A 72,089-nucleotide genomic window follows, 5' to 3' on the forward strand; every position below is an offset into this window, starting at 1 on the left:
TATTTACCCGGTCTGACAGGAAATGCAACGAACTGCTTCCTGTCAGACCAGAACAGGAAATCGGATCATTCGCCACAGACCTCTAGCTCAGACACATGGATGGAGGTGCGGAAGAGTTCATTGAAAGGTACGAGGGGATAGGTACAGTTGAGAGGTGGGACAATAAAAGATACAGAAGGGAGTACAATAGTAAAAGGTACAAGAGGGGGGCAATAAAAGCTACAGCACAGGAGGGGGGGCAATAAAAGAGACATGAGAGGAGGGGGGACAATAAAAGGTACAGGAGGGTAAGGGGACAATAAAAGGTACAGGAAGGGGGGGACTATGAAAGGTTCAAGAGGGAAGACAACAAAAGGTACAGGAGGGGGAACAATAATAAAAGTTAGAATAGGGGAGTGGGGGGCAATACATGATACAGGGACAACAATAAAAGGTACAAGAGGGGAGGGGGACAATAAAAGATTCAGGACAGGAGGGGGAAGGGGTATAGGAGGGTAGGGGTACAATAAAAGGTACAGGATGGGGGGACAAGAAAAGAGACAGGTAGGGAGGGGGGACTATGAAAGGTTCAGGAGGGGAGACAGTAAAAGGAACATTAGGGGGATTATGAAAGATACAGGAGGGGGGACAATGAAAGGTACAGAAGAGGAAGGGGGACAATAGATGGGATGGTAGGGGGGACATTAAAAGGTACAGGGGGCATTGAAAGACACAGGAGGGAAAGGTCAACTATGAAAGGTTCAGGAGGGGAGGAGGTGAGAAAATAAAAGGTACAGGGGGGACAATAAAAGGTACAGGAGGGCCAATAAATGGTACAGGAGGGGAGGGGGCAATAAAAGGTACGGTAGAATATTAAAAGACACAGGAGGGCTGGGGGGGGCACAAAGAAACATACAGGGGGGTTGAGAGGGACAAACACAAAGGCGCTGGGGGAGAAAGAGTCGCACAGAAGGGTGAGGGGCTGGGGGGAAAGATGCACAGAGGGGCTGTGGGAGAGAATGAAGCACAAAGGGGCTAGGGGGAGAAAGAGATGCACAGAGGTACTGGGGTAGAAAGACGCACAAATATGTTGGGGAGAAAGAGCCACACAAAAGGGCAGGGGGATGAAAGACACACAAAAGGGCTGGGGGAAGAAAAAGAAAGGCAAAGGGGCTGGGGGAAGAAAGAGAAAGGCAAAGGGGCTGGGGGAAGTAAAAAATACACAAGGAGGGTTGTAGGAGACACAGGAGAAATAAAATACAGCAAAGGGGACACACAAAGGATAAAAGGGTGGGGCAAGACATAAAAAAAGTGATATAAAACACTAAAGGGGTTAAGTTAGTCAAAAGGGGGGTAAAAGACACACAGGTGAAGATACATTTTTTTTCGATGGAGAGGGGGGTGGCAAAATGCATCTTCGCCTGTGTTGTCAAAAATCCTTGCACCGGCCCTGGTGGTCATGGTACCTAGAGTCTGTATGTGCAGCATTTCACTATAACTATGTAACTCCACCTCCAGCAGCGTCATTGGGTGTCCTTAGTCAGCTTGGAACAAAAGTCTATAATCAATTCTGTACAAACTTGACTTCTGACACCAGCACGCCCTTGCTGATTCCATTATGCAAATGTCAGCAGAGCTCCCTCCTCTGTGCTGCCCCTGTCCTCCCTTCAGTCCACCCTCCCTAGTCTCTCTCCATCGGTCAAAGGGTAGTAATGTCAGACAAGGAGGATCGGACTCAAGGAAGAACCTTGTTTCTGTGATGGAAAATATATATGGTTCAAGCTTTTTTCTTTTTTTTTTTTCTACCGTCTGGGTATTAGGCCCAGTATTGAATTAACCTTCCAACTGGCAGCACTAGTTTGAACCTGGCTCAGATAATGTCACTCCAACCCCCCTATCCCAGCCCATTTTTATTTTCATGAAGTCAGTCCTTGTGTGGAAGCAAGTCACAGTGAAAGCTACTCCCCATTAGCCAACAGCAGAGAAACCACATAGAACCACATGCAGACTGATCTAGCCATTGTGTTGGGGATGCAAAGGCAACAAACCGGGTTAAGAAATACAGAAGGGAGACAGAACGAGAAGCAGGAAGGTGCGTGTTGTGGAAAGAATCTAGTGAGACTTGCAGGGAAAGTGGCAATTGGAGCTGATGGGGAAATATCTGGAACTCGATACTAGAGTCTCGGTGGTAGGTTGAACCCTTCCAAAATGGGTTGTGTAAAGCTGGCATGAATAAACACCGTGTTGCACTTACCAGTCCCATAGGGTAGTCTATGCACAGAATGTTAAGTTTGGTGTATTCACCAAGAGGGAATTAAAAGATGCACTAACTTGGCACTTATTGTGCCCATTTCTTATATCCTTAGAAAGTCCCCAGATGGCAGAACAGCAGTTAGAATTGTAAACTGTCCAGTACAATCCAAACCTGTTGGGTAGTATGCTAGTGAGCATTATCCAGGAAGTTGACTATTAACATTACTTGCAACAGTCCATGGCAAATGGTGAGATTAAATAGTGGAATCATGAAGCTCCACCATTGTCACATTTTGTCAAAAATCTGCACTTACAACGTGAGGATCCCAGATTAAAGCACTCAACAGGTGCTGAACATGAAGCTGGGCCCGTCATCACTACCACTTGCCCTTCGCCAGAGAGACCACAGAGCCCTTTGGAGGTGGACAACCCTGGCCTACTACGAAGACCTTCGTATTTCCTGCGGGGGTGGAAAGCTATTTATAGAAAGACACGATATACGCAACACATATTTGCCCGACGAGGGAAACAAATGTGGCGTCCAAGAGGCGTAAAGCATCGGGGCCGTCTCCTGTCTTGCTTAAACCCCCAACCGTGAAAGGAACTGTTCTGAAGCAGTTTCCTCCCTATGCACAATCACCCAGATGGAACTCCTGCCTGCTGTATCTCTGAGACACCTGGAGGCAGTCTCCATCAGCACCATCGGGCACTCCAATGGAATTGGCCTTGCGCAGGGGCATTGGTTAAAGGACTCACCTGGAATACTGTTCCTCGCCCATGTGGCAATTTCTGGGACTCTCAACCCAAGGGCATAGTATACTTCACCTGCAACCCACATGATGGCTCTTGGGACCCGAAAGGATATTCATTTGCCAGTGCTCAGTCCTAGTCTGATCGTTTTATTAACATGTTTTCTTTTTTTCACCTTTTTATATTATTATTTTACACTAATGCATTACATGCCTTGCTTACACAGTCAGGAAGCCCACATGTCCACTAGCATAGTTGGTCTAGAATGAAGTATATACCAGTCATTCTCATTGTTAATTCAGTGCTTACACTGTCTCACACTCACCACATCTTATCTTGAAAAGTTGTGTGCTTCATTACTGTTGAGGCATGTTAACCCAGCATGAACACCTGCCCTTTATTTTTATTTATTTTTTTTATATTCTCTAAAAACTTCACTACTCTAACCATTTCTAATCCTACTATGCATGTCGGTTTACACAACCCTTTTTTTGTTTCTCCTCTTCTGACATGATTTGCAACACCCTGTTCCAGGGGTCAAGTCCTCGGGAAAAAAGTGTGGGAACTCACCCAAGATTCCCGCCGCGCCCCCCATAAAAAAAAAAAAAAAAAATTACACTCCTATGCATAATATATAATAATATGCATGTAGTGTGTTTGTAGTGAATGCAGAGTATGAATACTCTGAGTATGAATAATGAATGTAGTGTGTTTGTAGTGAGTGCAGAGTGTGTATAATGAATGCAGTGTGTATAATAAATGTAGTGTGTTTGTAGTGAGTGCAGAGTGTGTATAATGAATGCAGTGTGTTTGTAGTGAGTGCAGTGTGTATAATAAATGTAGTGTGTTTGTAGTGATGCAGAGTGTGTATAATGAATGTAGTGTGTGTATAATGAATGTAGTGTGTGTATAATAAATGTAGTGTGTTTGTAGTGATGGCAGAGTGTGTATACTGAATGTAGTGTGTGTATAATGAATGTAGTGTGTTTAATGAATGTAGTGTGTTTGTAGTGAGTGCAGAGTGTGTATAATAAATGTGGTGTGTTTGTAGTGAGTGCAGAGTGTGTATATGAATGAAGTGTGTTTGAAGTGAGTGCAGTGTGTATAATAAATGTAGTGTTTGTAGTGAGTGCAGAATGTGTATAATGAATGTAGTGTGTGTAGTAAGTGCAGTGTGTATAATTAATGTAGTGTGTTTGTAGTGAGTGCAAAGTGTGTATAGTGAATGTAGTGTGTTTGTAGTGAGTGCAGTGTGTATAGCGAATGTAATGTGTTTGTAGTGAGTGCAGTGTGTCTAATGAATGTAGTGTGCTTGTAGTGAGTGCAGAATGTGTATAATGAATGTAGTGTGTAGTGAGTGCAGAGTCTGTATAATGAATGTAGTGTGTGTAGTGAGTACAGTGTGTATAGTGAATGTAGTGTGTTTGTAGTGAGTGCAGAGTGTGTGTAGTGAGTGCAGAGTGTGTGTAGTGAGTGCAGAGTGTGTGTAGTGAGTGCAGAGTGTGTATAATGAATGCAGTGTGTGTATAATGAATGCAGTGTGTGTATAACGAATGCAGTGTGTGCTGGATGAAGTGTGTGTGCTGCATGAAGTGTGTGTGCTCGATAGTGTGGGAGTGTGTTGGATTGTGTGTGTTGGATGATGTGTGTGTGTTGGATTGTGTGTGTGTGTGTGTGTGTGTGTGTGTGCTGGATGGTGTCTGTGTGCTGGATGATGTGTGTGTGTGTGTGTGTGCTGGATGATGTGTGTGTGTGTGTGTTGGATGATGTGTGTGTGTGTGTGTGTGTGTGTGTGTGTGTGTTGGATGATGTGTGTGTGTGTATGTGTGTGTGTGTTGGATGATGTGTGTGTGTTGGATAATGTGTGTGTGTGTGTTGGATGATGTGTGTGTGCTGGATGATGTGTGTGTGTGTGTGTGTGTGTGTGTGCTGGATGATGTGTGTGTGTGTGTGTGCTGGATGATGTGTGTTCTGGATGATGTGTGTGTGTTGGATGATGTGTGTGCTGGATGAAGTGTGTGTGCTGAATGATGTGTGTGTGCTGAATGATGTGTGTGTGCTGGATGATATGTGTGTGTGTGTGTGCTGGATGATGTGTGTGTGCTGGATGATGTGTGTGTGTGTGTGTGTGTGTGTGCTGGACGATGTGTGTGTGCTGGATGATGTGTGTTTGATGGATGATGTGTGTGTGTGTGTGCTGGATAATGTGTGTGTGTGTGTGCTGGATGATGTGTGTGTGCTGGATGATGTGTGGGAGAAGCCTTTTTATTTTAACTTTATGTGTTTATATTTTTTTTATTTTATTCCCCCCTCCCTGCTTCTTACCTTGTCAGGGAGGGGGGAGATCGCCTGGTGGTCCGGTGGAGGGAAGCAGCCACTGCACACAGGGGACATCACACGCTGTGTTCGCTCTCCAGCTCTAACTTTTGCGAGACTCGCCTGTGTGGAGCGCTGCCATGGTAACCCGTGGCAACGCTCTAACGGCCGTGGGTCTCGCGAGAGTTAGAGCCGGAGAAGGAACACAGCGTGTGATGGCCCCTGTGTGCAGGTAGCAGGTCAGGTCCTGCAGGACTACTAGCGGGAACGGCGTTCCTGCTTTGAAAAAAGTGCAGGAACGCCGTTCCCATGCATTCCTGCAGGACTCGAGCCCTGGAGTGCAGAGTGTGTATAATGAATGTAGTGTGTTTGTTGTGAGTGCAGTGTGTGTATAATGAATGTAGTGTGTTTGTTGTGAGTGCAGTGTGTGTATAATGAATGTAGTGTGTTTGTTGTGAGTGCAGTGTGTGTATAATGAATGCAGTGTGTTTGTAGTGAGTGCAGATTGTGTATAGTAAATGTAGTGTATTTGTGGTGAGAGCAGAGTGTGTATAATGACGTGTTTGTAGTGAGTGCAGTGTGTATAATAAATGTAGTGTGTTTGTAGTGAGTGCAGAATGTGTATAATGAATGAAGTGTGTGTAGTGAATGCAGTGTGTATAATAAATGTAGTGTGTAGTGAGTGCAAAGTGTGTATAGTGAATGTAGTGTGTTTGTAGTGAGTGCAGAGTGTGTATAATGAATGTAGTGTGTTTGTAGTTAGTGCAGTGTGTATAATAAATTCAGTGTGTTTGTAGTGAGTGCAGAGTGTGTATAATGAATGTAGTGTGTTTGTTGTGAGTGCAGTGTGTGTATAATGAATGTAGTGTGTTTGTTGTGAGTGCAGAGTGTGTATAATGAATGTAGTGTGTTTGTAGTGAATGCAGAGTGTGTAATGAATGAAGTGTGTGTGTGTGTGCTGGATGAAGTGTGTGTGTGTACTGGATGAAGTGTGTGTGTGTGCTGGATGAAGTGTGTGTGTGTGCTGGATGAAGTGTGTGTGTGTGTGTGTGTGCTGGATGATGTGTGTGTGTGTGCTGGATGATGTGTGTGTGTGTGTGTGTGTGTGCTGGATGATGTGTGTGTGTGCTGGATGAAGTGTGTGTGTGCTGGATGAAGTGTGTGTGTGCTGGATGAAGTGTGTGTGAACTGGATGAAGTGTGTGTGTGTGTGCGCTGGATGATGTGTGTCTGTGTGCGCTGGATGATGTGTGTCTGTGTGCGCTGGATGATGTGTGTGTGTGTGTGCTGGATTATGTGTGTGTGTGTGTGTGTGTGTGCTGGATGACGTGTGTGTGTGTGTGTGTGTGTGTGTGTGTGTGTGTGTGTGTTGGATGATGTGTGTGTGTGTGTGTGTGTGCTGGATGATGTGTGTGTGTGTGTGTGTGTGTGTGCTGGATGATGTGTGTGTGTGTGTTGGATGATGTGTGTGTGTGTGTGTGTGTGTTGGATGATGTGTGTGTGTGCTGGATGATGTGTGTGTGTGTGTGTGCTGGATGATGTGTGTGTGTGTGTGTGTGTGCTGGATGATGTGTGCTGGATGATGTGTGTGTGTGTTGGATGATGTGTGTGTGTGTGTGTGCTGGATGATGTGTGTGTGTGCGTGTGTGTGTGCTGGATGATGTGTGTGTGTGTGTGTGTGTGTGTGCTGGATGATGTGTGTGCTGGATGATGTGTGTGTGTGTGTGCTGGATGATGTGTGTGTGTGTGTGTGTGCTGGATGATGTGTGTGTGTGTGTGTGTGTGTGCTGGATGGTGTGTGTGTGTGTGTGTGTGTGTGTGCTGGATGATGTGTGTGTGTGTGTGTGTGTGTGTGTGTGCGCTGGATGATGTGTGTGTGTGTGTTGGATGATGTGTGTGTGTGTGCTGGATGATGGGGGGAAGCATTTGTTTTTTAAACTTTATGTGTTTAGGTTTTTTTTGTTTTATTCCCCCCTCCTTGCTTCTTACCTTGTCAGGGAGGGGGGAGATCGCCTGGTGGTCCGGTGGAGGGAAGCAGCCGCTGCACACAGGGGCCATCACACGCTGTGTTCCCTCTCCAGCACTAACTCTCGCGAGACTTGCCTGTGCGGAGCGTTGCCATGGTAACCCATGGATGACGTGTGTGTTGGATGATGTGTGTGTGTGTGTGTGTTGGATGATGTGTGTGTGTGTGTGTGCTGGATGATGTGTGTGTGTGCTGGATTAAGTGTGTGTGTGCTGGATGAAGTGTGTGTGTGCTGGATGAAGTGTGTGTGAACTGGATGAAGTGTGTGTGTGTGCGCTGGATGATGTGTGTCTGTGTGCGCTGGATGATGTGTGTCTGTGTGCGCTGGATGATGTGTGTGTGTGTGTGCTGGATTATGTGTGTGTGTGTGTGTGTGTGTGTGCTGGATGACGTGTGTGTGTGTGTGTGTGTTGGATGATGTGTGTGTGTGTGTGTGTGCTGGATGATGTGTGTGTGTGTGTGTGTGCTGGATGATGTGTGTGTGTGTGTTGGATGATGTGTGTGTGTGCTGGATGATGTGTGTGTGTGTGTGTGCTGGATGATGTGTGTGTGTGTGTGTGTGTGTGTGCTGGATGATGTGTGCTGGATGATGTGTGTGTGTGTGTTGGATGATGTGTGTGTGTGTGTGTGTGTGCTGGATGATGTGTGTGTGTGTGTGCTGGATGATGTGTGTGTGTGCGTGTGTGTGTGCTGGATGATGTGTGTGTGTGTGTGTGTGTGTGTGTGTGCTGGATGATGTGTGTGCTGGATGATGTGTGTGTGTGTGTGCTGGATGATGTGTGTGTGTGTGTGCTGGATGATGTGTGTGTGTGTGTGTGTGTGCTGGATGATGTGTGTGTGTGTGTGTGTGTGTGTGCTGGATGGTGTGTGTGGGTGTGTGTGTGCTGGATGATGTGTGTGTGTGTGTGTGTGTGTGTGTGTGTGTGTGTGTGTGTGTGTGTGTGTGTGTGTGTGTGTGCGCTGGATGATGTGTGTGTGTGTGTTGGATGATGTGTGGGTGTGTGCTGGATGATGGGGGGAAGCATTTGTTTTTTAAACTTTATGTGTTTAGGTTTTTTTTGTTTTATTCCCCCCTCCTTGCTTCTTACCTTGTCAGGGAGGGGGGAGATCGCCTGGTGGTCCGGTGGAGGGAAGCAGCCGCTGCACACAGGGGCCATCACACGCTGTGTTCCCTCTCCAGCACTAACTCTCGCGAGACTTGCCTGTGCGGAGCGTTGCCATGGTAACCCATGGATGACGTGTGTGTGTGTTGGATGATGTGTGTGTGTGTGTGTGTGTTGGATGATGTGTGTGTGTGTGTGCTGGATGATGTGTGTGTGTGTGTGTGTGTGTGTTGGATGATGTGTGTGTGTTGGATGATGTGTGTGTGTTGGATGATGTGTGTGTGTGCTGGATGATGTGTGTGTGTGTGTGTGTGTGTGTGTGTGCTGGATGATGTGTGTGTGTGTTGGATGATGTGTGTGTGTGTGTGCGCTGGATGATGTGTGTGTGTGTGTGTGTGTGTGTGTGTGCTGGATGATGTGTGTGTGTGTGTGCTGGATGATGTGTGTGTGTGTGTGTGCTGGATGATGTGTGTGTGTGTGTGTGTGTGCTGGATGATGTGTGTGAGTGTGTGTGCTGGATGATGTGTGTGTGTGTGTGTGCTGGATGATGTGTGTGTGTGTGTGTGTGTGTGTGTGTGTGTGTGTGTGTGTGCTGGATGATGTGTGTGTGTGTGTGTGTGTGTGTGTGTACTGGATGATGTGTGTGTGTGTGTGCTGGATGATGTGTGTGTGTGCTGGATGATATGTGTGTGTGTGTGTGTGTGTGTGTGTTGGATGATGTGTGTGTGTGTGTGTGTTGGATGATGTGTGTGTGTGTGCTGGATGATGGGGGGAAGCATTTGTTTTTTAAACTTTATGTGTTTAGGTTTTGTTTTTTTTATTCCCCCCTCCCTGCTTCTTACCTTGTTAGGGAGGGGGGAGATCGCCTGGTGGTCCGGTGGAGGGAAGCAGCCGCTGCACACAGGGGCCATCACACGCTGTGTTCCCTCTCCAGCTCGAACTCTCGCGAGACTTGCCTGTGCGGAGCGTTGCCATGGTAACCCGTGGCAACGCTCTTACAGCCACGGGTCTCGCGAGAGTTAGTGCTGGAGAGGAACACAGCGTGTGATGGCCCCTGTGTGCAGGTAGCAGGGCAAGTCCTGCAGGACTGGTAACAGGAACGGTGTTCCTGCTTTGGAAAAAGTGCAGGAACGCCGTTCCCGTGCGTTCCTGCAGGACTCGAGCCCTGCCCTGTTCACTATTTTGAAAAATATTGTACAGTTCAATCATATGCCATGATATTGTCAGATTTGAACTGCTTGTTATTACTATCGTGTTATTGCAGAGCTGTTTGTATTTCTTTTTGCACAGCAAAAATAAAGAATACAAAAAAAAAAATCAGCACTTACATGAGATCCAGAGTCTGGTCTTGGGAGGGGCACTACGAGCTTGTTTTGTGTTGGCGGACAGACGTGGTGGGTTACCCAGCTTGCTAAGCGGAATGGAAGTGCAGCAGCCAAGCAGGGCTATCGGAAGCCCTCGTATTGCTCTCTTTCACTGCCGCAGTGCACTGGCAGCTCTAGACTGTGAGGCCTTAGGTGAAACTCAAACATGACACCTCCAATAACACCCATAGTGAAAAAATAAATATGGGTTAATTGTGTGTATAAGGAGTTGTAGTTATATTGAAGGAGCTAGTCTCTGTATTCATCATTCAGAGGCTTGCAGTGTTGCTTCTTCCTGTGCCGCTGCGTTGTGAGCTCTCTGACTGTAGTAATGACATAATTTGCAAACTAAATTATTTAGCAATAAATGCATTTTATTTGCAATTAAGTGTGTATGTGTGTGTGTGTGTCTGTAAGCGTGCGTGTCTAAGTGAATGTGTGTTGGTGTTTCTGTGAGTGAATGTGCGTGTCTGTCAGCGAGTGCATGCGTCTGTCAGTGAGTGCGTGCGTCTGTCAGTGCATGCGTCTGTCACAGCGTGCGTCTGTCAGAGTGTGCGTCTGTCAGTAAGTGTGAGTCTGTCAGTGTGTGTCCGAGTAATAGTGTGTGTCAAATCAGTGTGTCAAATCAGTGAGTGTGTGTGTCATTGTTTGTCAGTGTATATGAAAGTGTGTGTCTGTCGATGAGTGTATGCATCTATCAGTGAGTGAGCGTCTGTCAGTCAAAATGCGGCCTTGACAGGAACGGGTAGAGAAAATTTAAATTAAGGTGGGGGGTGCCCAAGCACCGTCCTGCCTAGGGCAGCACAAATCCAAAATACACCATTGATTGCAGCCACAGATGCACACACTAACACATGCACACATATACACACTATTACATGGACCTCATTCAAGATTTTCTCTGTGACCTGCTATGGTTTCCTTTGTTGTTATCTGAGAGAGAATTTATTATATTGATTTTTGTGTATTTTGACCTTTGGCTTGTTATTTCCCTATTCTGATTTCTGGGTGCCTTGACATTTGGCTTGTTATTTGACTATTCTTATTTCTGTATTCCATGACCTTTGGCTTGCCTACCAAGAATAGTCTCCTTTCCTGATCACGGCTTGTCATGTGTTCTTCATTTGTAACGTTAAATCCGGCCATTCTAAGGTTGTTTTAGGGTTTCTTTATTTTATTTTCTATGTTAATTAAGTTCTGCATTTACTGTGTCCTGACAGTGGCAGTGTGGGGGCAGTATGTGGAGGGTTATGATGTTGTGGGGCAGTGTGTAGGAGGATGTCAGTGTGAGGGTGGCAGTATGTGGGAGGGTGATGGTGTTGGGGAACAGTGTGTGGGAAGGTTATAGTGTGGGGGGTTAGTGTGTGGAAAAATGACAACATGGGGGAGCACTGTGTGTGAGGGTTACAGTGTCGGGGGGCAGTGTTTGAAGGTGTGACCGTGTTGAGGAGGGCATTGTGTGGAAGGGTGACAGTGTGTGTGGGCAATGTGTGGAGGTGTGACAGTATGGTGGAGTGTGACAGTGTAGGGGTGCACTGTGTGGAGTGTGGCAATTAGTGATGTACCGAACTGTCCGCCGGCGAACAGTTCCTGGCGAACTTAGCGTGTTCGCGTTCGCCACGGTGGGCGGACACATGCGCAGTTCGATCCGCCCCCTATTCATCATCATTGGGCAAACTTTGACCCTGTGCCTCTCGGTCAGCAGACACATTCCAGCCAATCAGCAGCACTCCCTCCCTTCCACACCCTCCAACCTCCCTCCCAGCATCCATTTTCGATTCATTCTGAAGCTGCATGCTTAGTGAGAGGAGGGAAAGTTTAGCTGCTGCTGATTAGATAGGGAAATTGATAGCTAGGCTAGGGTATTCAGTGTCCACTACAATCCTGAAGGACTCATCTGATCTCTGCTGTAAGGACAGCACCCCAAAAAGCCCTTTTTAGGGCTATAACATCAGGCTGCTTTTTTTTTTTTATTTCCTGTGTAATGTAATTGCAGGTGCCTGCCTGCCAGCTTCTGTGTGAGGTTCACATTGGATACTGTGCCCACTTGCCCAGTGCCACCACTCATATCTGTTTTAACAATAGGTTAAGCTTTACATTTAAAATACAAATTTTTTTTCACTGTAATAGAAGAGCAGTTGCCTGCCTGCCAGCTTCTGTGTGAGGTTCACATTGGATACTGTGCCCACTTGCCCAGTGCCACCAATCATATCTGTTTTAACAATTGGTTAAGCTTTAGATTTAAAATAAATAATTTGTTTTCACTGTAATAGAAGAGCAGTTGCCTGCCTGCCAGCTTCTGTGTGAGGTTCACATTGGATACTGTGCCTACTTGCCCAGTGCCACCACTCATATCTGTTTTAACAATTGGTTAAGCTTTAGATTTAAAATAAATATTTTTTTTTCACTGTAATAGAAGAGCAGTTGCCTGCCTGCCAGCTTCTGTGTCAGGTTGGATGCCTTGCCCATTTGCACAGTCAGTGCCACCACTCATATCTGTTTTAACAATAGCTTAAGCTTTAGATTTTAAAGAAATCTTTTTTTTTCACTGTAATAGAAGAGCAGTTGCCTGCCTGCCAGCTTCTGTGTCAGGTTGGATGCCTTGCCCATTTGCACAGTCAGTGCCACCACTCATATCTGTTTTAACAATAGCTTAAGCATTAGATTTTAAAGAAATCATTTTTTTTCACTGTAATAGAAGAGCAGTTGCCTGCCTGCCAGCTTCTGTGTCAGGTTGGATGCCTTGCCCATTTGCACAGTCAGTGCCACCACTCATATCTGTTTTAACAATAGCTTAAGCTTTAGATTTTAAAGAAATCTTTTTTTTTTCACTGTAATAGAAGAGCAGTTGCCTGCCTGCCAGCTTCTGTGTCAGGTTGGATGCCTTGCCCATTTGCACAGTCAGTGCCACCACTCATATCTGTTTTAACAATAGCTTAAGCTTTAGATTTTAAAGAAATCTTTTTTTTTCACTGTAATAGAAGAGCAGTTGCCTGCCTGCCAGCTTCTGTGTCAGGTTGGATGCCTTGCCCATTTGCACAGTCAGTGCCACCACTCATATCTGTTTTAACAATAGCTTAAGCTTTAGATTTTAAAGAAATCTTTTTTTTTCACTGTAATAGAAGAGAAGTTGCCTGCCTGCCAGCTTCTGTGTCAGGTTGGATGCCTTGCCCATTTGCACAGTCAGTGCCACCACTCATATCTGTTTTAACAATAGCTTAAGCATTAGATTTTAAAGAAATCATTTTTTTTCACTGTAATAGAAGAGCTGTTGCCTGCCTGCCAGCTTCTGTGTCAGGTTGGATGCCTTGCCCATTTGCACAGTCAGTGCCACCACTCATATCTGTTTTAACAATAGCTTAAGCTTTAGATTTTAAATAAATATTTTTTTTCACTGTAATAGAAGAGCAGTTGCCTGCCTGCCAGCTTCTGTGTCAGGTTGGATGCCTTGCCCATTTGCGCAGTCAGTGCCACCACTCATATCTGTTTTAACAATAGCTTAAGCATTAGATTTTAAAGAAATCATTTTTTTTTCACTGTAATAGAAGAGCAGTTGCCTGCCTGCCAGCTTCTGTGTCAGGTTGGATGCCTTGCCCATTTGCACAGTCAGTGCCACCACTCATATCTGTTTTAACAATAGCTTAAGCTTTAGATTTTAAAGAAATCATTTTTTTTCACTGTAATAGAAGATCAGTTAGTTGTCTGCAAGCGTCTGGGTGTCAGGCCTACTTCAGCGTGTGCTCTGCAGACCTGTGCCAGCGTGCTTTGACAGTTGCCAATCATATCTGGTGTCTCTTTAGCGTGCTTTTACAAAGAAAAAAGGTTTCCAGTGTAAGTTAATAGCAGCCAGTCAGTGTCCTTCAAGCGTCTCTGTCAGGCCTTCCTTCAGCGTGTGCCCTGCACAACCCTGCCAGCGTACTTTGACAGTTGCCACTCATATCTGGTGTCTCTATAGCGTGCTTTTACAACCAAAATTTTGTTTCCACTGTAATAGAAGAGCAGTTGCCTGCCTGCCAGCTTCTGTGTGAGGTTCACATTGGATACTGTGCATACTTGCCCAGTGCCACCACTCATATCTGTTTTAACACTTGGTTAAGCTTTAGATTTAAAATAAATAATTTGTTTTCACTGTAATAGAAGAGCAGTTGCCTGCCTGGCAGCTTCTGTGTCAGGTTGGATGCCTTGCCCATTTGCACAGTCAGTGCCACCACTCATATCTGTTTTAACAATTGGTTAAGCTTTAGATTTTAAATAAATAATTTGTTTTCATTGTAATAGAAGAGCAGTTGCCTGCCTGCCAGCTTCTGTGTGAGGTTCACATTGGATACTGTGCCTACTTGCCCAGTGCCACCACTCATATCTGTTTTAACAATAGCTTAAGCATTAGATTTTAAAGAAATCGTTTTTTTTCACTGTAATAGAAGAGCAGTTGCCTGCCTGCCAGCTTCTGTGTCAGGTTGGATGCCTTGCCCATTTGCACAGTCAGTGCCACCACTCATATCTGTTTTAACAATAGCTTAAGCTTTAGATTTTAAATAAATATTTTTTTTCACTGTAATAGAAGAGCAGTTGCCTGCCTGCCAGCTTCTGTGTCAGGTTGGATGCCTTGCCCATTTGCGCAGTCAGTGCCACCACTCATATCTGTTTTAACAATAGCTTAAGCATTAGATTTTAAAGAAATCATTTTTTTTTCACTGTAATAGAAGAGCAGTTGCCTGCCTGCCAGCTTCTGTGTCAGGTTGGATGCCTTGCCCATTTGCACAGTCAGTGCCACCACTCATATCTGTTTTAACAATAGCTTAAGCATTAGATTTTAAAGAAATCATTTTTTTTCACTGTAATAGAAGAGCAGTTGCCTGCCTGCCAGCTTCTGTGTCAGGTTGGATGCCTTGCCCATTTGCACAGTCAGTGCCACCACTCATATCTGTTTTAACAATAGCTTAAGCTTTAGATTTTAAAGAAATCTTTTTTTTTCACTGTAATAGAAGAGCAGTTGCCTGCCTGCCAGCTTCTGTGTCAGGTTGGATGCCTTGCCCATTTGCACAGTCAGTGCCACCACTCATATCTGTTTTAACAATAGCTTAAGCTTTAGATTTTAAAGAAATCTTTTTTTTTCACTGTAATAGAAGAGCAGTTGCCTGCCTGCCAGCTTCTGTGTCAGGTTGGATGCCTTGCCCATTTGCACAGTCAGTGCCACCACTCATATCTGTTTTAACAATAGCTTAAGCTTTAGATTTAAAAGAAATCTTTTTTTTTCACTGTAATAGAAGAGCAGTTGCCTGCCTGCCAGCTTCTGTGTCAGGTTGGATGCCTTGCCCATTTGCACAGTCAGTGCCACCACTCATATCTGTTTTAACAATAGCTTAAGCATTAGATTTTAAAGAAATCATTTTTTTTCACTGTAATAGAAGAGCTGTTGCCTGCCTGCCAGCTTCTGTGTCAGGTTGGATGCCTTGCCCATTTGCACAGTCAGTGCCACCACTCATATCTGTTTTAACAATAGCTTAAGCTTTAGATTTTAAATAAATATTTTTTTTCACTGTAATAGAAGAGCAGTTGCCTGCCTGCCAGCTTCTGTGTCAGGTTGGATGCCTTGCCCATTTGCGCAGTCAGTGCCACGACTCATATCTGTTTTAACAATAGCTTAAGCATTAGATTTTAAAGAAATCATTTTTTTTCACTGTAATAGAAGAGCAGTTGCCTGCCTGCCAGCTTCTGTGTCAGGTTGGATGCCTTGCCCATTTGCACAGTCAGTGCCACCACTCATATCTGTTTTAACAATAGCTTAAGCTTTAGATTTTAAAGAAATCATTTTTTTTCACTGTAATAGAAGATCAGTTAGTTGTCTGCAAGCGTCTGGGTGTCAGGCCTACTTCAGCGTGTGCTCTGCAGACCTGTGCCAGCGTGCTTTGACAGTTGCCAATCATATCTGGTGTCTCTTTAGCGTGCTTTTACAAAGAAAAAAGGTTTCCAGTGTAAGTTAATAGCAGCCAGTCAGTGTCCTTCAAGCGGCTCTGTCAGGCCTTCCTTCAGCGTGTGCCCTGCACAACCCTGCCAGCGTACTTTGACAGTTGCCACTCATATCTGGCGTCTCTATAGCGTGCTTTTACAACCAAAATTTTGTTTCCACTGTAATAGAAGAGCAGTTGCCTGCCTGCCAGCTTCTGTGTGAGGTTCACATTGGATACTGTGCATACTTGCCCAGTGCCACCACTCATATCTGTTTTAACACTTGGTTAAGCTTTAGATTTAAAATAAATAATTTGTTTTCACTGTAATAGAAGAGCAGTTGCCTGCCTGGCAGCTTCTGTGTCAGGTTGGATGCCTTGCCCATTTGCACAGTCAGTGCCACCACTCATATCTGTTTTAACAATTGGTTAAGCTTTAGATTTTAAATAAATAATTTGTTTTCATTGTAATAGAATAGCAGTTGCCTGCCTGCCAGCTTCTGTGTGAGGTTCACATTGGATACTGTGCCTACTTGCCCAGTGCCACCACTCATATCTGTTTTAACAATAGCTTAAGCATTAGATTTTAAAGAAATCATTTTTTTTCACTGTAATAGAAGAGCAGTTGCCTGCCTGCCAGCTTCTGTGTCAGGTTGGATGCCTTGCCCATTTGCACAGTCAGTGCCACCACTCATATCTGTTTTAACAATAGCTTAAGCTTTAGATTTTAAATAAATATTTTTTTTCACTGTAATAGAAGAGCAGTTGCCTGCCTGCCAGCTTCTGTGTCAGGTTGGATGCCTTGCCCATTTGCGCAGTCAGTGCCACCACTCATATCTGTTTTAACAATAGCTTAAGCATTAGATTTTAAAGAAATCATTTTTTTTTCACTGTAATAGAAGAGCAGTTGCCTGCCTGCCAGCTTCTGTGTCAGGTTGGATGCCTTGCCCATTTGCACAGTCAGTGCCACCACTCATATCTGTTTTAACAATAGCTTAAGCTTTAGATTTTAAAGAAATCATTTTTTTTCACTGTAATAGAAGATCAGTTAGTTGTCTGCAAGCGTCTGGGTGTCAGGCCTACTTCAGCGTGTGCTCTGCAGACCTGTGCCAGCGTGCTTTGACAGTTGCCAATCATATCTGGTGTCTCTTTAGCGTGCTTTTACAAAGAAAAAAGGTTTCCAGTGTAAGTTAATAGCAGCCAGTCAGTGTCCTTCAAGCGTCTCTGTCAGGCCTTCCTTCAGCGTGTGCCCTGCACAACCCTGCCAGCGTACTTTGACAGTTGCCACTCATATCTGGTGTCTCTATAGCGTGCTTTTACAACCAAAATTTTGTTTCCACTGTAATAGAAGAGCAGTTGCCTGCCTGCCAGCTTCTGTGTGAGGTTCACATTGGATACTGTGCATACTTGCCCAGTGCCACCACTCATATCTGTTTTAACACTTGGTTAAGCTTTAGATTTAAAATAAATAATTTGTTTTCACTGTAATAGAAGAGCAGTTGCCTGCCTGGCAGCTTCTGTGTCAGGTTGGATGCCTTGCCCATTTGCACAGTCAGTGCCACCACTCATATCTGTTTTAACAATTGGTTAAGCTTTAGATTTTAAATAAATAATTTGTTTTCATTGTAATAGAAGAGCAGTTGCCTGCCTGCCAGCTTCTGTGTGAGGTTCACATTGGATACTGTGCCTACTTGCCCAGTGCCACCACTCATATCTGTTTTAACAATAGCTTAAGCATTAGATTTTAAAGAAATCATTTTTTTTCACTGTAATAGAAGAGCAGTTGCCTGCCTGCCAGCTTCTGTGTCAGGTTGGATGCCTTGCCCATTTGCACAGTCAGTGCCACCACTCATATCTGTTTTAACAATAGCTTAAGCTTTAGATTTTAAATAAATATTTTTTTTCACTGTAATAGAAGAGCAGTTGCCTGCCTGCCAGCTTCTGTGTCAGGTTGGATGCCTTGCCCATTTGCGCAGTCAGTGCCACCACTCATATCTGTTTTAACAATAGCTTAAGCATTAGATTTTAAAGAAATCATTTTTTTTTCACTGTAATAGAAGAGCAGTTGCCTGCCTGCCAGCTTCTGTGTCAGGTTGGATGCCTTGCCCATTTGCACAGTCAGTGCCACCACTCATATCTGTTTTAACAATAGCTTAAGCTTTAGATTTTAAAGAAATCATTTTTTTTCACTGTAATAGAAGATCAGTTAGTTGTCTGCAAGCGTCTGGGTGTCAGTCCTACTTCAGCGTGTGCTCTGCAGACCTGTGCCAGCGTGCTTTGACAGTTGCCAATCATATCTGGTGTCTCTTTAGCGTGCTTTTACAAAGAAAAAAGGTTTCCAGTGTAAGTTAATAGCAGCCAGTCAGTGTCCTTCAAGCGGCTCTGTCAGGCCTTCCTTCAGCGTGTGCCCTGCACAACCCTGCCAGCGTACTTTGACAGTTGCCACTCATATCTGGTGTCTCTATAGCGTGCTTTTACAACCAAAATTTTGTTTCCACTGTAATAGAAGAGCAGTTGCCTGCCTGCCAGCTTCTGTGTGAGGTTCACATTGGATACTGTGCATACTTGCCCAGTGCCACCACTCATATCTGTTTTAACACTTGGTTAAGCTTTAGATTTAAAATAAATAATTTGTTTTCACTGTAATAGAAGAGCAGTTGCCTGCCTGGCAGCTTCTGTGTCAGGTTGGATGCCTTGCCCATTTGCACAGTCAGTGCCACCACTCATATCTGTTTTAACAATTGGTTAAGCTTTAGATTTTAAATAAATAATTTGTTTTCATTGTAATAGAAGAGCAGTTGCCTGCCTGCCAGCTTCTGTGTGAGGTTCACATTGGATACTGTGCCTACTTGCCCAGTGCCACCACTCATATCTGTTTTAACAATAGCTTAAGCATTAGATTTTAAAGAAATCATTTTTTTTCACTGTAATAGAAGAGCAGTTGCCTGCCTGCCAGCTTCTGTGTCAGGTTGGATGCCTTGCCCATTTGCACAGTCAGTGCCACCACTCATATCTGTTTTAACAATAGCTTAAGCTTTAGATTTTAAAGAAATCCTTTTTTTTCACTGTAATAGAAGATCAGTTAGTTGTCTGCAAGCGTCTGGGTGTCAGGCCTACTTCAGCGTGTGCTCTGCAGACCTGTGCCAGCGTGCTTTGACAGTTGCCAATCATATCTGGTGTCTCTTTAGCGTGCTTTTACAAAGAAAAAAGGTTTCCAGTGTAAGCTAATAGCAGCCAGTCAGTGTCCTTCAAGCGGCTCTGTCAGGCCTTCCTTCAGCGTGTGCCCTGCACAACCCTGCCAGCGTACTTTGACAGTTGCCACTCATATCTGGTGTCTCTATAGCGTGCTTTTACAACCAAAATTTTGTTTCCACTGTAATAGAAGAGCAGTTGCCTGCCTGCCAGCTTCTGTGTGAGGTTCACATTGGATACTGTGCCTACTTGCCCAGTGCCACCACTCATATCTGTTTTAACAATTGGTTAAGCTTTAGATTTAAAATAAATAATTTGTTTTCACTGTAATAGAAGAGCAGTTGCCTGCCTGCCAGCTTCTGTGTCAGGTTGGATGCCATGCCCATTTGCACAGTCAGTGCCACCACTCATATCTGTTTTAACAATTGGTTAAGCTTTAGATTTTAAATAAATAATTTGTTTTCATTGTAATAGAAGAGCAGTTGCCTGCCTGCCAGCTTCTGTGTGAGGTTCACATTGGATACTGTGCCTACCTGCCCAGTGCCACCACTCATATCTGTTTTAACAATAGCTTAAGCTTTAGATTTTAAAGAAATCATTTTTTTTCACTGTAATAGAAGAGCAGTTGCCTGCCTGCCAGCTTCTGTGTCAGGTTGGATGCCTTGCCCATTTGCACAGTCAGTGCCACCACTCATATCTGTTTTAACAATAGCTTAAGCTTTAGATTTTAAAGAAATCATTTTTTTTCACTGTAATAGAAGATCAGTTAGTTGTCTGCAAGCGTCTGGGTGTCAGGCCTACTTCAGCGTGTGCTCTGCAGACCTGTGCCAGCGTGCTTTGACAGTTGCCAATCATATCTGGTGTCTCTTTAGCGTGCTTTTACAAAGAAAAAAGGTTTCCAGTGTAAGCTAATAGCAGCCAGTCAGTGTCCTTCAAGCGGCTCTGTCAGGCCTTCCTTCAGCGTGTGCCCTGCACAACCCTGCCAGCGTACTTTGACAGTTGCCACTCATATCTGGTGTCTCTATAGCGTGCTTTTACAACCAAAATTTTGTTTCCACTGTAATAGAAGAGCAGTTGCCTGCCTGCCAGCTTCTGTGTGAGGTTCACATTGGATACTGTGCCTACTTGCCCAGTGCCACCACTCATATCTGTTTTAACAATTGGTTAAGCTTTAGATTTAAAATAAATAATTTGTTTTCACTGTAATAGAAGAGCAGTTGCCTGCCTGCCAGCTTCTGTGTGAGGTTCACATTGGATACTGTGCCTACTTGCCCAGTGCCACCACTCATATCTGTTTTAACAATAGCTTAAGCTTTAGATTTTAGACCTTAAGCTTTAGACCTGTGCCAGCGTGCTTTGACAGTTGCCAATCATATCTGGTGTCTCTTTAGCGTGCTTTTACAAAGAAAAAAGGTTTCCAGTGTAAGCTAATAGCAGCCAGTCAGTGTCCTTCAAGCGGCTCTGTCAGTCCTTCCTTCAGCGTGTGCTCTGCAGAACTGTTCCAGTGCACATTGCCAATCATATCTGGTGTCTCTATAGCGTGCTTTTAAAACCAAAATGTATTTTTCACTGTTATAGATTGAATAGCAGTTACTTGTCTTCAAGCGGGTGTGTCAGTCCTTCCTTCAGCGTGTGCTCTGCAGGACTGTTCCAGTGCACATTGCCAATCATATCTGGTGTCTCTATAGCGTGCTTTTAAAACCAAAATTTATTTTTCACTGTTATAGATTGAATAGCAGTTACTTGTCTTCAAGCGGGTGTGTCAGTCCTTCCTTCAGCGTGTGCTCTGCAGAACTGTTCCAGTGCACATTGCCAATCATATCTGGTGTCTCTATAGCGTGCTTTTAAAACCAAAATGTATTTTTCACTGTTATAGATTGAATAGCAGTTACTTGTCTTCAAGCGGGTGTGTCAGTCCTTCCTTCAGCGTGTGCTCTGCAGAACTGTTCCAGTGCACATTGCCAATCATATCTGGTGTCTCTATAGCGTGCTTTTAAAACCAACATTTATTTTTCACTGTTATAGATTGAATAGCAGTTACTTGTCTTCAAGCGGGTGTGTCAGGCCTACAGTGTGTGCTCTGCAGAACTGTTACAGTTCACATTGCCAATCATATCTGGTCTCACAGTAGCTTGCACGCATAGTACCACTAATCCCAAAAAAAATGACAGGCAGAGGCAGGCCACCCCGCAGGGGCCGTCGTGGTCGTGGTGCTGTGATTCCCTTTTACCCTAGAATAATGCCTAGTTTTCAGAAGCCACGTACCCTGAACTTGAAAAGTTCTGAGGACATAGTTGACTGGCTAACACAGGACACCCAATCTTGTACAGCCTCCGCTCGGAACCTTGACGCACAATCCTCCTCCAGCTTAGCTTCAGGCACCTCTCAAGATACCACTCACCCGCCTGCCGCCACCACCAAAACTAGCACCACAGCCGCTTTACTTGGTATGTCAGAGGAGTTATTCACACACCCGTTTGAAGAAATGAGTGATGCGCAACCATTATTGCTAGAGGATGTAGATAACAGGGATATGTCTCAGGCAGGCAGCATTAAACACATGGAGGTACGGTGTGATGATGACGATGTTGTACCCGCTGCTGCTTCCTTTTCTGAGTTGTCAGATACAAGCGAAGCGGTTGATGATGACGATGCGTCCATGGATGTCACGTGGGTGCCCGCTCGGCAAGAAGAAGAACAGGGCGAAAGTTCAGATGGGGAGACAGAGAGGAGGAGGAGATGAGTTGGAAGCAGGGGGGGGTCGTCGCAAGGAGCTAGTGGCACAGTCAGACAGCATGCATCGGCACCCGGGGTCAGCCCGACAGCACGCCAATCAACGCATGCTGTGTCCACCACCAGAATGCCGTCATTGCAGAGCTCAGCAGTGTGGCATTTTTTTTGTGTGTATGCCTCTGACAACAGCGATGCCATTTGCAACCTGTGCCAAAGGAAACTGAGTCGTGGGAGGTCCAACACCCACCTAGGTACAACTGCTTTGCGTAGGCACCTGATCTCACATCACAAACGCCTATGGGATCAACACATGAGTACAAGCAGCACGCCTACTCTAAGCCGCCATCCTCCTCCTGGTCCAGCATCTTCAGCCACGTCAACCACTGCTGTCCTTCTTGCCCCCTCTCAACCATCCGCCACTCCGTCTCCCGCCTTGAGCAGTTCCCGCTCATCTGCCCACAGTCCTGTGTTTCTGTCAAGGACATGTTTGAGCGTAAGAAGCCAATGTCACCAAGTCACCCCCTTGCCCAGCGTCTGACAGCTGGCTTGTCCGAACTATTAGCCCGCCAGCTTTTACCATACAATCTGGTTGAGTCTGAGGCGTTCAAAAAATTTGTAGCTATTGGGACACCGCAGTGGAAGGTACCCGGACGGAATTTCTTTTCACAAAAGGCAATCCCCAACTTGTACTCGATTGTGCAAAAGGAAGTCATGGCATGTCTGGCACACAGTGTTGGGGCAAGGGTCCATCTGACCACTGATACCTGGTCTGCAAAGCATGGTCAGGGCAGGTATATCACCTACACTGCGCATTGGGTAAACCTGCTGACGGCTGACAAGCAAGGAATGCGTGGCATTGCAGAGGAGTTGGTGACACCGCCACGAATTGCAGGCAGTCCTGCTGCCACCTCCTCTACTCCTCCGACTCCATCCTCTTCCATAACCTCCTCGGCTGAGTCCTCTTGTGCCGCTGCTTCTTGCTCCACATCAACGGCACCCCCCCAGCTCCCCAGGTACTATTCCACATCCCGGATACGGCAGTGTCACGCCGTCTTGGGTTTGACTTGCTTGAAAGCAGAGAGTCACACCGGACAAGCACTCCTGTCCGCCCTGAACGCACAGGTGGAAAAGTGGCTGACTCCGCAGCAACTGGATATCGGCAAAGTGGTGTGTGACAACGGAAAAAATTTGATAGCGGCATTGAAGTTGGGCAAGTTGACACATGTGCCGTGCATGGCACATGCGTGTAATCTGATCGTACAACGCTTTGTGCATAAGTACACAGGCTTACAGGACGTCCTGAAGCAGGCCAGGAAGGTGTGTGGCCATTTCAGGCGTTCCTACACGGCCATGGCTCACTTTGCCGATATCCAGCGGCGAAACAACATGCCAGTGAGGCGCTTGATTTGCGACAGCCCTACACGTTGGAATTCAACACTCCTAATGTTCGACCGCCTGCTCCAACAAGAAAAAGCTGTTAATGAATATTTGTATGACCGGGGTGCTAGGACAGCCTCTGGGGAGCTGGGAATTTTTTTGCCACGTTACTGGACGCTCATGCGCAATGCCTGTAGGCTCATGCGTCCTTTTGAGGAGGTGACAAACCTAGTCAGTCGCAACGAAGGCACCATCAGCGATATCATACCATTTGTTTTCTTCCTGGAGCGTGCCCTGCGAAGAGTGCTGGATCAGGCTGTAGATGAGCGTGAAGAGGAAGAGGAAGAGTTGTGGTCACCATCACCACCAGAAACAGCCTTATCAGCATCGCTTGCTGGACCTGCGGCAACGCTGGAAGAGGATTGTGAGGAAGAGGAGTCAGAGGAGGAGTGTAGCTTTGAGGAGGAGGAGGAGGAGCAAGACCAAACACAACAGGCATCCCAGGGTGCTCGTTGTCACCTATCTGGTACCCGTGGTGTTGTACGTGGCTGGGGGGAAGAACATACCTTCAATGACATCAGTGAGGAGGAGGAACGGGAAATGAGTAGCTCGGCATCCAACCTTGTGCAAATGGGGTCTTTCATGCTGTCCTGCCTGTTGAGGGACCCTCGTATAAAAAGGCTGAAGGAGAACGACCTGTACTGGGTGTCCACGCTACTAGACCCCCAGTATAAGCAGAAAGTGGCGGAAATGTTACCGAATTACAACAAGTCGGAAAGGATGCAGCATTTGCAAAATAAATTAAAAAGTATGCTTTACACAGCGTATAAGGGTGATGTCACAGCACAACGGGAATCTAACAGGGGGAGAGGTGGAAGTCATCCTCCTCCTCCTCCTCCCACGACCACGCCGGCAAGGACAGGACGCTTTAAAGACGTGTTGTTGATGGAGGACATGCGGACCTTTTTAAATCCTATGCATCGCCACAGCCCTTCGGGATCCACCCTCAGAGAGCGACTCGACCGACAGGTAGCAGACTACCTCGCCTTAACTGCAGATATCGACACTCTGAGGAGCGATGAACCCCTTGACTACTGGGTGTGCAGGCTTGACCTGTGGCCTGAGCTATCCCAATTTGCGATAGAACTTCTGGCCTGCCCCGCTTCAAGTGTCCTGTCAGAAAGGACCTTCAGTGCAGCAGGAGGTATTGTCACTGAGAAGAGAAGTCGCCTAGGTCAAAAAAGTCCAGGGCCAGACTGGCCCACCGGGACACCGGGAAATTTCCCGGTGGGCCGGCACACTAGGTGGCCGGTGCACGGCCGCCTAGTGTGCACCAGCCCGGGCCGCAATTACAGGGTGACCGGCAGGAGGGGATGCGCTCCCCTCCTGCCGGTCACAGAATGTAGCGTGGCCGGGCTGGCAGACCGGGTTGGGGCAGTGGCACTGGGCCAGCCTCTTCTCCTGGGGGGCCAGCCTCTTCTCCTGGGGGCCCCCCCGAGGCTGGGCCCCCCGGCGGGCAGGCAGGCTGGCCGGTGCGCGAGGGAGCACTCTCCCCTGAGTGCTTCCTCTTCAGCTCCCTCGCGCACCGCACTGATACCGGAGCCGGAAGATGACGTCATCTTCCGGCGCCGGTATCAGTATGCGGCGCGCGAGGGAGCTGAAGAGGAAGCACTCAGGGGAGAGTGCTCCCTCGCGCACCGGCCAGCCTGCCTGCCCGCCGGGTGACCGGCCCCCCTGGAGCCCAGCAGCACCACTGGACCCCAGGGAATCCCCTCAGCACTCCAAAAGGTAAGGAGACTGGGGGGATTAAATTAAAAAAAAAATGTGTTAGTGTGTGTGTGTGTGTGTGTTAGTGTGAGTGTTACTGTGAGTGTTAGTGTGTGTGTGTGTGTGTTAGTGTTACTGTGAGTGTTAGTGTGTGTGTGTGTGTGTGTGTGTGTTAGTGTTACTGTGAGTGTTAGTGTTACTGTGAGTGTTAGTGTGTGTGTGTGTGTGTGTGTTAGTGTTACTGTGAGTGTTAGTGTGTGTGTTAGTGTTACTGTGAGTGTTAATGTTACTGTGAGTGTTAGTGTGTGTGTGTGTGTGTGTGTGTGTGTGTGTTGGTGTTACTATGAGTGTTAGTGTGTGTGTGTGTGTTAGTGTTACTCTGAATGTTAGTATGTGTGTGTGTGTTACTGTGAGTATTAGTGTGTTAGTGTTACTGTGAGTGTTAGTGTGTTAGTGTTACTGTGAGTGTTAGTGTGTGTGTTACTGTGTGTGTTAGTGTTACTGTGAGTGTTACTATGAGTGTTAGTGTTAGTGTCAGTGAGTGTGTGTCTGCTAGTGAGTGTCAGTGAGTCTGTTACTGAGTGTGTTTGTGTTAGTGAGTCTGTTTGATGTCTGTTAGTGAGTGTGTGTTTGTCAGTGAGAGTGTATGTTTTGTAAGTGAGTGTGTATCTATGCCTGTCGCTGAGTGTGTCTCTGTTAGTAAATGTGTGTGTCTGTTAGCTAGTGTGTATGCGTCTGTTCGTGAGAGTGTATGTGTGTCTTCAGCACTTACCTTTCTCCAGCGCCAGACTCCCTTGGCGCTGGGGATCCCTCCGCCGCTCAGCTCCGAATGCGCATGCACGGCAAGAGCCATGCGCGCATTCAAACCGCCCATAGGAAAGCATTACTCAATGCTTTCCTATGGACGTTCAGTGTCTTAGAATCGCGGAAGCTCCTCTAGCGGCTGTCAGTGAGACAGCCGCTAGAGGCTGGATTAACCCTCAGTGAAACATAGCAGTTTCTCTGAAACTGCTATGCTTTTAGCTGCAGGGTTAAAACTAGAGGGACCTGACACCCAGACCACTTCATTGAGCTGATGTGATCTGGGTGTCTGTAGTGGTCCTTTAACCCCTTAAGGACATGTCATGATTCCCTTTTATTACAGAAGTTTGGTCCTTAAGGGGTTAAGTGTGTGTGCATCTGCATGCACTGGTGTACATACCGCGGTCGCAGGGGTCGCCATGTGTTGCGGCCCCGGCCTGCGCAGAGTAAGCATGCGGGGGGGGGCCCAGGGATCAATTTTCGCCCCGGGGCCCCATAGGTCATGTGTATGCCACTGGGTAGGGGAGCATCTGTTCCCCTACCCGGTCTGACAGGAACCTGCAAGCTAGAACGCTCCTCCCGCGAGCAGGCAGGTTGGAGCGTTGCCGTGCGTTACCATGGCAACGCTCCGACCTGCCTGCCGTTCTCGCGGGAGAAGAGCGAAGTCAGCCTGCAGCCAGAGAAGCTGCAGGCTGAATAGCACGCACCACCACTGGACCACCAGGGATTGAAAAGTTCCCCCTCTCCCCTGGGCCCTGACCAAAGGTAAAGGGGGAGGGGATTAAAAAAAAGGGTTTTTTATATAAATATATCAATGCTATAACCCCCCCATACACACACTACACTCCTCCCCCCCACCAACAGCACCCCTCCACACACACAGAACCCCCCCACACACAGAACACCTTCACACCTTCACGCACACAGAACTCCTTCATGCACGCAGAACCCCTCCACACATAAAAAGCACCCCTTCACGCACACAGCACCTCTTTACGCACACCGCACCCCTTCACGCACACAGCACCCCTCCATGCACAAACGATTTCTTTCATGTTTGAGTGCTAGTTTTCAGTTTTTTTCCCACTTCCATATCTGCGCACTATGCTGGCGTGATGCATTACGGGGCTGGTATGGAATTTTTTTCCAGGGCTGCTTTTCATTCCCAGTCCGGCCCTGAAAAAGTCTAGATTACCTCACCTTTATTAAGATGAATGAGGAATGGATCCCGAAGGGACTGACACTGGGCGATACATTCGCTTAAAAAAGGCCTGATGAGATGAGCTGCCTTGGGCTAAAAATGGTCCACACGCTGCTGTATTTTAGCTCTGAATGACGTTTGACTTGCGTGACTTATCCGCCACCAACTAGGGTTCAAGCCGCCATGTTTTAGGGCACTTTCTGCCTGTGAAACAAACATCAAACATCAATTTTTCTGGCAACAATACCAAATTTTTCAGGCATGTGTACATGCCTAATTTTTAGGCCCACTGGTGCAGCACTGTGGCTTCAAAAACCAAACCAAAAAAAAATCCTCCAAGATGGCACCAATATACCAGTGGTCTAAGCATCTTCCCACCTTGGCCTAAAAAGGGGAGGTGATTCAACAATTAAAAATCTCTGCCATTTACACGTCCACTGATAGTAGACGCGGAAGGTATTAAACTGATATGAACAATACTCCACTCCTATCAGTAGGTCCGTCCCATTGTGATTTATGCCCCCCACCCACCGCGCAGGGATGGGGGCCGGGGGGGAGGAAAGTAGGCCCCCCCATTGTGATTTATGGCCCCCACCCACCGCGCAGGGGTGGGGGCCGAGGGGGGCAGGACAGTAGGTCCCCCCATTGTGATTTATGGCCCCCACCCACCGCGCAGGGGTTGGGGAGGACAGTAGCTCCCCCCAGTGTGTATCATGGGCTTTGAGGACAGGTGTCAATCCATACCTGCCAAGTGACCCTATGTAGGGGGAACAGTCCCTATTCTGCTCTGTGTCAGTGTGTATCATGGTCTCTGTGGACGGGGAACAGTCTCTATTCTGCTCTGTGTCAGTGTGTATCATGGACTCTGTGGACAGGGAACAGTCCCTATTCTGCTCTGTGTCAGTGTGTATCAGAGGTTTTGAGGACAGGTGTCAATCCATATCTGCCAAGTGACCCTATGTAGGAGGAACAGTCCCTATTCTGCTCTGTGTCAGTGTGTATCAGGGGTTTTGAGGACAGGTGTCAATCCATATCTGCCAAGTGACCCTATGTAGGGGGAACAGTCCCTATTCTGCTCTGTGTCAGTGTGTATCATGGTCTCTGTGGACAGGGAACAGTCTCTATTCTGCTCTGTGTCAGTGTGTATCAGGGGTTTTGAGGACAGGTGTCAATCCATATCTGCCAAGTGACCCTATGTAGGGGGAACAGTCTCTATTCTGCTCTGTGTCAGTGTGTATCATGGTCTCTGTGGACAGGGAACAGTCTCTATTCTGCTCTGTGTCAGTGTGTATCAGGGGTTTTGAGGACAGGTGTCAATCCATATCTGCCAAGTGACCCTATGTAGGGGGAACAGTCCCTATTCTGCTCTGTGTCAGTGTGTATCATGGTCTCTGTGGATGGTGAACAGTCTCTATTCTGCTCTGTGTCAGTGTGTATTATGGTCTCTGTGGACAGGGAACAGTCTCTATTCTGCTCTGTGTCAGTGTGTATCAGGGGTTTTGAGGACAGGTGTCAATCCATATCTGCCAAGTGACCCTATGTAGGGGGAACAGTCCCTATTCTGCTCTGTGTCAGTGTGTATCATGGTCTCTGTGGACGGTGAACAGTCTCTATTCTGCTCTGTGTCAGTGTGTATCATGGTCTCTGTGGACAGGGAACAGTCTCTATTCTGCTCTATGTCAGTGTGTATCAGGGGTTTTGAGGACAGGTGTCAATCCATATCTGCCAAGTGACCCTATGTAGGGGGAACAGTCCCTATTCTGCTCTGTGTCAGTGTGTATCATGGTCTCTGTGGACGGTGAACAGTCTCTATTCTGCTCTGTGTCAGTGTGTATCATGGTCTCTGTGGACAGGGAACAGTCTCTATTCTGCTCTGTGTCAGTGTGTATCAGGGGTTTTGAGGACAGGTGTCAATCCATATCTGCCAAGTGACCCTATGTAGGGGGAACAGTCCCTATTCTGCTCTGTGTCAGTGTGTATCATGGTCTCTGTGGACGGTGAACAGTCTCTATTCTGCTCTGTGTCAGTGTGTATCAGGGCAGGGCTTTGAGGACAGGTGTCAATGTTAGGTGATTTCTGCCCTTTATGGATTAAAAGCAGACTCTGCATCAACTGTGCAATTTTCCATGGGAGTTTTGCCATGGATCCCCCTCCGGCATGCCACAGTCCAGGTGTTAGTCCCCTTGAAACAACTTTTCCATCACTTTTGTGGCCAGAAAGAGTCCCTGTTGGTTTTAAAATTCGCCTGCCCATTGAAGTCAATGGCGGTTCGCACGGTTCGCCGGTTCGCGAACATTTGCGGAAGTTCGCGTTCGCCGTTCGCGAAACGAAAATTTCGGGTTCGCAACAACACTAGTGGCAATGTGTGTGGGGAGGTTGAAAGTGTTGGGGAGCAGTGAGTGGAGGGTAACAATGTGTGTGTGCGGAGGTTGACAGTGTTGGGAAGCAGTGTGTGGGGAGGCTGTGGTTTAGTGACCAGCCTCCCCACATTCAGGGCCGGCCTTAGGCCTTTGGGTGCCCTGTGCGAAAAATCTTCACTTTGGTCCTCCTTCCCATTCCCCTTTCCCCCCTTCCCCCCCTTCCCACACACCTTGTCACACAAACACGCAGACAGCCACACGCACACACAGACATAGAAACATAGAATGACGGCAGATAAGAACCATTCCGCCCATCTAGTCTGCCCAGAAAGTCACACATAGGTAGTCACACACACAGAGGCAGACATCCACACACAGACAGCCACACACAAACACACACGCAGAGAGCCACACACAAACACACAGGCAGAGAGCCACACACAAACACACAGGCAGAGAGCCACACACAAACACACAGGCAGACAGCCACACACAGACAGCCACACACAAACACACAGGCAGTCAGCCACACACAGACAGACACACACAAACACACAGGCAGACAGTCACACACAAACACACACGCAAGCAGACACACACACACACACACACACACACAGGCAGACATAGAAACATAGAAACATAGAATGTGACGGCAGATAAGAACCATTCAGCCCATATAGTCACACATAGGCAGACACACACACATAGGCAGTCACACAGACACACACACAGGCAGATAGTCTCACACACAGGCAGACAGTCATAGACACAGACACAGTCATACACACAGACACAGTCATACACACAGACACACAGACAGTCACACACACAGGCAGACAGTCAAACACACAGACAGTCACACACACAAACAGTAACACACCCACAAAAAAGGGCAGACAGTTACACACACAGGCAGACAGCCACACACACACACACACACACACAGGCAGACAGACAGTCAAACAAACAGACAGTCACACATACAGGCAGACAATCACACATAGTTACCTCTGTTCCTTGTGGAGGCAGACAGGCAGTGCAGCTCCTGGATTCTGGTTGTTAGGGGAAGCAGGGACTCCTCCCTGCTTCCCCTGAAGCAGTTTCACTGCACTTTTAGCTCCGCCCCCGCCGCATGGTAAGCCCCTGCCCTGCTGCAAATGTTTTTTTATCCTGGCCGGCCATGTGTGAGCTGTGTCGGCCACACGGCTCCCCCTGCTTTATGGCACCCTGTGCGGCCACACACCTCGCACACCCCTAAGGCCGGACCTGCCCACATTGAAATACCTTTTCATTTATTTTCAGGTGGTCCAGTGGTCTAGCTCTCCTGTCAGAGCTGCAGATCACGTGATAGGTGTCTCTCGAGTGTCAGAGCATTGCCATGCTAGGTAGGAACACCATAAAGAGGACACTAATGCTTTTAATGCCTGACATCGCTGAAGAAGTGCCAAGAGGCACAAAATGCTTTAGTGTCCTATTTGGAGTGCCCTCCAATTCGTCCTTTGTATTTTTAATGAAATCTTATTTGAATTACGCCGCCAGACGCAAGAACTGAACTTCATTGTGTTAGCAATCGTTAATTCTTTAATATACGTTAAAAAAACGTCACCAGAAAAAAATAGGCGAACGCCCAATGGAATTATGGATATAATCCCTTAACCCTTTTATTTATTTCCCTCTACCTGTTTTTATTTTATTGTTATTGTATTTATTTATTTCCCTCTACCTGTTTTTTATTTTATTTTTATTGTATTTATTTTTCCCTCTACCTGTTTTTATTTTATTTGTATTTATATATTTCCCTCTACCTGTTTTTATTTTATTTTATTGTTATTGTATTTTTTTCCCTCTGTTTTTTTATTTTATTGTTATTGTATTTATTTCCCTCTGCCTGTTTTTATTTTATTTGTATTGTATTTATTTTCCCTCTGTTTTTTATTTTATTGTTATTGTATTTATTTTTCCCTCTACCTGTTTTTATTATATTTGTATTTATTTATTTATTTCCCTCTGCCTGTTTTTATTTTATTTTTATTGTATTTATTTATTTCCCTCTACCTGTTTTTTATTTTATTTTTATTGTATTTATTTTTCCCTCTACCTGTTTTTATTTTAGTTTTATTGTTGTTGTATTTATTTCCCTCTACCTGTTTTTATTATATTTGTATTTATTTATTTATTTCCCTCTACCTGTTTTTATTTTATTGTATTTCTTTACTATGATGTTACATGTTATACTGTGTTGATAATATGTTGGTGACACTGTATCCAGCTGGGCATAGTTGGACCCTCCCATTCCCAGTAGAATCCTCCTGTCACAATGTATCCAGTGCTGACATTCCAACATAGAACCCTGTCATAACACGCTCAGAGCTCTCACTTCCGGTTCCCCACTTCCGGTCCGTGCCTGTCTGCGGGAGAGAAGATGGCGGCGGTCGGTGAAGCTGTGCGGCTGGAGAGAGGTGAGATGGGGAGCCGTGCAGCCCGGGGGGGGAGACCCGGTGATAATATCAGTGCGCTTATTAACAAGCATTGCCCTCCCTCAGCTCCCAGACCTTGTTACAGCCTCCCTCCATGTCATAATGTCATAAGCCGTAGCTTCATTTATTGCTATCAGTGACCCCCCAGCAGGCGCTGAGCATCATGGGACATGTAGTCCCCTACCTCTGCAGTGCCAGAGCTGCCCAGTCCCTTCTCTGGGTGTCATTAAACCAGGATAATCCATTCTCAGAGATTAAAGCCAGTGCCAGGGAGGGTTATATTGTTACAGGTCTGCAGTAATGTGTTAAAGCCAGTGCCAGGGAGGGTTATATTGTTACAGGTCTGCAGTAATGTGTTAAAGCCAGTGCCAGTGAGGGTTATATTGTTACAGGTCTGCAGGAATGTGTTAAAGCCAGTGCCAGTGAGGGTTATATTGTTACAGGTCTGCAGTAATGCGTTAAAGCCAGTGCCAGGGAGGGTTATATTGTTACAGGTCTGCAGTAATGTGTTAAAGCCAGTGCCAGTGAGGGTTATATTGTTACAGGTCTGCAGTAATGTGTTAAAGCCTGTGCCAGTGAGGGTTATATTGTTACAGGTCTGCAGGAATGTGTTAAAGCCAGTGCCAGTGAGGGTTATATTGTTACAGGTCTGCAGGAATGTGTTAAAGCCTGTGCCAGTGAGGGTTATATTGTTACAGGTCTGCAGGAATGTGTTAAAGCCAGTGCCAGCGAGGGTTATATTGTTACAGGTCTGCAGTAATGTGTTAAAGCCAGTGCCAGCGAGGGTTATATTGTTACAGGTCTGCAGTAATGTGTTAAAGCCAGTGCCAGCGAGGGTTATATTGTTACAGGTCTGCAGTAATGTGTTAAAGCCAGTGCCAGTGAGGGTTATATTGTTACAGGTCTGCAGGAATGTGTTAAAGCCAGTGCCAGCGAGGGTTATATTGTTACAGGTCTGCAGTAATGTGTTAAAGCCAGTGCCAGTGAGGGTTATATTGTTACAGGTCTGCAGGAATGTGTTAAAGCCAGTGCCAGTGAGGGTTATATTGTTACAGGTCTGCAGTAATGTGTTAAAGCCAGTGCCAGTGAGGGTTATATTGTTACAGGTCTGCAGTAATGTGTTAAAGCCAGTGCCAGTGAGGGTTATATTGTTACAGGTCTGCAGTAATGTGTTAAAGCCAGTGCCAGTGAGGGTTATATTGTTGTAGGTCTGCAGTAATGTGTTAAAGCCAGTGCCAGTGATGGTTATATTGTTACAGGTCTGCAGTAATTTGTTAAAGCCAGTGCCAGTGAGGGTTATATTGTTACAGGTCTGCAGTAATGTGTTAAAGCCAGTGCCAGCGAGGGTTATATTGTTACAGGTCTGCAGTAATGTGTTAAAGCCAGTGCCAGTGAGGGTTATATTGTTACAGGTCTGCAGGAATGTGTTAAAGCCAGTGCCAGTGAGGGTTATATTGTTACAGGTCTGCAGTAATGTGTTAAAGCCAGTGCCAGTGAGGGTTATATTGTTACAGGTCTGCAGTAATGTGTTAAAGCCAGTGCCAGTGAGGGTTATATTGTTACAGGTCTGCAGTAATGTGTTAAAGCCAGTGCCAGGGAGGGTTATATTGTGACAGGTCTGCAGTAATGTGTTAAAGCCAGTGCCAGGGAGGGTTATATTGTGACAGGTCTGCAGGAATGTGTTAAAGCCAGTGCCAGTGAGGGTTATATTGTTACAGATCTGCAGGAATGTGTTAAAGCCAGTGCCAGTGAGGGTTATATTGTTACAGGTCTGCAGGAATGTGTTAAAGCCAGTGCCAGTGAGGGTTATATTGTTACAGGTCTGCAGGAATGTGTTAAAGCCAGTGCCAGTGAGGGTTATATTGTTACAGGTCTGCAGGAATGTGTTAAAGCCAGTGCCAGTGAGGGTTATATTGTTACAGGTCTGCAGGAATGTGTTAAAGCAAGTGCCAGTGAGGGTTATATTGTTACAGGTCTGCAGTAATGTGTTAAAGCCAGTGCCAGTGAGGGTTATATTGTTACAGGTCTGCAGTAATGTGTTAAAGCCAGTGCCAGTGAGGGTTATATTGTTACAGGTCTGCAGTAATGTGTTAAAGCCAGTGCCAGTGAGGGTTATATTGTTACAGGTCTGCAGTAATGTGTTAAAGCCAGTGCCAGTGAGGGTTATATATTGTGACAGGTCTGCAGGAATGTGTTAAAGCCAGTGCCAGTGAGGGTTATATATTGTGACAGGTCTGCAGGAATGTGTTAAAGCCAGTGCCAGTAAGGGTTATATTGTTGTAGGTCTGCAGTAATGTGTTAAAGCCAGTGCCAGTGAGGGTTATATTGTTACAGGTCTGCAGTAATGTGTTAAAGCCAGTGCCAGTGAGGGTTATATTGTTACAGGTCTGCAGTAATGTGTTAAAGCCAGTGCCAGTGAGGGTTATATTGTTACAGGTCTGCAGTAATTTGTTAAAGCCAGTGCCAGTGAGGGTTATATTGTTGTAGGTCTCCAGTAATGTGTTAAAGCCAGTGCCAGTGATGGTTATATTGTTACAGGTCTGCAGTAATGTGTTAAAGCCAGTGCCAGTGAGGGTTATATTGTTACAGGTCTGCAGTAATGTGTTAAAGCCAGTGCCAGTGAGGGTTATATTGTTACAGGTCTGCAGTAATGTGTTAAAGCCAGTGCCAGTGAGGGTTATATATTGTGACAGGTCTGCAGGAATGTGTTAAAGCCAGTGCCAGTAAGGGTTATATTGTTGTAGGTCTGCAGTAATGTGTTAAAGCCAGTGCCAGTGAGGGTTATATTGTTGTAGGTCTGCAGTAATGTGTTAAAGCCAGTGCCAGTGAGGGTTATATTGTTGTAGGTCTCCAGTAATGTGTTAAAGCCAGTGCCAGTGAGGGTTATATTGTTACAGGTCTGCAGTAATGTGTTAAAGCCAGTGCCAGTGAGGGTTATATATTGTGACAGGTCTGCAGGAATGTGTTAAAGCCAGTGCCAGTAAGGGTTATATTGTTGTAGGTCTGCAGTAATGTGTTAAAGCCAGTGCCAGTGAGGGTTATATTGTTGTAGGTCTGCAGTAATGTTTTAAAGCCAGTGCCAGTGAGGGTTATATTGTTACAGGTCTGCAGTAATGTGTTAAAGCCAGTGCCAGTGAGGGTTATATTGTTACAGGTCTGCAGTAATGTGTTAAAGCCAGTGAGGGTTATATTGTTACAGGTCTGCAGTAATGTGTTAAAGCCAATGCCAGTGAGGTTTATATTGTTACAGGTCTGTAGTAATGTGTTAAAGCCAGTGCCAGTGAGGGTTATATTGTTACAGGTCTGCAGTAATGTGTTAAATCCAGTGCCAGTGAGGGTTATATTGTTACAGGTCTGCAGTAATGTGTTAAAGCCAGTGCCAGTGAGGGTTATATTGTTACAGGTCTGCAGTAATGTGTTAAAGCCAGTGCCAGTGAGGGTTATATTGTTGTAGGTCTCCAGTAATGTGTTAAAGCCAGTGCCAGTGATGGTTATATTGTTACAGGTCTGCAGTAATGTGTTAAAGCCAGTGCCAGTGAGGGTTATATTGTTACAGGTCTGCAGTAATGTGTTAAAGCCAGTGCCAGGGAGGGTTATATTGTTGCAGGTCTGCAGGAATGTGTTAAAGCCAGTGCCAGTAAGGGTTATATTGTTGTAGGTCTGCAGTAATGTGTTAAAGCCAGTGCCAGTGAGGGTTATATTGTTACAGGTCTGCAGTAATGTGTTAAAGCCAGTGCCAGTGAGGGTTATATTGTTACAGGTCTGCAGTAATGTGTTAAATCCAGTGCCAGTGAGGGTTATATTGTTGTAGGTCTGCAGTAATGTGTTAAAGCCAGTGCCAGTGATGGTTATATTGTTACAGGTCTGCAGTAATGTGTTAAAGCCAGTGCCAGTGAGGGTTATATTGTTACAGGTCTGCAGTAATGTGTTAAAGCCAGTGCCAGTGAGGGTTATATTGTTACAGGTCTGCAGTAATGTGTTAAAGCCAGTGCCAGGGAGGGTTATATTGTTGCAGGTCTGCAGGAATGTGTTAAAGCCAGTGCCAGTAAGGGTTATATTGTTGTAGGTCTGCAGTAATGTGTTAAAGCCAGTGCCAGTGAGGGTTATATTGTTACAGGTCTGCAGTAATGTGTTAAAGCCAGTGCCAGTGAGGGTTATATTGTTACAGGTCTGCAGTAATGTGTTAAATCCAGTGCCAGTGAGGGTTATATTGTTGTAGGTCTGCAGTAATGTGTTAAAGCCAGTGCCAGTGATGGTTATATTGTTACAGGTCTGCAGTAATGTGTTAAAGCCAGTGCCAGTGAGGGTTATATTGTTACAGGTCTGCAGTAATGTGTTAAAGCCAGTGCCAGTGAGGGTTATATTGTTACAGGTCTGCAGTAATGTGTTAAAGCCAGTGCCAGTGAGGGTTATATTGTTACAGGTCTGCAGTAATGTGTTAAAGCCAGTGCCAGTGAGGGTCATATATTGTGACAGGTCTGCAGGAATGTGTTAAAGCCAGTGCCAGTAAGGGTTATATTGTTGTAGGTCTGCAGTAATGTGTTAAAGCCAGTGCCAGTGAGGGTTATATTGTTACAGGTCTGCAGTAATGTGTTAAAGCCAGTGCCAGTGAGGGTTATATTTTTGTAGGTCTCCAGTAATGTGTTAAAGCCAGTGCCAGTGATGGTTATATTGTTACAGGTCTGCAGTAATGTGTTAAAGCCAGTGCCAGTGAGGATTATATTGTTACAGGTCTGCAGTAATGTGTTAAAGCCAGTGCCAGGGAGGGTTATATTGTTGCAGGTCTGCAGGAATGTGTTAAAGCCAGTGCCAGTAAGGGTTATATTGTTGTAGGTCTGCAGTAATGTGTTAAAGCCAGTGCCAGTGAGGGTTATATTGTTACAGGTCTGCAGTAATAAGTTAAAGCCAGTGCCAGTGAGGGTTATATTGTTACAGGTCTGCAGTAATGTGTTAAAGCCAGTGCCAGTGAGGGTTATATTGTTGTAGGTCTGCAGTAATGTGTTAAATCCAGTGCCAGTGAGGGTTATATTGTTGTAGGTCTGCAGTAATGTGTTAAAGCCAGTGCCAGTGAGGGTTATATTGTTACAGGTCTGCAGTAATGTGTTAAAGCCAGTGCCAGTGAGGGTTATATTGTTGTAGGTCTGCAGTAATGTGTTAAAGCCAGTGCCAGTGAGGGTTATATTGTTGTAGGTCTGCAGTAATGTGTTAAAGCCAGTGCCAGTGAGGGTTATATTGTGACAGGTCTGCAGGAATGTGTTAAAGCCAGTGCCAGTGAGGGTTATATTGTGACAGGTCTGCAGTAATGTGTTAAAGCCAGTGCCAGTGAGGGTTATATTGTTACAGGTCTGCAGTAATGTGTTAAAGCCAGTGCCAGTGAGGGTTATATTGTTGTAGGTCTGCAGTAATGTGTTAAAGCCAGTGCCAGTGAGGGTTATATTGTTGTAGGTCTGCAGTAATGTGTTAAAGCCAGTGCCAGTGAGGGTTATATTGTGACCGGTCTGCTGGAATGTGTTAAAGCCAGTGCCAGTGAGGGTTATATTGTTACAGGTCTGCTGGAATGTGTTAAAGCCAGTGCCAGTGAGGGTTATAGTGTTACAGGTCTGCAGTAATGCGTTAAAGCCAGTGCCAGTGAGGGTTATATTGTTACAGGTCTGCAGTGATGTGTTGAAGCCAGTGCCAGTGAGGGTTATATTGTTACAGGTCTGCAGTAATGTGTTAAAGCCAGTGCCAGGGAGGGTTATATTGTTACAGGTCTGCAGTAATGTGTTAAAGCCTGTGCCAGTGGGGGTTATATTGTTACAGGTCTGCAGTAATGTGTTAAAGCCAGTGCCAGTGAGGGTTATATTGTTGTAGGTCTGCAGTAATGTGTTAAAGCCAGTGCCAGTGAGGGTTATATTGTTGTAGGTCTGCAGTAATGTGTTAAAGCCAGTGCCAGTGAGGGTTATATTGTGACAGGTCTGCAGTAATGTGTTAAAGCCTGTGCCAGTGAGGGTTATATTGTGACAGGTCTGCAGTGATGTGTTAAAGCCAGTGCCAGTGAGGGTTATATTGTTACAGGTCTGCAGTAATGTGTTAAAGCCAGTGCCAGTGAGGGTTATATTGTGACAGGTCTGCAGTGATGTGTTAAAGCCAGTGCCAGTGAGGGTTATATATTGTGACAGGTCTGCAGGAATGTGTTAAAGCCAGTGCCAGTGAGGGTTATATTGTGACAGGTCTGCAGTAATGTGTTAAAGCCAGTGCCAGGGAGGGGTATATTGTTACAGGTCTGCAGTAATGTGTTAAAGCCAGTGCCAGTGAGGGTTATATGTGAGGGTTATATTGTTACAGATCTGCAGTGATGTGTTAAAGCCAGTGCCAGTGATGGTTATATTGTTGTAGGTCTGCGGTAATGTGTTAAAGCCAGTACCAGTGAGGGTTATATTGTTGCAGGTCTGCAGTAATGTGTTAAAGCCAGTGCCAGGGAGGGTTATATTGTTGCAGGTCTGCAGTAATGCGTTATTTTTTTCTATCTAAAAACATTGCCCTGGTGTCCTTAATATAAGTAGTCAAACCTCAAGGTTTATCTAAATGCAGAGCATTGCAGCTCTCATTGACAAGGTTAACAGTGGACTCAGGTTAATTGTCAAACTATTAGCAAACAGTTTGCTAACAGTGGGAGGAGGGCACTATAGTGGTTATGGTACTTGGAATGCTTCTTTGAATAGAGAAGTGAAACAGAACACCTTTTTTGGGGGGGGGGGGGGGTAGAAAAGTTGATGTAAACATTGATACATCTTAAGCATTGCTTAAAAATGGCATAAATCCAAAAATTGCGATTAGACACAAAATAAGCAATAGACAAAATAAACAAATGTGTCTCATAAACTGGTTAAAATATGCAGAGAAACTGTGCAAAATAGTCTGACACTTTGATAAATCTCCTCCATAATAGCTCACAATGTATTTTTTTATTTTATTTTTAGTATAGGCTTAGGGTCACTGCTTCGGTTTCCGGTATTTCTTTTTCAATACTTTATTTAGTTCTAAGACAGACAGTGCTGCTGTTAGTTTTCCTTGAAAGATAACGGTGATGTTGCATGTCCAGTCCTTGTTGTAACAGTCTTCCTGGGAGAATTTCAAATTTAGAGTTAAAATACCCAAACAGACAACATTCCACTAATCCGCTATGGCTCCAGTTCAGCTACTTTGATCGTAAAAGGGTAACTTACTCCAACCAAAAAGACAGCGTTATAATAAAACACTGTTTTTGGTTAGAGTAACCCTTGGTGTCATAGATACCCTTCACTCCTCCAGTTACCAAAGAAAGAAATGCTACGCATGCTGACAACAGAAGATAAATATGCACAAAAATCTTAGCAAACCCCAAACTCTTGTTCCTTCTGACTAATGATGCTGCCTCAGGTGACGTTACACACACCTCTTGCAGAACTGGGCTTTTACTCTGATTGTACTTACAGACTCTAAGCACCATGACCCCTTTAAATCAGTGAAGTTTCAGTAACCATATACACTTGGAAATTCACTTTGAATTCCCAACAATTCTCAATTTAGTGAGTAATGCTGTTTGTGTCCCTGCCTCCACCACACTCTCTGGTGGTAGTATGGAGTAAGGAAGCTTTGCTTACAGCAGTTGCTGTACTGTTAGGGGGCCACTATTTATAGGCCCACTGCAGAAATACATAGGGACAAGTACATTGTGACGAAGTAACTTGTTTCTCCACAGGGACGAAACAAGCATATGCAGCAGAGCAAAGTTAGAGTTCAGTTAAAGCCATGCAGGGTTTGATGGTGGGATATGGATAATTTGGAAGTGAAACCTGCAAAGTCCCTCAGTAACCCCAAGTTTTGTCAGAACGCTCAAGCAGTTTGACGGAAGACTGAGGAATTGCCCCCAAAGACTCTTTGCACCGCAACTAATACAATAAGCTATGATACTTTAAGTTCTCCTTTCAATGTACTAGCAGAAAGTATCTATAGACAATAAGTCTTAATTGCAGGATTCTATATTATAGCGGTGATGTATGAGACATGCAGCCAAACTAAAAGTCTTCTTAGGTCACTCGTTTGTGCATCCCATATGGTTAGTTGTTAAACAGTTTTTTTTTTTTTCCTATGGTTGTTTCCTTGTTTGTTTTTTCAAGAAGTATGAAATTGTTGTTGTTACATGGAATCCTCTATAACTTGTTTCAATTGTTTCTTTTGCTAATATTTATTTTGTTTGTACTTTGCTTTAGAGGTTTAACACATGGCTGAAAAATTCCACTGGTGCACTCCTGTTTGGCTTGTGAAAATTGAGGCTTTGCGTTTTATATTTGCAGTGTGTTAATTTTATTTTTCTAACTGGGCTTCTAGCAGTGCGAGCAGTAATTAACTTGTTGAGCAAGAGCAGTGTCTTTTCTATATGTGCTTCTCTGTGTAGTACCACAGATAGATTGTTGCTAGACCTGTCAATCAGTATAAAATTCAGAGTCTCAGCTCCCATACACTTTTCTCCTCACCGTAAACAGTATAAATTGACATAGCCCCTCAGTTAGGACAGGCAGGGAATAATGAGTTTTCAGAATCCTCCCTCCCCCACACACACACACTTTCTATGTGGCTCTGGGTCCCAGGACACCAGAAGAAGTGAGAGGGGCACGACAGTGAGCTCCTGTCCAATGACTGATTCTACAGAAGCCATTGTGTCAATTTTGTCCCACAAGAGTCCAGGTGATTTTTCCAAGAATGCTTACTAAATAGAATATATTATGTGTGTGTATATATACACTATTTGTGGTCAGGGCAATATTGCCGTGATGGTAGCATAACCCATGATTCGTATACAACAGAAACATAGATAATAGCACCAGTCGGTTGTGGTGTGCCGGAACCGACAATGCAGTAGGCCTGTAATAAGGAGGGCCCACCTTAGATAGTGATGTGAATAAAGGGAGTGGTGGAAGGGATAACTCACCAGACCAACAATAGTAAAATGGGGAAGGATTGGCAGCCCTTATAAAGGTGACCCAACCTTAAATTTGTGGTCAGGGCAATATTGCCGTGGGGTAAGCATAACACATGATTCGTATACAATAGAAAAATGGATAACACCAGTCGGTTGTGGTGTGCTGAAACCGACAATGCAGTAGGTCTGTAACAAAGAGGGCAAAAAGAAGTGCACCATCCAAAATTTAATTCATACTACAAACATAAATTATTTGGACAAATCATGAAATGCCTGTCGTAACTCATTAACTGGGTTTGGTATATTATAAGGTGAAAGCAGAAGATATCCAGCGTCCCATTGTTTTAATTATATAAGCTAGAATTTGGTTGGAGGAAGCAGATGATGCTGCCCCTATGCGATAAGAATTTCCTGAGTAATGACTTGCGTTTATGCCATGTCTTCTCAATAGCATACGCACATAAAGCATAAATGTAGTCGTGGTAAGAGTGGTTGATGTGAAAGGTGTTGAAATATGTGTCCAAAACCTTAACCGGGCACCATTTATTAGATGTAGGGAAAAGGGGTATGTCAACCGTGAGTCCCATTTGACTGGTTTTGGAATGGTGAAGGGAAAGAATATAATGGTCTATGGGTTTGTGGTTATCGCCCATTTCAAGGTAGTCTGTGGTTGTGATATTGATGGAGATAACTTCCCTTGGATGTAAGAATCCATAAAAAGCAAGATATATGGCTTTTTTTTTTTTTTTTTTTTTAAGCACCATATTGGTTGTATGTTTGAATGGAGCTGTATCTAACAGGTCAGATAATGACTGGAATATTTTGTGGATGGGTAGTCTTTTATGGGGTAGATGTCTGATTTTTTTATTCCCTTCAGCAGTGTTTTGATCTGGTATGATAAAAGGAATCCTGTTTTGTTGGGGTGTTGTATTAACATGTGGTGTTGAATGCCCGTTAATACAGATAACTTTAAATTAATGTGGCAAAAGGAAGTAAGCCCCAACATGGTTTCCAAAGCAAAAATGTCCTGTACGTGAAATTCCGCCAAGAATATAGTGAAAATGTGAAAGGCCCTATCATAGGACTTCCTAGAGCTAACTGAAAGTGCCTGGTGGGAAAGGTTACGTGCATGAGTCGATAGAACGGTTAATCTAGGATCATGTCCTGAAAAGGAGGGGCAGGGGTAGCCTGACTGAAATCGGTAGGTAGAGTCTGGAGGAAGGCCTGAAAGTGAAAACGAGATAAGTGATCAGCAGCTATATTCATGACACCCGGAATGTGAATACAGGTGATGAAAAATTGTCTGGTGGCCGCCACCCAGGTGAGTCTCCTCTTAAACCTCATAATAACCAACAAGGAAGACTGGCCTTTATTTATGATATGGCAAGTGGCCAGGTTGTCGGAATAACATCTGACAGATTGACCCGCCCAGTCTGTTCCCCAAGCGATAGCAGCGATCACGATTGGGTACAGTTCAAACATTGCAGATGTAGCGGAGAAGCCAGGAAGAGAACTAATTTCTCTAGACCATTGGCCCCACAGTGTTGGCCGCCGCATCTGTCCAGAGTGTATGAGAATTGTCTGAAATTGGGGGTATAAACATAGTGTGCCTGTTCCAGGAGGTGAGAAAAGTGTGCCACATACGTATATCGACCATCGTGTGTGTGTCTATCATGGTGTGTGAGTCGTCTGAGGGGAGGTTTGGGAATAAAGAAAGTAACCGTGGGATAAAAGATCTACCTTTGGGAATGATCCTCATTGCAAAATTGAGCAACCCCAGTAGGGATTAAAGTTCCTTTCAGTTACAAGAACCTAAGTACAATTCAATGCTCGCTAGGGTGCGCCCAATCTTATCCTGCGTAAGACTTTCCTGCATGTGAACTGAATCGAGTTGAATCCACAGAAAATGTATAGCTGTGTCCGGACCTTTCGTCTTTTTAGGGGAGACCGGGTATATTCAGGGATTCCAAAAGAGTTAACATTTGTGTCAGGCTGGCAGGGGAAGTGAGTTGTTTTCTGTAGTGAGGAAATCTTCCAAATAGTGAATTACAGTCGGAACATCTGCAGACATTAATGGCCCAGATGGCATTGTCAAATGTGGAATATTGCAGTGAGAATTCGTCAGAGGGTATGAGGGAATTAAGACTGGGGACTGTGGAGGAATGTGGTGCCGATAAGTTGACGATTAGTCTGTGTTTATGTGATAAAAAAATAGGGATTGTACTTGTCGTACCTGTGATAGAATCATAAATGATGATTCTTAGTAGGATAGTAGTGGATACGTAAGTAAACCCAAATCCTAGGAGTGAGGGGAGAATTTGGTGAATGAAGACCTTGTGAAATGAAAACAGTCTGGTCTGAAATTGACACCTATGGAAATATCAAGCTATTAACGAAAAACCAGGAGGGATTATCTAAATAAGCCAAGTTTATACCAATTTACCAACCTAAATTGACAGTATAGAGTAGTTTACAGGACAAATTCCTCCGACTAATATTCCTTCAATACACCTGCAGGTTAGAACATCAAAAGGACATGAGATGCCAGCCAAATAGCAGGATCGGTATACCAGAAGTAAAATTGCTATTTATATGAATGGAATAACCATGAGTTAATTATAATCTAACTGTAATATCTAGCTTAACCAGTAGGGGCACCGGTCTCGAAGTAACATACAAATGTTCAACCGAAAAATGCTGGAGACAGGCAATCTGGAAGAATCGTGCGAACAGCTGTAGAGTTCCAAACTTCCACTGGCATTAATATCCGCACAAAACCTGTGCAACAGGAGTTTCATGGAATGGGTTTCCATCGCCGAGCAACTCCATGCAAGTCTCACATCACCAAGTACAATGTCAAGCATCAGATCCAGTGGTGTAAAGCACGCCACCACTGGACTCTGGAGCAATGGAAATGTCTTCTGTGGAGTGACAAAATATGTTTCTCTGTTTGGCAGTCTCATGGGCAATTCTGGTTTTGGTGGATTCCTGGAGAGTGTTAACTTTGGTGGAGGAAGGATGGGGCTGTTTTTCAGGAGTTGAGCTAAGCCCTTTAGTCAAGTGAAGTGAAATCTTAATGCTTCAGCATACCAAAACATTTTGGACAATGCTATGCTTCCAACTTTGTGGGTTTGGGAAGGCCCTTTTCTATTTCATCAGGACTGTGCCCCAATGCACTAAGCAAGGTCTGTAAAGACATTGTTGGATGAGTTTGGTGTGGAAGAACATGACATGTCTGCACAGAGCCCTTACCTGTCAAACGCCTTTGGGATGAACTTGAACAGAGATTATGAGCCAGTCCTTCTTGTCCAACATCAAATGCTCCACTGGATGAATGGGCAGAAATTCCCACAGACACATTACGAAATCTTGTAGAAAGCCTTCCTAGAAGAGGGGAAGCGGTTATAGCTGCAATGGGCGACAAACTATATATTTATGTATTTAGAATGCAATGCCAGAGGTTCCTGTTGGTGTAATGGTCAGGTGTCCCAATACATTTTATCCATATAGCGTGTGTGTGTGCATTGTTAATTGTTAATTGTAAAAATTGCTTAATACTTTCAGAATCTCAGTACGTACCTTATCCCCTAGTGTTTTTAGCGTTTCTCCTTCCTTGTCCTTTTAGTCAAATATATTCCTGGTTATATTATATTTTAGACGTAATATAGCTGTGAAAACACATGAACCATTTCGAATGGTGTGTCCTGTCACCTGAATTAATGAGCCAAATGTTTCCATGTAAGTTTATAAGCATTTATTGCCGTTCTCAGAGGTGCAGTGCTTTGACTGAGAGCCAAATTGTTTGTATCCATTCACCTGTATGAATCCTTCCCCTGGCCATTGGCAATGCATCACACTATCATCTCTCCCCATACGCCTGTACCATATGGCTTAACTATATGCATTAATCATTATGGCCTCTTTGTTTGCCTCTGATCTTGCACAACCTGAAACCTGTCTCCTTCATGGTTCTGGGCTTCTAATAATGAGTTATATCACGTGACGTTCACCAACAGACTCAAGAACATAATAGACAGGTCAACATAAACTCAGACATGGCCTAGGCTGTCATATTGATGAATGTGTGGAAATTTGAGCTCAATGCTGGAGAGATGGGCCAGTGATATGCATTGCTTTGGTGCACAAGTAGACCGTTTTGTGCGACAAAAGTACTTTTGGTACAAAAAGATGCTTTGTGCATTTACGATTTTCTTTAAACGAGTGTGGACATCTTAATCCGTGATCGTTTTATTTTTAGAGAGATCCTCTATTAAGCCTAATACTCCTAATTGTTGTTGTTGGATTACATTGTAAGTCTTGTTTCGTGACAAGATGTACAGCCTAGCTGAATCTTTAGCAATCCTTTGTATTGTACCTTATCTCCTACCAGGATCTATCTTTAATAAGCATGATCATAGCCAGATATGGATAAAACAAATAAAAAACACAGTTAAAGTGTGTGTACATAAAAAACAGATAAAATTCGTATCTTGTAATACCTTTTTTATTGGACTAACAGAATTTTTTAATGACAAGCTTTCGGGAGAACCTCCCTTTCTCAAGTCTGAAGCATTTCTGAGCAAGACCCCTGTATTGAATTCTATGTGTCGTCTTGCTCAGAAATGCTCAGACTTGAGAAAGGGAGGTTCTCCCGAAAGCTTGTCATTACAAAATTCTGTTAGTCCAATAAAAAAGGTATTACAAGATACGAATTTGATCTGTTTTTTTTTTTTACATATACACACACAATATATATATCTAACAGGTGTGATAAGTACATTGATAGCTTTGTTGAACCAGCACTCTATGATGGACTCTCACATCCTAGTTCCTAAATCACTCCCCGCTACAAACATGTAGATCCAGTGTGTACTTTTGTATCATGCGTTAAAAGCACAAGGTACAAAATGTCAAATTTTACACCAAGACAGGCCTAGAATGTACCCGCGACTGGAAATTCTCTCCTAATATGGGACCTCTGCAAGCGGAAAGAATAGCTGTACATGCAACATCCAAAAACTTTTAGGATCATAAAAGTTATTTGCTTACTATACCACATCCGTACACATATTTACATAACGTTATATTCCAGTATGTATGTGTATATATATATAAAATAATAATATTAATACAGTGTTAAACAAAAATCTGCACACCCGTCAAGCCATAAGACTTGCTTTTCCCACAGAAATCGATGTGATGGGAAAAGCAAGTCTTATGGCTTGACTGGTGTACAGATTTTTGTTTAACACTGTATTAACTATCTACAGACTTCAGGTGGAAGGGGTTTTCAATCACAATTAACTAATATGGCTGTGTGTGTGTATATATATATTCTCCAAAAAGGTTATGGTGGAGAAATAATTGTGATTGAAAACCCCTTCCACCTGAAGTCTGTAGATAGTTAATACAGTGTTAAACAAAAATCTGTACACCAGTCAAGCCATAAGACTTGCTTTTCCCATCACATCGATTTCTGTGGGAAAAGCAAGTCTTATGGCTTGACGGGTGTGCAGATTTTTGTTTAACACTGTATTAATATTATTATTTTATATATATATATACACATACATACTGGAATATAACGTTATGTAAATATGTGTACGGATGTGGTATAGTAAGCAAATAACTTTTATGATCCTAGAAGTTTTTGGATGTTGCATGTACAGCTATTCTTTCCGCTTGCAGAGGTCCCATATTAGGAGAGAATTTCCAGTCGCGGGTACATTCTAGGCCTGTCTTGGTGTAAAATTTGACATTTTGTACCTTGTGCTTTTAACGCATGATACAAAAGTACACACTGGATCTACATGTTTGTAGCGGGGAGTGATTTAGAAACTAGGATGTGAGAGTCCATCATAGAGTGCTGGTTCAACAAAGCTATCAATGTACTTATCGCACCTGATATATATATATATATATATATATATATATATATATATGTCTATCTATATATATATCTCTTGATATCATGTAACATCACTTTATTGTATTGTATCCTCTATAAATGCTTGATTTCCACAGTGTAGAGTTTGTTACCAGACTTCTATCGGCAGATAAAGATCTCACTATTTGTAGTATATTTTTATAGTAAAGCAGATGGCTGTAAGTTGAGCAGATAGTAGGTGGGAGCTGTGCAGAGCCATTGCGTGTACACAGTCAGCTAGTGCTGCTGTTGTGTGTGATTTTTTTTTTTTGATTTTTTTTTTTTTTTATTTATTTTTTTTTTTTTAACCAAGTCAAGTCAGTGTTATATTTGGTAATGCAAACAAGTCTTGCATTCCACCTCTGTCGCCCATTGTTAAACTGCAAAATGTAATTCATTTGTGAACTGATCCAGTGAGCACACTGCTGGTAAAGTCAAAGCGGGATTGTGGCTTTTCTGGTGATTATTGTTCCCAGGGTGGTTAAAAATGATTTTAAAAAGAAAAGGATCCCCCCCATTTAAACCAGATGTTTTTTTTTCTTTAAATTGGATTACATTTAATATAATCCTTTTGGGGGGAGTGGAACCCCTAAAGATAGTTGTCTATTTATTTTTCCATATTTTTTATTGTTTTTTTAGTCAACAGAAAGCATATAACATACAATCAACTGACACTTATGTGGTAGATTAAGTAGTAGAGAAATAATAAACGTAATATACAATGTCGGCATCACATCGGGTGTACATAACAGGATTACTGCCTTACCTATCCAAGTATCCTCTGGGTGGACCTTGGCCGTAGATCACATATAGGACTGTCAGTGTGCCCTGCTGGCTGACTCTGGCTGGGTGGATTTGATTTAAATCATTTGTTTTAGATCCAGAGTTTTAAATGTAAAGACGCATTCTTGAGGGTTGTTATAATCTTTAATATTTGCAACCAGATGAAATTTCACATTTTAGAATAATAACCTGTTAGATTAGCAAAACCGCTAGATCAGAACTGATTTTTTGTTTAATAGGTTAATAGTTCATATTTGGAGAATTACTTGGTGTTTTAACTAAAACAATATAATTTTATAACATGACAGGAGGCTTCGTATTTGCTTAAGACTTTCTTTACTTAAGCTTCACAGCAGCACTTTTTTACTTAGTAACAGGGTAACCAATCAGAAAAAAGATAACATGGCATAAAAGTCCCTCCCTGTGACGTCACTTCCTCTTTCTTTGCTGCTTCACACCAGTACAGGTCAGAGTGCCACTGTCTCCTACTTTCTGTGGGTTTTTCTGTGGTTCACTTATTAATTTTCTGTCATCTGTTTTACATCATTCACTATTATTATATACTGTTATATTTGTTCTAATATTTCTTATCCACCTTATTTATCCTTTGCCTATACTTTCCTAAAACACTATTGAGATTTTTTTTTATGTTTTTCACTACATCTAAATTCTATCTTTTGTATTCCGATTCTTTATAACTGTTTTTTTTTTTTTTTTTTTTTTTCCGTTTTCTAATATCTGTTTGCTACCTCTTTTAGTCCGGTTTGCGAGCGGCATTCTGTGCCCCGTTTTTTCCCGGGCTTTTGGGCTGTGGAGAACGCCTCCATCAGCTCTCAGTGCGCACGGCGGCCATCTTGGATCTCGCACTCATCCGCGAGATCCAAGCGGCCTCCTCGTTCGCTTGTGCGCATGCGCGAGATCGCGGCGGCCATTTTCTTGGTTCCGCGATCTGCAATCTCTCCGGCCGTGCGGCGGCCATTTTTTGCCGCATTTCGCGGCGTTTTTCATATTTAACTTACCCATATGATTAAATGCAAACATTCAAGTATACCTGCTCAGTACTATATATAACTTAAAATTACAGGTTTAAGTGTTCTCTACTCCCTCTACTCACCATAGGAGGGATTTTAAAATACCATTAGAACAACCACAATCTATTTCAGACTATCACCCCCTGGTGGAAATTTGTTTATACTACATTAACCTATATTCTCATTGAATAAAACAATCCTTGTTTATATTACTGAATACCTTGGAATACATATAGGGTAAATTCCCTGTCTATACCTTTGACTAAATACAACCCATACTTATACTGTGGATGGGTATAGGGAAAAATCCCTACACAAGATTTATGATTGCTGTTTACTTATACAGCCCATGATTGGCCCGCTTTGTCTGTGCCTCCATACCTCTATACGGGTCTGTATAATTATTCCCAGAGGTTATTTATGCTGGGTGACCCCCAGTTTCAGCTTGCACTGTGGATTTATAACATATTGTGATATATGGTGACGGCCTTAAGATACATTCTAATGCTGGCCTATTCTGCCCCATAGGTCTCAACACTGTTGCTATGGAGGCTTCAAATCAAGATCAAAACCTGCAAGCAATTATTAATGCGGCTGTAGCCGTTTCACTAGAAAAGGCCCTGGCTCGGGTGCTGCCCATTGAGCCAAAGGATCCACAAATATCTGAACCCCCGCTTTCTGACGAAGAAGCGGTGGAGTCCGATTCCACAAAAATAAACCCTTCCAAACCCAATAAGAGATATTGGAAAGGGAATGGGCCAGAACCTCTCAAACGCAAGGGGAAAGAACCGGCGAAACGCCCCAAACAGTCAGACTCTAAAGAGAAGCACTCAGTCCAGCCCACTCTATCGGAAGAGGAGGAAGATTCTTTCGACCTACACCCCTTAGCCATCCTAGATGAATGGCAAGCTGACCACTCCTCTGAAGATGAGGAAGACTGGCCCGAGACATCGTTTAAAGGAGCACCTCTCCTTCAAACTGCTATGGGAGATCTCACAACTGAAGATATGGTACCCAGTTCCAATCCTTCTGGGGACGCTGAATCCTTTCTGGATTCGTTTGGTCAACCTCTTTTCGACCCAAGACAGATCAGATACCCTCGATCATCTGAATGGTCACTCCCAGACCATCTCTCCAAGTATATACATTTTTGGATCAGGAGACCCCTAGATCGGGAAGTCCGCAAGCGCCTAAGAGCCGAATGTCCTAGACCTTCTCTACCGGACAAGGTCGCTGTCACCCCAGAGTTTGACACGCTGCTCTACACATATATGGCCAGATCCGGCCGTGACCCTAAAAAGGGCATTGAGCGCAGCTTGCGCCTCACGCAAGACAAAATGCTAGATATCCTGGGACCCCTGGCCAAAATCCTTCTACTGGCTGATGAAGCCCTTTCTAATGAAGATCCTTTAGACCCATCCGTGATAAGAGAATGGGCACTACGCTCAATTTGCCTGCTGGGCAATGCAAATACATCTCTCTGTACCGAGCGTAGAAAAGCAGTGCTGCTGCGTATGGATGCCAAGTTAGCTGACTTGGGAACAAAAGAATTGGGTCCCAAGGCCAAAGGCTTGTTGTTTGGAGAACCCTACATTAAAGAATTACATAAACATGTAAACTTATACGCCACACTAAACAAGGCGCAGTCATCCATGAAAAGGGTATTCCATCATCAACCCTCACGGGTTTTTGGCAGGGCTGGCCGTACAAGGGGTCGTACAGTCAGCCGCTTCTGGTCCACAAATCAACGCCAGAGAACCCCCACTTCACCATTCTTCCCCAACTATCAATCAAGGGGCTCCTACACCCAAAGGGCGGATAGGGGAAGAGGATACAGAGCCCGCGGACGCAACAGATACCCAACAGGTGAGATTCCCTATCTTTCACCTTTCTACTGTTTATCATGCGGGCAGGTTGTCACTTTGTGTAGACATGTGGAAGACGCTGTCTTCAGATACCTGGGTTCTAAACACAGTTCAAGGTTATTCCATAGAGTTTCATTCTCTCCCTTCTCAAACAGGTTATCCTCTCTATCCAACGATGTCAAAATCTCAGAATCGTCTTCTCGATTCAGAACTACGTTCTCTTCTAACAAAAGGAGCGATTCAACCTGCTCCCCTCGACGAAGGCTTCCTCAGCTCCGTCTTCTTGGTCAAAAAGAAATCTGGGGAATACCGCCCAGTAATCAACCTTCGCCAACTGAATACTTTCGTGGTTTACAGACACTTCAAAATGGAAGGAATACATCTCCTCAGAGACATTCTCCGACCAGGCGATTGGTTCACCCGACTCGATCTCAAGGATGCTTACCTCTCTGTATCAGTACATCCATCCAGTCGGCGTTTTCTCCGCTTTCCTTGGCACCACCGGATTTTTCAATTCACCTGCCTTCCATTCGGCCTGAGTTCCGCCCCGTGGTGCTTCACCAAACTACTCAAACCAGTCACCGCACATCTTCGAGAAAGGGGCATTCGTTGCCTAATCTACCTCGACGACCTCTTGCTACTCTGCGAAGACGTATCCAGGCTGCGTTCACAGACGAACTATACATCTTTATTGATCGAATCTTTGGGATTTGTCATCAACCAAGAGAAATCATCACTGGCCCCATCCAGAGTCATTCAATTTCTCGGCTTCGAGATCGACTCTTCAACCTGTGTTCTTCGCCTGCCTCAATCCAAGTTAACTGCGATCAGGAAAGAACTACGCAAAACGCTTCGTCAAGCAGATCTACCCCTCCGAGGTTTGGCTCGGATCGTAGGCCTACTTTCAGCCTCCATTCAGGCAATCTACCCAGGTCCACTACACTATCGGGCCATGCAACGCTTGAAAGCTCAATTCCTCCGGACCCACCCATCATACGATCAGAGGGTCCCGATCACCACCGAAGTGAGGGAGGAACTTTACTGGTGGCTCCGCCACATGTCTGCCTGGAACGGCAAGGCAATTTTCGGTCCCACTCCGGACTTCGTGGTGGAATCAGACGCGAGCCTTCTAGGCTGGGGCGCAACCTGCCATACATCATCCACCGGAGGACCATGGACCAACACAGAACATTCTCTCCACATCAATTGCCTGGAGTTAATAGCCGGCTCTTTCGCAATTCGCAGTTTGACCAATCATCTCTCAAACTGCTGTATTCTCCTTCGGATGGACAATATCTCAGCCGTCCAATACATCAACAAATTAGGCGGAGCCAGATCTCACATCCTCTCCGATGTGACAAAGGACATCTACGAATTTTGCTTCCAACGCAACATCACACTTCAAGCAGAATATCTTCCAGGGGAGACGAACGTTACCGCGGATTGGTTCTCCCGACATTGGAGAGACGCCAGCGACTGGCGCCTACACAGGACAATCTTCCTTCGCATCTCCAAACTCAGGGGCCCGTTTGTTCTAGATCTATTCGCCTCCCGGACGAATTTTCAAGTCCCTCGTTTCTTCAGCTGGCTCCCAGACCCAGAATGCTCGGCAGTGGATGCCTTCCTTCAGAGGTGGCCGACAACGGGAGCCTATGCCTTCCCTCCATTTGCGATGATCTCCAGAATCCTTCTTCAGGTTCGCAGACAACAGGTCATGCTGGTTCTACTCACCCCACTCTGGCGGGGCCAAGCCTGGTTTCCAGATCTCCTGGACCTCTCCTGTCGACATCCTCTACTGCTACCTCCATGGCCCAATCTCCTAGAGGACCCTCAAGGGAATCCTCATCCAATGATACTGCAAGACCACCTCCACCTAGTAGCTTGGACTCTTTCAGGGGAACCTGGCATTTCGGAGAACTATCGCAGAGAACTAAGGAACTCCTCTGGGATTCATGGGCCCCTGGCACCAGAAGATGCTACCTTTCCTCCTGGAACACTTGGTGCAATTGGTGCCTGGAACGGCATACCGATCCCCTTACTGCCCCTAGACAGTTCATATTGAATTTCCTCTCTCATCTATTCGACCTGGGCCGATCCTACCGATCCATCAACGTTGCCCGGTCAGCCATCTCGGCAGCCCACGTTCCCCTAGAAGGAACTCCAGTGGGCCAGGACCCGCTGGTTTGTAGGCTTTTGCGGGGCATTAAACTGGCTCGCCCTCCAACACCGAAATACTCCCATCTCTGGGACGTCAATGTCATGATTCACTTCCTGGAAACTTGGCCAAACAACGAAGATCTATCCCTCCGTCAACTCTCTGCAAAATTCACCCTGTTACTTTGCCTAGTGTCCTTCCGACGGGTATCGGATGTTCGAGCATTTGACCATGACGCTGTCAATTTTTCTCCAGAAGGTGTCACCTTTTTAGTATCCAGACGGACAAAATCAAACTCTTCTTCAGTTTTTTACCCGTACTTCCCTAACCACCCGAAATTGTGTGTGGTTTCACTTCTCTCCCGTTATTTACTACTCACCTCCTCTCTCCGTTCAAACTCCTCCAGCCAACTATTGGTCTCGTATGTTCGACCTCACCATCCGGTATCAACCACAACCCTTGCCCGATGGGTTAGATGGTTACTCTCCCTGGCCGGGATTGAAGCATCCTTCGGAGCCCACTCCATCAGGGGAGCGGCGGCATCGGGAGCATTCAACGCGGGAGCCTCTCTTCGAGACATTCTTCAGTCTGCAGACTGGTCACGGGAGCAGACGTTCCGCAACTTCTATTTTCGTCCGGCTGTGCACGCTTCTTTACCCCTTCTCGGGGAGCGTTAAAACAGCAAATACGAAGCCTCCTGTCATGTTATAAAATTGTAGATTATGCTAGCTTTAGTGTACCTATAATCTTAATTTTATTAATGACAGGAGGCGAGTATTTCCCACCCATTCACTATCGTTTTCCCCCCCTTTAGAGTCGCCTCAATAGGTAAGTTCATCTAAGATAAGAGTAATACACGATGTATCTTCTCCCAGGGGGGGCTAAGGGTTACACTCTATGGTAAATAGTTTAACACTTTGTTGGAGGTGGGCTATGATATATGATTTCTAATTACTGGATGTCATAATTTTAGAAATCCAATTCACGGATTAATCCTTGGTTTCGACTCTGCTCTCTCGTTTCAGCGTAAAGCTCCCTCAAGAGGACAAGCCTAGTTGCTGTATCATCAAGCATTATCTCAGCTCTCCAAGAAGACATCTTTGTTTACGTTCCTGTTCCCTCTCAAGCATCAACTTTCTCACCTGGCATTCTGGATTTCGCATCTGGACTTCTTTATCAGTTTCCTGTTCCTACTTGTTCGCAGCCAGAAAGAGGAAGTGACGTCACAGGGAGGGACTTTTATGCCATGTTATCTTTTTTCTGATTGGTTACCCTGTTACTAAGTAAAAAAGTGCTGCTGTGAAGCTTAAGTAAAGAAAGTCTTAAGCAAATACTCGCCTCCTGTCATTAATAAAATTAAGATTATAGGTACACTAAAGCTAGCATAATCTACAATTATATAGCATACACATACTGGTATTTGCTTCAAAGTTAATGTTTATTAACTAAAGTGGTTATACAAAACATCTTTAAAAAAAAATCAAAAACTTACGCTGAATGCATCAGCTGGGGTCCACATGAAAAATGTAACACTGTTTTCTGCAGCTCACTCATCTTCATTCTCTTGTTTGATCATAATCTGGATAAGCAAAACAAGGTTTCCTGCTTTAACTGGCCCCATCCGATTTCTCAATTTAGAATGAAGAAGTCTAAAGGAAGATCATATGCTTTCCTTCCCAATCGAAGAGGGCCAATGCTGCTAGAAGGGAAATCCAAGTGCATGAGTGGCTGCATTCATTATATACACACACTGTAAATAAATATTCAATTAACATATTTTTTGGGGGATCTAATTTTATTTAGAAATTTACCAGTAACTGCTGCATTTCCCACCCTAGTCTTATACTCGAGTCAATACGTTTTTCCAGTTTTTTGGGGTAAAATTAGGGGCCTCGGCTTATATTCGGGTCGGCTTATACTCTAGTATATACGGTAATTGAAATATAATTCATATAATTCGTATAATGAATGTTTTTACTATGTTTGTAATATATTTTTACTTTAATGTATTAAATTATTTATTGCAATTTATATTCGTTTTTCAGCTTCTTGAATCTTTGCAATAATATTTATATATATATATATATATATATATATATATATATATATATATATATATATATATATATATATATATATATATTATATAGCGCCAGCTAATTCCGCAGCGCTGTACAATGGGTGGACTAGCCATCACATATTTGTAACCAGAGAAGTTGGACACACAGGAACAGAGGGATTGAGGGCCCTGCTCAGTGAGCTTACATGCTAGAGGGAGTGAGATTAAGTGACACGTAAGGGTAGGGTAGAAAAGTAGGTTGCTAGGATAGAATTTGTGGAGGGCTTAATGCTTTATGTATATAATATGTATGGCAGTTGCAGGAGGGGAATCAAGGTGTTCCGCAGGGAAGGCTATTAACATTTAAATTGATACGCTTTTCTGAAGAGGTGATTTTACAATGATTTATACGCATAGTATATGTTTTGCATAACCGTAAAAGTGAAGGAAGTGGGAGGCGACAACTGCCTTGCCTACACACTTTTGCGAGTGAAACTCCTTTACATTATATAGCATGTGGGAACTTCACTTGCAAAAGTTATACAAATAGCATATGCCCTCCTTTCCCAAGAAAGCCAGCACATCTGCGTCATTAGAGGGGCCATGCCAGGTGAGCTTCCCAAACACAGGCTGTCCACAGAGAACGGTTGCCACCCATGAATGTGGGCTAATGACTGCGCTGAATTCATTAGGAATGAAATGAATATGACACAAAAATTTTTAAAAAATCTATGTATTTTCTACACAGTGCATGGGAATTAAATTGGCATGGAATTTAACATTCAATTACAGGCTCATTTAAAAAAAACAAAAAACATATCCACCAGCTTTTTTATAATTTTTTATTTTATCCTCATTTGACTGGAGTTCCCTTTTTATCTCAAGGATGAAATCTAATATAATTGTGTTCTTTATTACCACAGATATCTCAAGAGCCATTGAATTGCTGGAGAAATTGCAGAGGAGCGGGGAAGTGCCCCCACATAAACTACATGCTTTGCAAAGAGTCCTTCAGAGCGATTTCTGCAATGCTGTCAGAGAGGTGAGATGCGTGTCTTACTCTGTTTCTATAAAACATAATAACCAGGAGCTATTTCTATATTGGAAGGTGAAGGCACAATACAGCTAAGGTCACACTAGAAAGCAAAAAGACATCAATTCCAGCAATAGGCTGCCGTCTAGATCTCATGGGGGCTGTACTGTTGAATAGAAGTTTACATGGTGCAGCACATTGGTTAGCTTTAACAGCCCTGTCATTGGTTTTGTTAATAGTTTGTATAGATCTCCTTTTGTTAATTTGAGGTTCTAGGAAGCGGAGTGTAAGAGAAATATTAATCGTCATTACAACCATGAAATGTCGCCTGCTACTAAACTCACCATAACACGGCTTAACCCCTTAAGGACCAAACTTCTGGAATAAAAGGGAATCATGACATGTCACACATGTCATGTGTCCTTAAGGGGTTAAATGCCAAGTTTCAGACTTAAAATAAATGTCAAAATATCTATACACTTCCACTTATTACCCTTGCACTTTTTGTTTGAAAATGGTATTGTTGGGTTTTGTTTTTTATTTTTTTGTATATTGCATGTTTCTGCAGTGTTTCATTATTAGCCTTTATATTCGTATCCTTTCCTTACCCCAGCAGGTTTCCTCCTTGTTCTTAGCCTTTTCAAAGTATCCACACAAACCCACTTCGTCAGGGAAGCCTATCTGTTCTGTGTGTGTCTGTGTTTTTGTACTACAGTTGCTTGTTTTTTCAAAATGGCATTGATTTATTTAATTTTTATTTATTTATTTTCTTACCTTTTCAAATTAGTGGTTTTGTTGTCATGTTTTTATTTTTTGTTTTTGTTCACATATGTTTGTTTGTTTTTAATTTCTATCTTTGTTTCTTTACAAGGTTTATGAGCATGTTTATGAAACGGTGGATATCAGTAGCAGCCCAGAAGTGCGAGCAAATGCGACTGCCAAGGTAATATTAATCACACTGTCGAATGCACATACAAAATTAGAGATGTATATTAACAAGGCCATCGCTCTTAAAGGGAGACTCCAAGCACCAGATGGCTATTGTCTCTGGAAAAACCTTACCATCGCTTTAGCTTGGGCAAGTATTTGTAGCTGAACTTCTCCTTCAGATATTATGAATTTCACATTTCCATGGCAACCATTGATTGTAAACTTCCTAGGGCATTGATTTCATCACTATTCATATTGTCTTGCATGTTGGGCTCCCCACCTGGGAATGTGATTTGAGTTTTATAAACAATACATTGTTCTGTTGCGATACCTTCAAAGTGTCTTTAATTGTCCACGGACTAGCTGTATACTGAATGTGTCTGAAGTGAGCCTTTGAGAGTTATTTATTGGAACTTCAACACTGCTTGGAACTAATGAGTGTTACAGGTGGCTGTTACATGTGTCAGAACACTAAAATATGTTGGAATTTAATTAACAGCTGTGTATTGTTAAAAGGCTATTATCCCCCGCAGTGTATATATAAACAGACAGGGGCTTCAAACTGCTGTTTTAATGAGTTGTTACTTTCTGTTTTAGTCTTATAACAAGTAAGCTTTCAGTTCTGAAAATGTCGCTTGACTTTGGTTTATTTTTTTGGTTTTTTTTGCTAGTTAAAGGGAATTTTTTAGATATGAAATAATAAAGTGTTCATTTATTATTCTAATCATATCTGTACATTATTCTTTGTGCCAAAAGTTAGATTGATTTTTTTTATTTTTTTTAACTTCTTCCTCATTTGGATGTAGAGCTACCTACGTATGTTACTTGTCTGCACACCTTGACCCACAATACTTTGTAATCTGCTTCGAGCTCATTATGAGAAGCACAGTGGAAGCTAACCTTTTTATGTATTTAAATAAATGTATGCTTAAATACAAGTTGAGTCAGCTGTCTAGACCAGGAAGTTGCACAGCCAATTATGAGGATCTCATTCTGTTCAGTGGAGCCTTATCTTATAAACCCACGCACAGCATGGGATATATAGTTAAAAAGGCTCTGTCTCAAACCCCACACCTCACCAAAAAAAATTGCATTTCATAAAGATAAAATCTTAATGAAATGCTCATTATAATTTTGTTGAAATTTCACTGAATCTTCAACCTAGTCGAAGTGTATCATAATACAAAGTAGGGACCAGTTTGTCTTATTTATTTTCCCTATGCTTGACACAAGGTGAAGCTACCTTTTTGTCAAGCCCTCAGTCGTGACTAGTAACGTCGAAGGGGAAAATGGCTGTCATGGAGGATCCTGCACGATCCTCTGTAAACATCACTGGTGAACTCTTGCGCATGACAGTACATCAATGATGTTGGCTCCTGCAGATGAAGGGCCAGTATCTAAAGAGGACCTTGCGGAAGAAGATGGCGACGCCCATGAGGTACAGGTTTAGGTAAGTATAACTCACCTTCCCCTGCACCCCTCGGAATACAAGCAGAGCAGTCACCATCTGTGGTCTTAGCAAAATATATTTTTTTATTTTTTTTAGCTAGTTTTTGAGCTAATTCAGTGAAATTTAGGTAATTCATGAAAATGTTTTTGGCATGAGTTACAAGATAGACACGTTAATTAGTCTTGTAATACCTCTTAAACCCTGTTGAAAAAGTATACTTAATACCACATATAAACTTTTATTTATGCTTTAATGATATTTAAATATGTTAGTGACTGGGTGATGTTCAAGCGTTTTTTGTTGTTTACAGTGTTCTTGTAAAATAAACTGCTATTCAACCAATTCTGAAGTCCCCTAACTTCGTGCAAATTCCATACGTGATTTTAGATTGGTGATTCATTCTTAAAAGCTGTGAAACCCATAATGTGTGACCAAAAAAATCTAAGAAAACCCCTTCTAACATGTAGTGGTCTACATTATGCTGGGGAACACAGTGCTGCTACAGTAGTATCCAGGGGGCTTACAAATTAGTTTTCTTATTGTAATCTTTGGGAACCCAAAGAAATTTATTGGGATCTTTATTTGGGACTTGACCCATGACTTTGGTATGTGGCCAGTAGAAGATGTAATATTGAGGGCACATCTTGTTACCCGTTGACTGTTTTGGATTGAAACGATTTACCCATATCTCTTGTCCTGCAAAAATATATACAATAGTGAAAAATTTGAGGTGACACAAAGATATCTTTAGAATACAAATTCTAGTTTTTCATAGCATGAGATACATTTATAAAAATCTATTTATTTAAACAAATGTTTCTTTTGTTACAGGCCACCGTAGCTGCGTTTGCTGCCAGTGAAGGACATTCCCATCCCAGGGTTGTGGAACTTCCCAAAACTGAAGAAGGTCTTGGATTCAATATAATGGGTGGGAAAGAGCAGAATTCACCCATCTATATTTCTCGTATTATCCCTGGTGGGATAGCAGATCGACACGGAGGACTTAAGCGTGGTGACCAGTTGCTCTCTGTTAATGGCGTGGTAAGAGATTTTTAACTGTACGTTTTATTTTCAGAATGTTGTTTGAAATTTTTATTTCTGCATACCGTCCATTCCATTTTTGATACCCTGTCGTTGTCTGGAATTGTATTTCAGCTTAATATCTTCCAGCCACAGCCCTGTATTAAACAGCCATAAGCAACTATTGGGGAGTTGATTCCTAACTGCATGTCTGATAAGAATTTCTGATCATTTGTTACTGTGTTTCAGAATTAACCTGTGTATTGGTGGTAGGTTATCCCTAATATATTTTGGTTGTATGACCAATTCTTCAGTATAGACCTGTCCTCAAGGTACCCCCCTAACATTCCAGGATTTAGGGATTACCCAGTTGTGTCTGTTTAAAAAACAAAAAACATTTTAGACACAACAGGGCAGTCCCCAAATCCTGGACTGGTAGGGGGTAGTTCAGGACTGGTTTGGGAACCCCTGGTGTAGACTCTTTGCCGATGAATTGACAGTAGAAGAGACCTTCCATAGGTGAACTGTGTGCTCTCAATGCATAACAACCACAGTGTGTGCTCTGTGGTTTCTATGGTAACTACCTTGCCAATGCTGCTAAGCGGACTAGGATGAACAGAGAGGTTTCCCCAGCTTGGGAAGTAGTGGAGGTGGGTCTTACAGATGTGTAACACCCACCTTTGTGAGGACATGGTGGTACAAGAGCAGAGGGTGAGGTGGATCATGATATATTCCCCTTAAAATATTAATTCTACTGTTTTCTGTCATGCGTCAAGACTGAACATTAAATATTTTTTTTGTTGTTGCTACAGAGCGTAGAAGGGGAGCAGCATGAGAAAGCTGTGGAACTTCTGAAAGCAGCTCAGGGTAAAGTGAAGCTGGTGGTACGGTACACTCCTCGAGTCCTGGAAGAGATGGAATCCCGCTTTGAAAAAATGAGGTCGGCGAAACGTAGGCAACAGAACTAGAAGAACAGATTTGTACACACTAAACACGAACTTTGATGTCCACCCTACAATACATTTGGGTTCACCTGTGAACAAGCAGCACCGTGCTCAATTTAGATCCCTACTGCTCAACGTCGCCACTTGAACCATTGCATAGACATCATCTCTAGGGTTTGGAGTTGGCACAACAATACCATAGAGGTCTTTCTGATATGAGTGTTAAAACGTTTACAGGGCACTTTTTACATACCCTCATTTTTTAATCTAGAGAGAAATAAACTCAATTTTAATACAGTTATGTAATTACGCATTTGAAAACGGATTCCTTACATCTTACATGTTGAAGAACTTAAGATTCAATTCTGTCTTGTTTCATCCGTACACACAACTTCTTATTCCCTTGCTGTGTTTGTTATAGTAATTTATAGATGGTGGGAAAATTCGAATTCAGCTGCTTATAATAAGATGTTAGTCTGTATTGTTGTGGGGGGGGGGTTTCGGCTCTTTGTTTTTTCGGTAACAATTATGCCATTTGGCCTGTCTTAAATGCGTTGTAAATCAGATTGAACCAAAAAAGAATCACTTGATTTGAACGTATTTGTAAGTTGAACCAGAGTTTAGTATACATTGTGCTGATATTATGTGTGTTGGTTTTTGTTAATCTGCAATTTGTGAACTTGGCCACTGGGTGTCATGATTGTCACATTATTCGCCACATTCTAACCAAGTGAAATCAAATGGCTTGATGTGATGTTTACTTTTATAAGAGCTAAATAAATCCCATTTCAGTCCACTAAGGTGCACGGTGGAGCTCCCTAGATTGAATAATTGGGAATTAGATACAACTCACGAAGGTGAGTAGATTGGGGGAGTGACCGTGTAACTGAAGCCAGTAGCATAAGACCAGTGTGCAACTCAAATGATTTAGGGATTTTTAATTATTTATAAAAAAAAAAAAAAAAAACTATTGACGGTCACAAAACAATCCAGAAATCCTTGGATTCCATGACGACCGCAACAACCAACTTTGACTTAAACTTTTTAAAGGCACAATGTAGGCACTGTAACCACTTCATCGTATTGCATGGGGTCATAGTGTCCAATGTCCAATAGTGTCCAATGACTCCATTCTTCCTTTCAGTGCAAAACTGTCTTTTTAAGCCTAACTGGAGTCCCCAGCTGCCGGAACCCTCTGTGCAGTTGGGATAATGAGGACGCATTAGCTTGAACAGCATTTGGTGTCATTGATTGGCTGAGAGTGGCAGGTAAATGTATTCAGTCTGCCTCAGTCAACCATTTCTGGTACGAATGGGTATGGCTAAGAAACAGTGTAATCTCTGCCTTAGCCAGAACTGCAGTGGGGGCTCGGCTGTGGACGGCCAGGAGCCCTCATTCACTGTTAAACTATTTGAAAATAGTCTTACACTGATTAGAATGACAGCACCAGGGGACTGCAGGCACTGTAACCAATTCAATGAGAATATATGGTTATAGAGTGACTCTAGGCAATGCCTAGAGCAGGGGTAGGCAACCATTCACACTCAAGATGTTGTGGATACAATGCTCTTAGTCGTAATGCTGGCAAAGCATTATGGGAGATGTAGTCTACAAAAGCTGGAGCCAAAGTTTGCCTACCACTGGCCTTGTGTGTCGCTTTAATCATGTGTCTAGAATTAAATCGGAATAGTTACAACTGAAAATGTATTTATTTTCTTCACATTTTGAAAGTTTTAGCAGGGGAGATATAAAATCTAATGTTAAAGCGGTCTGTGGCTTGCCATTTACTGAGCTCAAAATTGTAAATAGAAACACTGCATCTCATTAGCAGTAATTATTTACTTTCTGTTAAAGCATTCTACCAAGGTTGGTCTTGTGGATTAAGACCAATTTAGTATCTCCTTTATGGCAGTTCTTATATAAATGAATTTGCTTAAGGAAGCGATGGGTCTTGGTGTCTTCATTCTGCAGTACTTAGTGATTTGTGGCTAGTGAAAGTATTTTTCAGGCTTCGAACACGACTGTATATTGTTTTCATACCGCCTGTATGATTGATATTAAATGGTACTCAAATAATTATAGGCACTTATAGGGGTGTTTGAGAGTAATACTTCCAGACAATTAATTGTGATAGCAGTTCAGATAGTGATTATAGCAGCAAGGGTCCAATTTTAAAATGTTAAATTGTCAAAGTAGACGGACACATTGAAAATATACTGGAATTACAAAAATGTGTTATGAGGCCTGCTCTTTAAATATATCGAGGCATTCAAATTGCACATTTACCACATTCTTTGCAAAGAAAATACATTTTAAATTGAATACTTGATACTAATCTTATACTCCTTATATCTGCAACTTGTATTCTTTTTCTAAACCAGCAATTTCTATGCATAAATAAACTGCTCAATAACCCCCCACTCCATTCGTCTCCCCAAAAAAAAAAAATATTAAGAATTGTCTATTATATTGGTAATAGTGTAATCTAGGTCAAATTCAAAAATTCTAATCACTTTTAGGAAACCTGTTCAGAAGGATGTCTCCACTGTGTGCTTAAAATTGTCAAAGCAAGAAGACGTACATTCTTTCTTTACAGATTCATTGCCCGTTTCTTTTGTAATCAAAATGACAACAAATGTCTTATTTAAATTAAGTCGTTTTTAAATTCTAGATCAACAAGTTTAACCGTTGGGTTTTAATACATTTTTGCTGTAATCCATTTTTTTAGTCTATAAGAATTTTGGCTTTAAGCTTTATGGATTACTGGATATTTTTTGTAAACTCTTCAAAAAATATTTTGCATACAGAACACTAATGTACTTGTGTTTCATATTGTGTACCTGCAGTTTGATGCTAGACACTTAATTATATTTAGAACGTTATTAATATTTCTTAAGAGTTTCTACTAGTTAAACAGAGAGATCTGCTAACAAATTGTCCCTTTGACATATTTATAAAAAAGCCTTCACATATTTAGTTAGGGCTGAGTTTTGACTCTTTAACATGTAGGTGTTATTCCTGTATTTTGTTTCCTTTCTATAATGATTAAATATGATAAATGCTGGCCAGTCAAGTACAGAACGTATTTAACATAGAGGAAACAACGCAATCAGCCTGTATTGGATGCAACGGAACGCTGACACAGATTATGCAATTTTGTTTGTTTGTAACCACTGCTTTAATTTAGAATGTGGAATGTATCCCACAATCTGTACAAACCTATTAATGTTCAGAATAACCCTTTAAAGACTAATGCCAAACTGTGCTATGATAACAATCTGTTCTTTTAAACGGCTCTCTGTCACCTGAAAAATAATTTGTATGGTGTTTCTACATTGGCATTTATGTAGCGCCAATTTTTTCCCCAGCACTTTACAATATTATAAAGGGGGAAATTTAACAATAAATGAGACCATTACAAAATGTTACAGAAACAATAAGTTGATGAGATCCCTGTTCAAACAAGCTTACAATCTATATTCTAGATACAGACGGAATAGTAGGGACTGGTTGATCTACTATATTTCTGTCCATTCTTACTTAGTGGTCACTTGGGCTCAATAAGAAACGGCAGGGTAAGGCAGAGAACATACATCACTGCCAGACATTCAGCTATGGCGCGGCTACCATGAAGATGTAGTGGGAGCTAAATAAGGCTAACAAATGGAGACCAGAGACAAAATAACGTGAATGCCAGGATTGAGGTGGTACTAACTGTTGAAAGAGATTCGAAAAAGAAAAAAGGATTATCCCGTGACAGAGACGCTGTAAAGATCCTTTTCCCAACTGGAATGACCCTCTCTACTTACTGTAGGACTGTATAGAGCAGCCACAGCTAAATAATAATTCATTTTGGTATAGGGCACACAGGGACAAGATTGTAATGAGAATGTTGTGTAGCATTTGGTCTTTAAGTAGTTACTTCTGTAGTGCATGATTGTATTTATACCGATGTTAGCAACGAATGTTAATACTTATAGGACCTGTGCCTCTATTTCTTTTTGTATCTTTCCATTATCTGCAGGTGATCAGATTGCAAGTGATTCTGAAATACAGTTTATGTGGGTGTTTTTTGGTTTTGTTTTGTTTGTTTGTTTTTTTTCCCCATAATTATTATTGCTTAAAAGCCCAAATCATTAGCGACCAATGTACGCTTGTATTATTTCTATTTAAATGTAGATTGTTCGGAATATGTTTTAGACCCTTGTATAATTAAAATTATTTGAATAAAAATAAATTTTCAAAAATATATATTTCACACTGTGTACGTTATTTATTGGTTCTTGGATCCCCTAAATGGCCAGGTATAGTTTGGATATATTGGTATTACTATGTCTTATCCTATCATTCAGCATACAATGATCCACAAGTCTGTACAACATGCCAAACTTTAGAAGCAAAACTCTATTGGAAACGAGGAACCATGGTGGTGCTACTAAAATTACCTTCATTTATGCAAAATGAAAAAAAAAATTGAAATGCTCAAAGGAACACAAAATGAACACTTAAATTACAGATCATGTGAAACAAATAACGTGTCCCTGTCACTACTAAGATCCAAAAATGCAAACCACCCCAAACACTTACAGCACTTTCTACACATTTTCGTCCTATCCATGCCTCCGCATTTGGACAATTTAACTGGATAATTAGATATATGTTCTATCAGCAGCAGAGGAGCTGAAGTGTGTCTTGGGTAAGTGTTGTCTGTGGGTTTTTTTTTCTCCTTTTTTTCAAAGAATTTAAATGGTTTGACAAAAAACTGGAGCGACTGCACCCAAAGACTCCTTAACCCCTTAAGGACCAAACTTCTGAAATAAAAGGGAATCATGACATGTCATGTGTCCTTAAGGGGTTAAACTTGATCCATCACAAAACAAACAGTTCCTATGGTGTCCCTTTAAGCTGAATCTGTCGTGACAGATTTAATTTACATGCTAACATTTTAAGGGGACACTCTGAGGACCAATACAACTTTAATTGTTTTGACAGATTTTGGACTTCTTAATATGCTGCATTTTTATGCTCCGATCTATACACAGGGTATAGCGTTTGGATAAAAGAAAGTAATATCCCCTTTATGTTGGGCAAGAATAAGCCTGCCTCCTTAGCCACACCCCCTCATGCCAGAAAGACCTCCTTATCAAGTGTAAGCACACCGTCTCAGCCCCATGAACAGCGAATAAACTGCTTTTAATTACAACCTGGCTGCAGACAGCCTGAGAAACTGCAATCAGGTAGTGATATCCTTACTATATGCCTCCCTGGGGGTCTACACCTCCTAATGCAGTTACGTAGTAGTTCAGATCATTCAGTGCTGGGAATGGCTGAACTGTCTACATACATTTGATAAGGAAGTCTTTTTCTGGAGTGAGGGGTGTGGCTAAAGAGGCCGGATTGTGCGAATTGTTTGAAAGTTATCACATTTGATGCACTTAAGAGCAGAGCTCCATTACGCCCCTTCGATTACTTCCGGTATATGCAGCTTAGGGATTTTGCCCGACGCCCCAGATTAAAGCGGCCGCACTAACACAATTAACGTTCTTCAAAAGGATGTGTAAGAGAGAACAAGGGTACGTATATACATATGTGGTGGAGTGCCTGGAGACACAGGCCTATTGGAAAAAGATCGCTGATTTACAGAGGGAAGTATTTGGTAGGGAGGTACGGTTAGACCCATGGGTGTATCTGTTGTCCAGATCCATGGACGGTTGGACAACCACGGAACAAACCCTTGTCCACAGGATAAATCTGTCGGCTAGAAGAGCCCTGGCGCAGATATGGCTACAGGGGGAAACCCCTACGATAGCAATGGTAAAACAAAAGATAAGACACTTTTCTGATGGATAAACTGACGGCACAGGTGAGGGGGACCATGAAGAAATTTGACAAAGTTTGGGGCCCCTGGATAAATAGCACTGCTAGCGATTGAGACAGGCGGGACTGACGGGGGCGACCTGACTCCTCTAGGGGACGTTTGAGCTAGGTGGCGGATCATACTGTCTCGACCCGACTTACGGGGCGAGGTATCACTTGCCCCTATGGGAGACTGTGGCGAACAGGTAACCTGCCCCCCACGAAGCCTCTCTACAGGGCTCCCCTCCCCTTAACCCTCTATCCTTTTCTTTATTGCCTCGGCCTATCGGGGCGCTACCTCTAATTCTATATCTCTTTTCCTGTATCTCGGATCATTATTTTATCGGATAGGCCGCGCACAACGGAAACATTTCTGTAGAATAATAGATATAATCTTGGGAGGGGTAGTTCACTGGAGAACCCAGCTCTGGTGTACTGCTCTTTTCCTTATATCTGCGATGAGCGTGCGGCCTTCCTTACTTGCATGTTATCTGATTATTGTTTTATATATTGTTAAACACCAGGCGGGACATCCAAGCGCCCAGAGAGATGTGATGTACGTGGTAAACTGAGGATAAGCATGTCAATGGTAGTCTATGATCGCGAGCTATGGGAGTTCACACCAGCTCAATCCCTGTGCTGTCATTACATGTAATGTTTTCAGCATACTCGCTTGTTGATTATGCACCCTGTATTATTGTACGTGTATTGCTTGTGATGTCTTGTACTGGAATAAATAAAGAATTTAAAAAAAATAAAATAAAGAGGCCGGATTATAATGCAGCATTCTGCAAAAAATACAGCATATTAATGAGGCCAAAACCTAGGCATTAAGATCTCTGCATTGGTACTTGAAGTATTATATATAAAATGAATCATATATGCTAGATTTCAATGCTGAAGGCCATATTTATAAGTACAGGCATTTCCCGCTTTACTTACTCCCGCCTTTACGAATGGTCCACGGAAACAAGTGCAACATGTCGTTGAGGAGGAAGATAACTGATGAGGATTTCAATATGGTATGTCTTCTTTTAATGTTCTTACAACATACATGTATTTGCTATGCTTTCATCTTCTATTTGTACTTCATAATTAAGGTTTTCAATGGAAACATTTGTTGGTCAGGAACGGAACCCATGTTTATTACATTGCAGTCAGGGCCGGTGCTTGGATTTTTAGGTACATAGGCTAAGATGCATTTTTCCGCCCCCCCCCCCCCCCCCCCCCCCAAAAAAAAACCATCTTCATCTATGTGCCTCTTAACCAGCCCCTCCCTGGTCCCTTCCCTGTCCCTTAGTGTTCTTCTCCCCTCCCCCCTCTTTTCCCTGTCTCTTGGTGTTTCTCTCCCATTCCCTCCCTGTCCCTTGGTGCACCCCACACCCCTTTAGTGGTCACACTCCCCTTCCTGGTGTGTCAATGTGTACAGAGTGTAGCGGAGCACGGTACAGGAGCTTCAGTTTTCTGTACCTGGCCGAACTGACAGGGAGTGCTCCGCTCCGCTACACTCTGTACACACTGACAGTCACACACTCAATGACAAACACACAGACGTCACTGACAGACACAGACTCATTGACAGACACACTGATAGTCACACACAGACTCAATGACAAACATACTCTCACTGATTTGACAGACACACACTCATACACTTACAAACACACTCATCATACACTGACAAACACACTCATACACTCACATGCACACACACAGACGCACTCGCAGACGCACACGCCGTCACTCGCAGACGCACACGCCGTCACTCGCAGACGCACACGCCGTCACTCGCAGACGCACACGCCGTCACTCGCAGACGCACACGCCGTCACTCACACACACAGACACATACACTCACACACAGACACATACACTCACACTCACACACAGACACATACACACACACACACACAGACACATACACACACACAGACACATACACATACACATACACTCACACACACACAGACACATACACTCACTAATTATTTTACAAATACATATTTTCCACCCAGCCTCCCTACCTGGAGAGCTGGTGTGGATGAGGAATCCTTCCCTGGGGTCCAGTGGGGCTGCTGGGCGGCGTGCGGCTGTGCTGTAATCAGATGCGGCGAGGGAGCTCTAACCTCTCTGCTCTGCTCCCTCGCGCGCTGTCTGCTGATACCGCGGGAGCCGGAATATGACGTCATATTCCGGCTCTCGCGGTATCAGCAGACAGGCAGCGCGCGAGGGAGCAGAGCAGAGAGGTTAGAGCTCCCTCGCCGCGTCTGATTACAGCACAGCCGCACGCCGCACGCTTCCCTCCTGCCGGTCACTGAAATCTTGCGCCCCCAGAGCCCGTGCGCCCTAAGGCGGCCGCCTGTGCCGCCTTATGGACGCGCCGGCCCTGATTGCAGTCTATGGGAAATTAGCTCTCACTTTATGAACTAGGCTTTATGAACCCATAAAAATGGGTTTGTGGGTGTTCCAGTAATATAACACTCATCCCAAGCCTCTCCTACTTCCTGCCTTTATTTGAAACAATTGGCCCTGCTTGAATACAGATGATTTCCAAAGTAGGGCACACCTCCCTTTTGATGCAGACACTCATCTTCATTGCGGCGTTGTAGAGTAAGATCTGCAAGTCCCTGTATTCTTCTGGCACAAGAAGTGCTCTTACCAGAAATATAATCACAACAACTACAGAGCAGGCACTGTAGTTCCAGTGAATAGGTAGCACAACCAGCTGTTTTAACATTTCCTGCTCTATTCTCTGAATACATGTAAGTCTGTCAGACCAGCCTTGTGTCCTGATAATTGACAGGTAAGGAGAGGGGGCAATATTATTATTATTATTTTTTAAAGCGGTACATTAGTTGGCACAATGAATTAATACAATATGTGGGTTTTATGATCAGTAAGTCTTAACGATGGCATTCAAAATAATGACATTACCTGCTTCTATGTTATCTATTTGTTGTTCTTTGCTTTTCAAAACGTAGAATGTGACGGCAGATAAGAACCATTTGGCCCATCTAGTCTGCCCAATTTTCTAAATACTTTCATTAGTCTCTGGCCTTATCTTATAGTTAGGATAGCCTTATGCCTATCCCACGCATGCTTAAACTCCTTTACTGTGTTAACCTCTACCACTTCAGCTGGAAGTTTTCTCATCCACTACCCTCTCAGTAAAGTAATACTTCCTGAAATACTTCCTCTAATTTAAGACTTTTGTCCCCCCCCCCCTCTGAATCTCAGGTTTTGCACATTTACTAACTGTTCACACCTGCGTCATCTGCTCCACCTGCACTTTGGTCAGAACCTGGACAATTGCCTTCGTCCTTAATGGATTAAAGACACATTCCAGAATCCTAAAGAACTTCAGCAAGTTTTATATGTGAAGTGTGTCTTTCTTTTTTACTTTACAAATCATCTAGATTTTTATTTAAAAAAGAATGGCACTTTTGTAAATGAACCTTGTTACACCCCACTGGCTGTCAATCACACAACCGGTCCTGTTACTTCCTGGTTCGGTTAGCTCAGTGGAGATAAACTCAAGAGGCAGAAATTGCCCAGAGCACCTGCCCTGCAAAGACTTCTCACTGAGCTGCATTGGGAAGTCTGTGATTGGACAGCCACAGAAAGTCTTGGTGGGGTTAGAAGGGGAGGGCGTGCAAAACATCTTTATATATATATATATATATACCCCAAATAAAAAAAATCCAGAATGAATGCATGTTTTCATTGAGGGCAAATCTACTAAATAATAATTTTATGGAGAGGGGCTGTGGTGTGTCTCTTGAAGTATTTACTCACTACCCTTACAAAATGTACACACAGTATACAGCACATACAAGTAAAAAATGTCATCCTCCTTTTCATTCTTCTCATCATCTTAGTTCCTATTCCCACCTCCTTCTCTAATAATAAATCCGTTACAGCAAGTCTGTTGTGAAGAAAACAATGTACCTGAAATCGCACCTATATATACATAGAATACACACAATATCACAAAGATAGCTGTTTTTAAATAGTTTTTTCTCCTAGTTTATAAATTTGTTAGCACAATGTATAGATAAAATCCAATGCTCAATCGAATGAGCATAAGTAGTTTGGGTAATGCCCTCTAATGTGAAATAAAAATATGGTAACTGTTTTTTGTTCACTAACAATAGCTGTGAAGCAGACTTGTCCACATAGTTTTTGTGATACAATGCTTGTTATCTCAATCAAGAAGAATCAATCAGGACTCACTTATCAGCTGGAGATAAATCTATACCATTGTCTGACACAAAAGGATCTAGAATTCCATTCTATTTACATAACATTGATAGCCCTGGGTTAATGAGTCAGCTGCAGGACTCTTTATTCTTAATCATCTTCTGAGATACTGCATTGTTTCACTGTCTCTTTTAAGCAGAACCATTAGTAACAGATTTTCCAGCTGATTACCCCCTGTCAAGCCTTCAACAAGTTTAACAAGGAGCCCTCATATCAATATATCCTATCAAATACCATTAACCCCTGAATGTCCCTCTGCACATTTCAAAATGGCCTCAGAGAACACAGGTTTCCATTTTGGGTGATAAAAGACAGGAATTGGTTGCAGAAGGTTAATCCTGGACTTGTGTTATGCAGAAGGGAAAGACCTACATTTTCATGTAATTGAGAACAAAATCAAGTTATCATAATACAGTTATTTTATTAAGACTATCATAAACCACCCAACGAGCCAGCATTTACAGGCAGGTACCGTAAGATGATATCAAACTGCACATTTTATCCAAGTAGTTGAATTAAAACGTCAAAGGAAATTCAATTCTAGATGTTTGATTGCACTCTATGTTCTGAATAGCAATAATGAGTACTTGTCTTTGAAGTCACTATTATTACTTCAATTTTTGCAGATGAAATGTTCACCTTTGTTCAACTAGGATTATTCTTGAACTACAACTTTAGCTTCAGAAGTCCTCGTGGCCATCCTGAATATATGTTGCAGGAGCAAAAAAAACATTAAAAACTTTTAAAGGCTGAGAGGTAGGCACTCCAGACACCATAACCACTTCAATGAGATGAAGGTGTTTCAATGCCTATGGTGTAAAATCCCTTTAAGATAGTTTGTAGCATTCGGTCTACCACGATTCTGAAACTCAATTTTTCCAAAACAGATCTCTTTCTTCCTCCAGGCACTGTCCGTCCCTTTTCAGGTCAACGGTGATACCATCAACTGTGCTCTATGAGCTCACCGCTTTTGGCTTAATTTGTGAACCTGACATCACTTTTGTGCTTTTATATTCATTCAGGCTCCAAAACATGCTGTTTTCATTTGAAAAATAGCTCTCATTAGACTCGTTAGAAAACAAGATGTAACCAAAGCTCTTGACAGCTATACAATCTGTATCGATCACCCGAGCAGAACCCTCACCCAAATAAATCACAATTTACTTTTGTATTCCTTCCACGTATTGTAAAGCTGCATAGAATTTGCATTTTTAAAATCTTAATAATATGTGACTGTTTCTTTTTTTTTTTTTAATATATAGAAAGCGATTAACCCCTTAAGGACACATGACATGTCTGACATGTCATAATTCCCTTTTATTCCAGAAGTTTGGTCCTTAAGGGGTTAATGGAGAATTTACAATAGAACTTCAGATTTTACATCAAAATAGCCAGATACAAAAATGTGTCCAAATCCATTGATTTTCATGTTTGGCTATATCAGCCTAACCTTCGAAATCAAGAATACTCAACAATTATTGTTCTTGTGAATAAATCCCAAAATTAATTTTATGTTCACAATACCTTTCAATAAATAACACAGTATGACATCAAGTGCCATCGAGTTAATATTTTTGGAGATGAAACATTTACCTTTGTGGAAGAAGAAGTAGTCTGAAAAATACAGGTGACCTTCTTACAGAAAATTTAAAGAAGTATTCCATTTTCCAATCTTGTTGGCCACATGTTATAACTGTAGCCAGGCATAAAATAAGTGCTTATGTATAAATACAAATTCAGATGGAGTTATATAAAAAAGTGTCTATTTGGAAAATGGTGCAAAGATGTAACAGGGGCAGAGTCACCAATAGAATGTGCCTGATGGATTTCCATGAAAACTGCCATACATTTAGTATTTATATCACTTTAAGATCAAAACACTTTCAAACATAACCCCCAGACTTCTAAAAGTGCATCATTCTGCTGGTTTCCATAGTGACTGCTTTACGTTTAGAACTTTGTCCTAGAATTACCCTTTGAAAGTATATATGGCTAGGTGCAGATGTCCACAAAGGGTAGTTGAGAATGACAAGATCCTGTAGGGCTTTCAGATCCAGACAGACAAGCAAGTGCTGACCAACTAACCAGATATCATGGTGGTAGACAAGGAACGGAAGACTGCAGTCATGGTGGATGTGGCAATACCAGGTGACTATAACATCAGAAAGAAGGAACATGAGAAGG

The 72,089-nt window shown here is 43.3% G+C and overlaps 1 protein-coding gene across 1 annotated transcript; it reads left to right on the forward strand.

The window, feature by feature from the left end:
- The first annotated feature begins 31,565 nt into the window (after positions 1 to 31,565).
- On the forward strand, positions 31,566 to 60,095 carry LIN7C (lin-7 homolog C, crumbs cell polarity complex component). The gene is made up of 5 exons (XM_063437365.1): positions 31,566 to 31,631; positions 55,336 to 55,454; positions 56,317 to 56,388; positions 58,657 to 58,866; positions 59,658 to 60,095. Exons 1-5 carry the CDS (start codon positions 31,595 to 31,597, stop codon positions 59,811 to 59,813), a joined length of 594 nt encoding a protein of 197 aa, XP_063293435.1. The 5' UTR covers positions 31,566 to 31,594; the 3' UTR covers positions 59,814 to 60,095.
- Positions 60,096 to 72,089: the final 11,994 nt, after the last annotated feature.

Source organism: Pelobates fuscus, chromosome 12 (genome assembly GCF_036172605.1).
Source record: "Pelobates fuscus isolate aPelFus1 chromosome 12, aPelFus1.pri, whole genome shotgun sequence".
Lineage (NCBI taxonomy): Eukaryota > Metazoa > Chordata > Amphibia > Anura > Pelobatidae > Pelobates > Pelobates fuscus.

What these genes read in the sequence shown, in the direction of transcription:
- LIN7C (XM_063437365.1), top strand. Translation starts at nt 31,595, where the DNA reads ATGGCGGCGGTCGGTGAAGCTGTGCGGCTGGAGAGAG. An exon ending in AGCTGTGCGGCTGGAGAGAG is followed by an intron (nt 31,632 to 55,335) that starts GTGAGATGGGGA and finishes TTATTACCACAG; the next exon opens with ATATCTCAAGAGCCATTGAA. An exon ending in TGCTCTCTGTTAATGGCGTG is followed by an intron (nt 58,867 to 59,657) that starts GTAAGAGATTTT and finishes TTGTTGCTACAG; the next exon opens with AGCGTAGAAGGGGAGCAGCA.